The sequence below is a fragment of the Anolis sagrei genome, chromosome 8, assembly GCF_037176765.1.
Source record: "Anolis sagrei isolate rAnoSag1 chromosome 8, rAnoSag1.mat, whole genome shotgun sequence".
Lineage (NCBI taxonomy): Eukaryota > Metazoa > Chordata > Lepidosauria > Squamata > Dactyloidae > Anolis > Anolis sagrei.
The window spans coordinates 32,378,928-32,451,016 of NC_090028.1; the positions used below are offsets into that span (position 1 = coordinate 32,378,928).

At 40.8% G+C, this 72,089-nt stretch overlaps 1 protein-coding gene across 3 annotated transcripts; it reads left to right on the top strand.

Annotated features, from left to right (window-relative positions):
* Nucleotides 1–7,767: 7,767 nt before the first annotated feature.
* On the top strand, nt 7,768–43,806 carry CYLD (CYLD lysine 63 deubiquitinase). 3 transcript variants are annotated; one of them, XM_060787820.2, is made up of 17 exons: nt 7,768–7,863; nt 15,785–16,440; nt 18,551–18,853; nt 20,090–20,195; nt 23,518–23,607; nt 27,003–27,119; nt 31,170–31,549; nt 33,408–33,573; nt 35,184–35,325; nt 35,567–35,689; nt 37,321–37,412; nt 38,951–39,017; nt 40,662–40,794; nt 41,258–41,366; nt 41,852–41,970; nt 42,250–42,466; nt 43,328–43,806. In XM_060787820.2, exons 2-17 carry the CDS (start codon nt 15,937–15,939, stop codon nt 43,510–43,512), a joined length of 2,853 nt encoding a protein of 950 aa, XP_060643803.2. In that variant the 5' UTR covers nt 7,768–7,863; nt 15,785–15,936; the 3' UTR covers nt 43,513–43,806. The 3 variants fall into 3 exon arrangements, with proteins under 3 accessions (XP_060643803.2, XP_060643805.2, XP_060643804.2); XM_060787822.2 differs by having other exon boundaries at nt 18,551–18,718; XM_060787821.2 differs by lacking the exon at nt 7,768–7,863 and adding an exon at nt 12,867–12,987.
* Nucleotides 43,807–72,089: the final 28,283 nt, after the last annotated feature.

Genomic DNA, 72,089 nt, shown 5'->3' on the forward strand with positions numbered 1-72,089 from the left:
GAGTGTGCTCTTGCTTCATGAGTTGCTGAAGGAGTTTATCCATGGACAAAGTAATACCATTTTAAATCTCTCAAAAGGAGCCCTCAGTGGTGCAATGGGTTAAACCCTTGTGCTGGTAGGACTGAAGAACAACAGGTCACAGGTTCGAATCTGGGGAGAGCACGGATGAGCTCCCTCTGTCAGCTCTGGCTCCCCATGCGGGGACATGAGAGAAGCCTCCCACAAGGATGCTAAAACATCAAAACATCCCGGGGTCCCCTGGGCAATGTCCTTGCAGACAGCCAGTACTCTCACAGCAGAAGTGACTTGCAGTTTATGAAGTCGCTCCTGACATGAAAAAAAAAAACCTCTCATAAAAGGACATTATGTGAGTTGATGTAACTGATCACATTGTAGATATGTTGTTCTGAACTACAGAGAGTAAACTACTTGTTTTTTACTGTTCACCTGCTTGGCATATATTCTTTCTCTGGCAAGGCAGTGTGTGGGTTGACCAAACGCGAACTTCATGTGGTTTATTTTTACATTATGCCACAAAATGCACCCCTAGTCTTTAATTCCCATTCCATATTAGATGAAATAAGTCACTCTAACAGACGGCCATCAACAATAAGTACTTTAATTATGTATAAAAAATCTGACATCAATAAGCTATAAACATTTAATAAAAAAGATCTCTTTATCTAGAGGGAGAGGGGGAAAAAAACAAGGAATTGGGGTTATACTTGAAAACTTCTGTACATAGAGTCCATTTTCAGCTAAAGCGTATAATACACATAAAAGGAAGTCATACAAGATCAACAGCTTGACTAAGAGATATCTTAGGAAGTTGTCTGACCGGGATTTGCCCGGCTTTCCATATCCTTCATTATGGACCTCTGACTATATATCATGTAATGGAAGTTCTAGTTCCTTCAGGTGAGGGATGGGAGTGATATGGGAGTGATATTCTGGTTGGACTCTGACCCATTTGAAGAGCACTTGGCCAAGGAAGTCAGAGCTGAGAGTCTTTTAACAAAGATAGAGATCACCGCTGTGGGAATCTCCTTGTCATATCCTGGCTTGATACCGCCCGCAGTATAGACCGGACCCATTTTTCTGAGATGCTCCATTCTTTAATTTTCTCTTGCTGGCTCAGAACTTTCTTCTACTGCTTCTTCTTTTGGAGCCTCATTCTTCTCAGTATCCTGGCTGGCTGAATTCTCTACTGCCCTGCGCTCTTTGTCTTCGTTACTTGGTAATACACTATATCCTCCATTTGCAAACTCCTCAGTCTTCATTGGTATGTCATCCAGATGTGTGTCATCTTCTACACACAGCCGGGAAGAGCTGTCAAACCTGTCCACGTCATCCTTGGCAGCATGTATCATGGCCGTGACCTCAAGGGTATTGCTGCTCTTGATCTCTGGGAAATCGAGGGATAAGATGTCATGCACCACGATAGCTTCAAAGTCTTGAGAGTTCCATTTGGTCGCATAACAGTCCAGCATGTTTTCCATAGAACTGTAAGGAAAGCAAACCCACCATTAGACCAAGATAGGTAGAAAAGTTGTTGCCTAAGCTACATTGGACATTCAAATATTAATTCCATTTTGCTTCAAGACTGACACAGGGTCCTTCATCAAACTTGGTTTAGAGAAGAGTCTCTAGGATTGTTTCTATAGCCTCAGGGCTGTCAAAATACTCTCTATGGGAGTTTTTCTCAACCTGAGGGTCGGAGGGAGTGTCAGAAAGGTCACTAAAGACTACCAGAAAACACAGTATTTTCTGTTGGTCATGGGAATTCTATGTGGGAAGTTTGGCCCAATTCTGTTGTTGGTGGGGTTCAGAATGCTCTTTGATTGCAGGCGAACTATAAATCCCAGCAACTACAACTCTCAAAATATCAAGGTCTATTTTTCCCAAACTCCACCAGTGTTCACATTTGGGCATATTGAGTATTTGTGACAAGTTTGGTCATTGTTTGAATCCGCAGCACTCTCTGGATGTAGTCAAACTATAACTCCAAAATTCAAGGTCAATGCCCTCCAAACCCTTCCAGTATTTTCTGTTGGTCATGGGAGTTCTGTGTGCCAAGTTTGGTTCAATTCCATCATTGGCGGAGTTCAGAATGCTCTTTGATTGCAGGTGAACTATAAATCCTAGCAACTACAACTTCCAAATGACAAAATCAACACCCCCCCCCCCCAACCAACCCCACCAGTATTCAAATTTGGGCGTATCGGGTATTTGTGCCAAATTTGGTCCAGTGAATGAAAATATACCTTCCATATCAACAAGAAGAAGTAAAATGACAGTTATGAAGTACGAAGGAAAATAATTTTATGGTTGGGGGTCACCACAACATAAGGAACTATATTAAGAGGTCGCGGCACGAGGAAGGTTGAGAACCATTGTTCTATGGGCATCAGAGTAGGAAGATCTCATTGATTCAATGGATCGACTCTAGTATGGGTCATTTCAGGCCCAGGAGAGGCCTTCATTCCCCCAAAAAGAAAGTAACTTTTTGCCTTTCATTATAGAAGTTCCTTTAAAAATTAAATGAATCTAAAACAGTGTACAGTTCCCTTAAAACATGGTGAAATTGCCCCTCCTTTGGGGGCCAATTCATTGAATCATAGAGAACCCAGGATGACATAATAGTTTAGGATGGAGGATGGCTTGGTCTTAAATCGTCATTGGATTCCCATATATTGGCATCTTCAAGTCGACTCATATTTATGGTGAACCTATCATGGGATTTTTCTCGGTAGCCTCCCTCTAAAGCAGGCAGGGGCAAACTTTGACGCTCCAGATGTTTTGGACTTCAACTTCCACAATTGCTAACAGCCTGCTGTTAGGAATTGTGGGAGTTGAAGTCCAAAACACTTGGAGGGCCAAAATTTGCCCACATCTAAAGGTTGAGAGAGTGAAACTTGCTGAGGGCCACCCATTGGATTCCCATTTCTGAGCAGAGATTCAAATCCTAGCATTCTCCATCCTAGACTATTATGTCATCCTGGGTTCTCTAAAATCCATATCCTTTTAAAAAAAATGGGCTCCTATTGTTAAAGGTTTAAGACAGGTCCTATTAAACCAATAGTTGAATGACGAATCAACGTGTAAGCAAATCCCATTGATTCAATGGGTTACTGTAGTTGAGACCAACCATAGAATTTAGGCTGAAAGCTGTTAGACTTGGCTCAAATCCTGTTATCAGTCCTGACTACAATAGATCCACAGAATAAATGAGATCTACCTATTTGTTGACTCATCACTCCATATTGGATCTAATGGATCAGCTCTGGCTGAGACTAAACAAAAGACATAAACTCTTGTTTCTTGATATGGTTCAAATATAGTTTAGGATTCTTGCTAGTTGTTTCTGGATTGAGTACAAACTGCAAGCCAAAGAGAACAAAGTACCTTCTTGTCCTAAAACAGCAAAAGCAGCCGAGGAACGTATCCTGAAACCAACTCCAGCACCTGGATGCGACCCTTCGCTTTGAGCGTACCAAGTTGTACCCAGCATCTCTTGGGAACGGCACCCGATCCCTAGGTTCTAGCAGCTTGGGGTCCTTTCTTTTCGCCATAATAAAAAGTAAACCCATTGGATCGCAATACAGAAAAACTCTCCTGGACTCAAGACAACCCAACCTCACTTCTGGGCTGGATGGAGATCCCTAGCTAGTCAACTGCCTTGAGGTCTGAGATTCCATGCGATGATTTGTTTTCTCATTGTCACAACTGTCAGCCAACAGTCACTCCCAGTCTTCTAAATAATTTGCATACTATCTCCCGATTGGTCGAGAGGGGCAAGCCAAGGTGTGCCGAAAAAACCGAGAGGCGGAGCTAAGCCGTTACAAGAGGTACACGTTGAGCATCTCTTATTTTGGAACTCCGCAATCCAAAATATTCCCAGATCCATAATTGTTGACATTGGTGGCCAGGACATTTTTTGCTTTTTAGCAAAAAATTATTATTATTTATTATTATCTATATAAATAAAAATGTAACATTTGTTTGTGGAGTTAACATAACTCAAAAACCACTGGACAAATTGACAACAAATTTGGACACAAGACACCTATCAGGCCAACGAGTGACCATCACTCATAAGAACACTGAAAAACACAGCAGAAGAGATTTAAAAAGCCAAAAAAACCCCAAAAACCCAAAGAATATATTACAACGCATGCACAAAAACCAGATATATACACAAACACACATATACACATATACACACATATATATACACACATATACACATATATATATACACACAAAACACATATACACAGACTGGGCCACAGCAATGTGTGGCAGGGGACGGCTAGTTTCTTATATTTATCTGTACCCCGTTTTATCTCTCCCGAAGAGGACTCAAAGCGGTTTAAAATAAAAGCATTAGTCCATTAGTTAAAATATTCAAATATACAAACATCAAAGCAAAATTAAATATAAACGGAATTAAAAATTCAGTTTTAAACCCCTCAAGCGTTCAATACATAAACATTTTAGTACAATTATTAAAATATAATGTGTATACAATGGCCATCAGGCTATGTATATAGCAATAATCTATATCAATAAAAATGTAATGTTCGTTTGTAGGATTAACATAACTCAAAAACCACTGGACGAATTGACACCAAATTTGGCCACAATACACCTATCAGGCCAACAAGTGACCATCACTAATAAAAACACTGAAAAGCACAGCAGAAGAGACTTAAAAAGCCAAAAAAAAATACATTATAACGCATGTGCAAAACCACATAGCTACACATATACACATACATATACACACAAAACACAGACTGGACCACAGCAACACATTGATAGGTGTATTGTGTCCAAATTTGGTGTCGGTTCATCCAGTGGTTTTTTATTTATATAGATAAAAATATATTATATTGATTCACATCCACGAATAAACAATCTACGTATTTTCGAATTAGAGGTAGGTATCTGGACTATTATGAAAGAGAGGTATCTATCTATCCCTTCCCCCCCTTTTTCCCTTCCCCTTTCTCTCCTCTCTTCCTTCTCTACCTCTTTCTTTCATTCCTTCTTTCACTCTTTGGTTTCATCCTCTTCTCTCTTTCCTTCCCTCCCCCTTTCTCTACTTCTTCCTTTGTCTCCTTTCTTCTCTCCCTGTTTCCTTCCTTCTTTCACTTTTTAATTTCTTTTTCTCCTTCCTTCTTTCTTTACTTCTTTCCTGCATTTCCCTCCATTTTTCTTTCCTTTCCACTTTCTCTTCTTTCTTCCTTCAGTACCTTTTGCTTTCCTTCCTTCTCTCCTTCCTTCCCTCTTTCCTTCCCTCCTTCCTTCTCTTTCCTTCCTTCCCCCTTTCCCTCCTTCATTCCTTCCCGTTTCCCCTCCCTCCTTTCTTCTCTTCCTTCCTGTTTGTTCTCCCCCAATACTGGGATTTATAGTTCACCTACAATCAAAGAGCATTCTGAACTGCACCAGTGATGGAATTGAACCAAACATGGCATACAGGACTTCCATGACCAACAGAACACACTGGAAGGGTTTGGTGGGTATTGACCTTGAGTTTGGGAGTTGTAGTTCACCTACATCCAGAGACCACTGTGGACTCAAATAATGATGGATCAGGACCAAACTTGACACAAAAATTCCATATGCCTAAATATGAACACAGATGGAGTTTGGAGGAAATAGACCTTGACATTTGGGATTTGTAGTTACTGTGATTTATAGTTCACTACAATTAAAGAGCATTCTGAAACCCACAAACGACAGAAATGGGGCAAACTTCCCACACAGAAACCCCATGACTAACAGAAAATACTTAAGGCCATCCAGTCCAACTCCCTTCACCAGGGCAAGAAAATGTAATCAGAGCCCTCCTGACAAAGAGCCATTCAGTCATAAATATAGATAGATAGATATGATTCACACACACACACACACACACACACACACACACACACACACACAGATATAGTATCATGGATTTGAAAGAGACCCTTCAAGAAGGACTATGATATGTTGCATATTCCAGAGTAGGCCAGAGTTTTTAAGGTTGGCTTTGAGCCCATCTTTAAATCTCTGTAACATCCCAAGAAGTGAGAGATTCTGCGTCTGGGGAGAACAAACAGTGGAAGACATTGAATATTTCTTAATTGACTGTCCAGCATATACTGAACTGTGAGACAGATATTTACATCCAATATTATCCAACTGCAGGTCCCCCAACAGAAATGATATTCTGACATCCCTCTTGCAAGGGCAGGAAAGATCCAGCATAATCAGAGTAAGCCTTTTTATTCTGAAAGCTTCTTTCAGATTTCCTGAAAGAAGAACCAGGAAAATAAGATTCTGACTTATCACCTTGTTGCCTTATTTTTTACTCGTGTTTACTTGTGTTTTATTTTGAAATGGTCATATGACTGATCAAATAAATAAATATTATTATTATTATTCCAGAGTAGGCAAACCAGACACTCTCCACATCAACACTGACAAAGAAACAACAAGAAATACTGTTTACTCACAAGCAGAAAGACGTTGCATAGATTAGAAACCAACACTTTCTCATTACTTTATTTTCCAGATCAGCAGACTGGGCCACAGCAACACGTGGCAGGAGACAGCTAGTTTAATATAAAATATATAATATATTTATATATATGTATAGATTGCACTATAACATTATACTGCTACCGGGCTCAATTCAAGGTGCTGGCGTTGGCCTATAAAGCCTTAAATGGTTCCAGCCCAAGATACCTATCTGACCGCATCTCTGCCTACGAACCCACCAGGACTTTGAGATCTTCCGGGGAGGCCCTGCTCTCGATCCCGCCTGCTTCTCAAGCACGGCTGGCGGGGACGAGAGATAGGGCCTTCTCGGTGGTGGCTCCTTGGCTGTGGAACGCCCTTCCCACAGACATTAGGCTGGCACCATCTCTAATGGTGTTCCGCAAGAAACTGAAGACCTGGCTATTTGTGCAGGCATTCGAATAACTAGTGCAATTGACTGGCAATGAACATAGGAATGGAACAATGGATGATGAATTTTGGATTATGTTTTTAGATGATGAGACGTTAGTGATTGGTTAATGTAGTAATTCTATTGTTGGATAATATGTTAATTGTTAATTGTTGTTACATTATTGCATTGAATTATTGCTGTTTTTACTGGTTGTGAACCGCTGTGAGTCGCCCTCGGGCTGAGAACAGTGGTATATAAGTAAAGTAAATAAATAAATAAATTATAATATCATGTTATTATTAGTAGTATTATATTGTATATTACATAATAATATTATCAAGTGTTGTGCTCTACCCCAAGCCCAATTGTTGTTGTTGTTATTGTTGCTGTTATTCCCTATGTTCACAGCCTGATGCCAATTGTAAACACAACCTTTGAACAGCTGCCCTTTCCTCCAATTGGAACCCTCGCTCTACTTTCGCCCCGCCCTTTTTTCCTGCCACCACTCATCGGGAGACAAATGGGCGGGCCTAGCGAGGATTCGACGAATCAAACGCACGCATCGTTTGGTTCGCTAGGGGCGGGGCGAAAGAAGGCCGGCCTTCTTTTTTTAGCCAATCACCAGACGGCAACTCACCCCGTCAGCCAATCAGACGCCTCCTCTCGTTCCCCTTTTCGTGTGTGAGTGTGGACAGCTGCTCCAACCAAGCCTGACTGCAGAAGGGTGGAGGGGCGGGGCTTGGAAATTCCCTCAGCTTGGCGCGGGACCAATAGGAGGGAGGCAGAGGGACCACGGCGTGACGCTATTGGGTACGTTAGGAGGCAAGGGGCGGGACGGAGAGCTCGGCGTGTGGCAGCGAAGTAGTATGCGCCTCTGTGGGGATGAGGCGAAGGAGGCGGCAGACGCACGAAGGAAGCGGAGGGTAATGGCTGTAGATGTATTCTGGCTTTAAGAGATGTAGTTTAGTCTTGATGGTCTATATATATATGTAATATATCTTATAGTATATTAAACCAACCTTTGGGTAGCTTTAATTTATGCAATTCCTTCAGAATAGACATTTTAACATTGCATTTTATTCCCCTCAGTTTATATATGTTATTGTTATATGTTATTATTATTATATAATACATAATGAATGGTACAGTATATCATAGCAACCTCTGAATGGCTTTAATATGTGTAATTCCTTAATAATAGACGTTTTATCCATTATAGTTGCTTTAATATATGTCATTTCTATAAAATAATGTGTATTTTAATATTATATTATATGTCATACTTATTGTATATTAAAGCAAAGGATAAGTTGGTTAAATATGTGTCATTTCTTTAAAATAGATAGTTTATTCATCACAGTTGCTTTAATATGTGTCATTTCTTTAAAATAATGTGTATTTTAATATTATATTATATATCCTACTTATTGTATGTTAAAGCAAAGGATAAGTTGCTTAAATATGTGTAATTTCTTAAAAATAAGTAGTTTATTCATCACAGTTGCTTTAATATATGTAATTTCTATAAAATAATTTGTATTTTAATATTATATTATATATCCTACTTATTGTATGTTAAAGCAAAGGTTTTAAGTTGCTTAAATATGTGCAATTTCTTAAAAATAATGTGTATTTTAATATTATATGTCATACTTATTGTATATTAAAGCAAAGCATAAGTTGGTTAAATATGAGCCATTTCTTAAAAATAGATAGTTTATATTGTCTTTTATTCATCACAGTTGCTTTAATATATGTCATTACTTAAAAATAATTTGTATTTTAATATTATATTATATATCATACTTATTGTATATTAAAGCAAAGGATAAGTTGGTTAAATATGTGTCATTTCTTAAAAATAGATAGTTTATTCATCATAGTTGCTTTAATATATGTAATTTCTATAAAATAATGTGTATTTTAATATTATATATCCTACTTATTGTATGTTAAAGCAAAGTATAAGTTGGTTAAATATGTGCAATTTCTTAAAAATAATGTGTATTTTAATATTATATTATATTATATGTCATACTTATTGTATGTTAAAGCAAAGGATAAGTTGCTTAAATATGTCTAATTTCTTAAAAATAGATGGTTTATATTGTCTTTTATTCACCACAGTTGCTTTAATATATGCCATTTCTATGAAATAATTTGTATTTTAATATTATATTATATATCATACTTATTGTATATTAAAGCAAAGGATAGGTTGCTTAAATATGTGTAATTTCTTAATAATAAGTAGTTTATTCTTCACAGTTTCTTTAATATATGTCATTTCTTTAAAATAATGTGTATTTTAATATTATATTATATATCATACTTATTGTATATTAAAGCAAAGGATAAGTTGGTTAAATATGTGTAATTTCTTAATAATAAGTAGTTTATCCATCACAGTTGCTTTAATATATGTAATTTCTTTAAAATAATGTGTATTTTAATATTATATTACATATCATACTTATTGTATGTTAAAGCAAAGGATAAGTTGCTTAAATATGTGCAATTTTTAAAAAATAGATAGTTTATATTGTCTTTTATTCATCACAGTTGCTTTAACATATGTAATTTCTATAAAATAATTTGTATTTTAATATTATATTATATATCATACTTACTGTATGTTAAAGTAAAGGATAGGTTGCTTAAATATGTGCAATTTCTTAAAAATAATGTGTATTTTAATATTATAATACATATCATACCTATTGTATGTTAAAGCAAAGGATAAGTTGGTTAAATATGTGCAATTTCTTAAAAATAGATAGTTTATATAGTCTTTTATTCATCACAGTTGCTTTAATATATGTAATTTCTTAAAAATAATGTGTATTTTAATATTATATTATATATCCTACTTATTGTATATTAAAGCAAAGGATAGGTTGCATAAATATGTGTCATTTCTATAAAATAGATAGTTTATATTGTCTTTTATTCATCACAGTTGCTTTAATATATGTCATTTCTTTAAAATGATGTATATTATAATCTTATAATATAATATGATATAATCTTATAATGTATAGTAATATATATATAATACTAGCCGTCCCCTGCCATGCGTTGCTGTGGCCCAGTTTGCGTGTGTATATCTGTGTGTGTGTGTGTGTGTATATATATATATATGTGTGTGTGTGTGTATTTGTGTATATATGTGTGCTTGCGTACATATATGTAGTTTTGCACATGCATTGTAATGTGTGTATATATTTGTGTATATGTATATATATATTTTTAATTTCATTTACTTATACCCCGCCCTTCTCACCCCGGGGGGGACTCATATGTGTGTTTGTGTGTGTATATGTGTATATATTTGAGTATTTTTGTGTTTATGTGTGTGTGTATATATGTGTGTGTTTGTGTCTATGTATGTGTGCTTGTGTATATGTGTATGAACACATATGAAACCCCCAAAATAAACCAAAATATATGGTTTATTTTGGGGGTTTCAAAGCCCGTTCGAATGGTTTTTTGTGTGTGGTTTAGGGGTGATGGACACTCGTTGGCCTGATAGGTCCAAATTTGCAGTCAATTCGTCCAGTGGTTTTTTTAGTTATATTAATCCCACAAACGGACATTACATTTTTATTTATATATATTATATATAATACTTGTTTTAGTATATTAAATAAACCTCTTAGTTGCTTTGATATGTGTCATTTCTGTTTCTTCTTTTCTGTGCTATGCTAATAATATCATACAATATATTGTATATACATATAGTATTTATTATAATGTAATACAATATAATACTACTACTACTACTACTAATAATAATAATATGATATTGCAATTATATATTTATATTACATGTATTATTACTAATAATATTACAATATAATGATATAGTACAATATATAGTAATATTTAATACTGATATTGTATTATGTTAATAATATAATACATTGTGAGCCGCTCTGAGTCCTCTTAGGGGGGTGAGAAGGGCAGCAAATAAATGCCATAAATAAATAAATAACATTTCTTAAAAATAGGTACTTTTATGTTGTTTTTTATTCATCAGTTGCTTTAATATATATCATTTCTTAAAAATAATGTATATGTATATATGTTAGAGTATTTCTGTGTTTATATGTGTATATATATATTGTGTATATGTGTGTGCTTGGGTATATGCATATAAGTTGGCATTAGTTCACCAAGGTCTTTGAGGGACGAAATAGCAAGATAGCAAATTAGACAGCTGAATGTCTGCAAAAGTTGGAAGGGTCACTTATTAGAATAGGCCCAATGTAAGTAAATGCCATTCAATTAAAGTGTCTAGAACAGTGGTTTCCAAACTTTGGATCAGCTTCCAGAGTTTCCAATGGTTTGCCAAACTAGTTAGGGCTTCTGGTAGCTGCAGCCCAAAACAACTGGAGGATCAAAGTTTGGGAACCACTGGTCTAGAATAATAGTGTACAATAATAGTCTAGAATAAGAGACTACAACAATCATCCAATTGAACCCTATTCTGCCCTGAAGACATACACAACCAAAGCACTCCCATCCAGCCTCTCTTTAAAAACCTCCAGAGAAGGAGATTCCACCTGACTCCCAAGGCAGCAGCATATTCCACTGTCCAATAGATCTTACCACCAGGAATTTGTTCCTAATGCTTAGCTGGGATATCTTTTTCTACAGTTTGAATTCATTGTTCTGTGTCCTATAGTCTCTAGAGCAGCAGAAAACAAAGTGACTAGTCAGTTTTGTGCTGAGGCCAGGTGCTATTCAGCATTTTTATCAATGACTTGAATAGATGGCATGCTTATTGAATGTGCAGATGACACCGAATTATCAGGAATAGCTAATTTCCCAGGAAAAAATATATATCAGAACTCAAAATGACTGTATCTGATTACAGAGCTGGGCCAATACTAACATAATGGATATAGCCTTTCCAGTAAAAAAGTAGAACTTGAACCTGATGTGATTTTTTGAAGTTAACTTCCTTATTGGTGAGGGTACATTTTTAACTACTTGTCCATCCCTTCTTTCACTTTCCTTTCAGGTTATTTTTTTGTTGATTGTAAGGGCCTTGGGTGCTAGTATAATATAGTGGTTTGTGCATAGGACTATGACTCTGGAGGTCAGGGTTCGAATCCCTGATTGACCATGGAAATTCAGGGCCCTTACACACAGCCCTATATCCCAGAATATCCACTTTGAACTGGGTTATCTGACTCCACACTCAGATAATGTGGGATTTTCTGCCTTGATATTCTAAGATATAAGGCTGTGTAGAAGGGCCCCCACTGGGTCTCCTTTGGGAAGTCAAGCTTTCTCAGCCTCAGTGGAGGGCAAAGGCAAACCCTCTTTAACCCATGACAATATTGTCATAGGGTCACTTTAGGATTGTCATGGGTCACAAATGTCTTGATGGCACACAACAAAACACAGCAGGGCAGGTATCTTAATTTTCATATAGGAATATAAGAGTCTTCTTGTAGGAATATAGGAGATTCTTAGGTCCATATTTTAAGAAATGCTTTGGGGGTTCTTTAAAAAAATTGTCTCTGTTACATAGTGCAATACTGTGCATGTCTACTCTGAAGTATGTTTAATGGAATTATTTAAAACAATTATTGTATTGAATATTTGTTATGTCAGGAGTTTTTGTGGACTAAAAGTCATTTTGTCATGTATGTGAAGGGTTATTGTGAGGAGATTGCTAATGAAGGGCTTGAAACATAGTGAAATACATTAGAGGTAGAAAATCCCTAACAGTGGTAACTGATTCTACTGTCTTACAAATTTTGCTATTGTGTTTTGACCAGTTGGTGTTACTGCAAGATGCAATTGTGCCTGTTTTGTGACTATGTGAAAGAGTCACATACCATACTTTGCTTCAGTTCAACAAACATTTGACTTGCTGTTTCTAATCTGTTTCTTGCTGCAGGCTTATAGATGTGTATACTTTAAATGAAGTAATTATGTACTCTCCTCAAGATAGTCATTTCTAATTGTTCATAATGTCGAAAGATGTCCAATTTCCACTTACGGTACCTACGAAGCATCTGAGTTCATATTGGGTCAGTTACTATCTCTTGTCTTAACCTATCATGAAGGGTTGTTGTTGAGAGAAAATGTGAGGTGGGAGGGAGGAATCATAAATGCTTTTTGGACCTCTTACTAGGAAGGACAGGGTATATATATAACACAAACCAGAGGGTTATACCACAATAAATATCAAGTTCTGGAAGATTATTTTATGAATCTGCACAGATAGATGCCAGTTGGGTTAATTTCACCCCAGTTTTAAATGCTAAAATTGTACTTGGTCTACTAAATTTCCCAGGAAGAAAACACCTAATAATGATGAAAAGCATCTGATGAAAAAATCCCTTCTTCTTTCCTTCCCTCCTTCCTCCTAGCTGCACCTACGGTTTTCAACTACTTTTTTCTGTTTATAGTTGTTGACTTTTCCAATATATTAATATCCTGCCAAGATAAGAAGGAAGAGAAAGAGATAATAGCAGCCTAATATACTCATCTAAGTTAATAATCCCTTCCTTTGTACCATTAAGGACAACTCAAAGCAAGAAAAGAAAAAGAGAGAAGCGTCCATAGTTGAATTCATATTTTCTGTGCTATCTATCAATCTATCTATTTATCTATTCATTTTTGCTGTCCTTAAGGAGATTGGTATAGAGCAGTTATGGACAAACCCAAGCCTGGGGGCCGAATGTGACCCCTTGGGCTCTTTTCTCAGGAACCTCCTCTCTCTCACCATCCTTTCATTCCTTCCCTCTTTCCTCCCTCCTTACCTTCCACCCTTTCATCCTTCCTTTCCTCTTTTTTCTTTCTTCTTCCTTCCCTTTTATCTTTCCTTTCTTTCCTCTTCCCTCTCTTCCTTTCCTCCATCCCTCCATTTCCTACCACCCTTCTCTTGCCCCCCCCCCTTCCCTTTTTTCCTTGCTCCTTTCCTCCTTGGAGATGTTTAGCTCGGAGAAGGTAGAGAGGTAACATGAGAACCATTGAGATTGTCCCATTGAGGAAGAGGGGGAAAGCTGACTTTCTGCTGCTCCAGAGACCAGGACACAAGAAGGCAATTGTTTCAAATGATAGGGAAATGGATTTGACTGAAAAGATTAGAAAGAACTATCTAGAGAGTGGCATAGGCTACCTTGGAGTGTGGTGGAGTCTTCTTCTCTGGAGGCTTTTCTGCAGAGGCTGTCTTTGATTGTGCCTCCCTGCATGGATGGCCCTTAATTGTGGATGGCTGTTGGGGGTCTCTTCCAACTCTTGGATTCTAGGATTGTACATCAGGAGTACTCCGTATGAGATCTAATGGATACACCTTTTCTCTCCCATCAACTGTCTCATCCTGACCAAGACCAACTCTTTTTGGGATCCAAACATTTCCTATCTTACCTTCAGTTTTGTGCCTCTGAAAGAGAAGAGGAAGGGGAGGAAAGGGCAAGGAGGGAACTTTGGGAAAACCCACCCCCTCCCAGCACCTACACCCCACTCTGGCCCACCATGTGACCCCCAATTAGAAAGTTTACCCATGCCTGGGATAGAATGACTGACATTTGGTATATAGGTAATACTGAGCTAGATGGACCAATGTCCTAACATACATTTTATAAGACAGTCCCTTTGTTGTGAGAGTGACAAGAGAGATATATCTATACTAAGATGGATGTTATTCGCTTTCCCCTCATATTGATTCAAGTACAAGAGTTACTTTGTTGCTGCCCAAATGTTTTTGGAAAACCTACAAAGCAGGGTTTATAAGCAATGGTCTTTCTCCATATTTTGTTCCCAGAATCCATTCATCAGTGGTATGCTTCTGGCCTATCTTTTTTTGTCATGGCAAAACATGTTGATAGATTTATCTACTTTATAAAACTTGTCTAAGCTCAATATCATTTATGAATTCTCTTATGTCCTTCTAGGACAGAGGCAGGCTAACTTTTTTTTTTTAAAAAAAATATTTTTATTACTTTATCATAATTATTACATTTATTATACATTTGTTTATAGCAGTTACATATTATTCAACACCCTCTTTAACATATAATCTTATTCTTCTGCTTAAGCATTTTATTCCCCCTTTGTTTCCCCACCACTGTGCTCCCCTCCCCCCCATTTCAAGCCACAACTTTTACATACCATCTGTCCAAAATCTCATTTCTTCTTGTGGCGGTAAACTTCCTTCTTTATTTTTTAAACCATTTACAGCAAATTTACCCCATACAACATCAAAATCACTTTGTTTCCATATACATTTTTTAACTTTTAATATACATGTCAGCTTATCATTTATTGCAGGCAGGCTAACTTTTTGAGAAACAATTACTTGCTGATTTACTAAGTTTTCTTGTTGTTTTCATTTGATCACATTGCTATACAAATGTCATGTTTTTGTGTGTAAAAATAGACAATTTTATAAGCATCTGTAGGTTTACAGTACAACTAGTTTTCACTTGTCTTTCTTTTCTTTTCAAAAAGCAATTCCTAGATATTTGGTTTTGTTCCTCTTTTGTAAGATGAGGGAACATTTCTTCTTTATAGATCAAAAGTAGCTGTTCAAAATGTAAATGAAGATTAGACCTTTATGGTATTATAGCCATTAAAAACAGCAATAGTGGTGAGAAATCCACAATACAGCAGTAAGTCCATTTTATTGTGCAGAGAAAATCTTCACGATGACCTTTGAGGCTGCCTCAAAGTGTTCTCTTTCTTGTCAGCAGGTTACTGTCATAGATCTATAAAAATGAGTGATGATGTTTGCTCTCAAAAGTAGCTTCTTTTCTTGTGCTTTGCTTTTATTATAAGGCCCTTCAGCTTCCAGTGATACCATCTTTTATTTTTGTGCTCCAGGTCATCTGTTCTGGATTTAGCTCAGGAGGACATGGATGAAGAATCATTAACTCATTCTTGGAGCTGGGGCCTTGTAGTGGAATCTTACAATCCCTTTCCGGTTATTATGGAAATTTAGCTATTCTTTGCACTTGTACAAAGTTGAAACCACAATGAGTTCGTGGAGTCAAGACAAAGGCAGCTCTCCCTATTGGGAAGACCGTATATTTTACTTGCTTCTCCAAGAATGTAGCATTATAGACAAACAGACTCAAAAGTTATTGAAAGTACCCAAGGGTAGCATTGGCCAGTTTGTTCAAGACCGGTCTTCAGGAGGACATACCAGAAGCAACCCTTCATCCAAAAGTAAAAAATTGCAAATAGGAATCAAGATCTTGGAGCAACCCCATGCCATTCTGCTTGTGGACGAGAAAGAAGTTGTTGAAATCGACGAAAAGCGAGCAGAGCTGCTGTTGGCAATTACAAATTGTGAAGAAAGATACAGTATATTTAAAAGCAAGGCTAGACTGAGTAAGGGCCTTCATATTGAAGTTGGCTCACCTGTAAGAGTACAGCTGAGGTCAGGAGATGAAAAATATCCTGGAGTTGTTCGTTTCAGAGGACCCTTGATACAAGAGAGATCGCTATCGGGGATATTCTTTGGAGTGGAGCTTTTGGTAAGCTTTCTTTCTTTATTTGTGCAAAGACCGTAGGCAATGAAACAAACAGATTTTGTGTATGGTTGCACAAACATTCTGGAAAGATGAAAAAGGGTCTTTCATTTGTTGAATCCATTTCATCTTCTGCTTATATGTAGCTTAAGATGGTACATGTGGCTTCAGGGTACATTTGAATCCTGTGTAACCTATTCAGAAAGAATAGATGTGGCAGAAAAGGAGGGGGCGTATGATTATATGTCAAAGACATTCACTTACACAGAAATCCATGTTGAGAGCACTTGGGTAAAAATAATTTGAGAAAAAAACAACATTGTAGTGGGAGTTTACTACAGGCTACTGAACCAAGAAGAGGTGGCAGATGATGCCTTTCTGAAACAAATCTCAGAAATTTATAACAAGCAAGAACTGGTAGTTATGGGGACCAGCTCTGCTAAGCATAGTCCTGATGTGCCTTGCAGATAAATCTGTCTTTCAAAAGGTGGAGGAGGGAACAATTTGTTTATTTAAAACATTTATATTCCACCCTTCTCACCCCAGAAGGGACTCAGGGCGGAGCACAACATACAAATGGTAAACATTCAATGCCAGGTCATAAATAAATTATATGCATACATAAAACATTAAAAAAATTGTCTCAGTTTTAAAATCCATTGCTTAAACTGTCTTGATCAACCGCATTGAATCTAGTTGGCATGGTCAGGGTTCCTATTGCTACTTTATTGAACTGTCCCAAAAGCTCAATCCCACTGCCAAGTTTTTACCATCCTTCTGAAGGACTGGAGGGAGGGAGCCCATCTAATCTCACCAGGAAGGGAGTTCCATAGCTGAGGCGCAATCACTTGGAAGGCCCTGTCCCTGCCAATTGCGCCTGTGACAGTGGTGGGACGGAGAGCAGGGCCTCCCTCGGGGATCTTAATCTCTGTGTTGGTTCATAGAGGGAGATGCATTCAGACAGGTAAATTGGGCTGGGAATCAGCAATCCTGTGCTTGATTTAACCAATTGGGAGCTGATCACTGTAATCAGAGCAGTTGGTGCTGATTACCAACAGAATGGTCATGTATGTGGTAGCAATGTAAATATGTAAATAATTTTTGGGGGAAAGTATTTAGAAAAATAGAAGATATAATGAATATGAAAACTGAGAAAAGTCCTGGTATAGCTTTATTATCATTATATAACAACAATTGAAAAAGGAGTATAAAGAAGCGATAACAAATTTATTAACAATAGGAAGACTGCTTATAGCAAGGAACTGGAAAAAAGAAATAAATATACAAATAGAGGAGTGGTACAAGGAAGCATGGTAGCTGGCAATAAATGATAAGCTGACATGTATATTAAAAGTTAAAAAGGTATATGGAAACAAAGCGATTTTGATGATGTATGAGGAAAATTTATTGTAAATGGTTTAAAAAATAAAGAAGGAAAGTTAGCGCCACAAGAGGAATTGAGATTTTGGACAGACAATATGTAAAAGTTGTGGTTTGAGATGGGAGGGGAGCACAGTGGTGGGGAAAAAAAATGCTTAAGCAGTATAATAAGATTAGATGTTAAAGAGTGTGTTGAATAATATGTATCTGCTATAAACAAATGTATAACAAATGTAACAACTATGATAAAACAATAAAAAAATTTTTTTAAAAAAAAAGAGTGGTCATGTAATGTTAAAATTGACACGTTTGAGATGGGACAAAGAAAAGTTGCCAGACACGAACCTTGGATAGTACATTTGTGCTTACAGCCTGCCTATGAGCAGGAGTGATTTTCCAAAGATCACCCAGTCTGCATTCACAATCTAGAATTAATGTAGTTTGACACCACTTTAAGTGCAATGGCACAATGCTGTGGAATCCTGGGAGTTGTCGTTTAGGGAAACATCAACCTTCATTGGCAGAGAAAGCTAAAGACCTTGCAAAACAACTCGCATGATTCCATAGTATTGAACGATAAAATTTAAATGTGGAGTCAAGCTGCATCAATTCTACATTGTAGCTGCACCCCCAACGGGCTTTATTCCTGAGCAGGGTTTTCAACTTGTAACTCCAGCATTCTAATTACTCTTATGATGATACTTTAATAAATTATGTATTTCTTCTGAAAATCTAGGAAGAAGGTCGTGGTCAGGGATTTACTGATGGACAGTACCAAGGCAAACAGCTGTTCAGATGTGATGAGGACTGTGGAGTGTTTGTTGCACTAGACAAACTAGAGCTGATGGAAGATGATGACAATGAATTGGAGAATGACTATGCAGCTCCAATTGACTCAATGCAGGTAGACCTTCCTCCTTTGGAGCTCAACTCCAGGGTTTCTGTGAAGATAGGGAAGAATATAGAGTATGGGACAGTTATATTCTGTGATGTCTTACCAGGAAACGAGAGTTTAGGATACGTTGTTGGAGTGGACATGGTAAGAAACTCACCTGATTCTTAAAACTTTTTTGCATGTGTGTTTAAATTAGAAGTACATGCAATATTGGTGGGATGGATATTTGCAAGCAACTTGTGACTCTTTTTGCCATATGCCGTTGCCACCCAGCAGCCTTGTTTAGCATTAGATAAAAATGAATGAGTTGGGTTTGGAAAGAAACACTTGCCAAATTGTTCAAAGTGAGGGAGAGAATCTCCTTTAAGGGTTCAAGCCGGACAGCAGCTTTTGAGATAATGTAATCCATCTTTCATTTGGTCATGTGGGCAGGAAAGCTTGTATATTTATTTATTATTAGCGTTTATTGGTTGATTACATTTGATCCCACTTGTAATTTTTGTGGGCTCATTTAATGTAACGTTAAAATGTGATTGAAACTGACCAGGCAAAATATTTTGTATTGATTAGTTCTGCTGACCAGCCAACATTATCGTGGTTCAAGGTTGGTTCTACTGATTATTTTCAGCTCTTTGGAAAAAGTACAGTATATTGACTCTGCCTGCTTGAAGAATATGAAGATTTTTTTTTGAAAATGTAAATTGATATTTGGGCTCTAAAGGTGCACTTCTCTAAATCAAATTAGTAGCATATGCTGCTTTTCATCTGTGTTTTGTAATCAGAAGGGCCCTAGTAGGACTTGGAAATCAAAAATAATTGAAGCAGAATTGCTATTCTTAGAATATTGCTAGGCATTCAACATGGCAAAAAAATCCCTATTTTGCACTCTTGAATATATATGGATGTATTTTTTTTTTACTTTTACTATTCATTAAAGAAACAGGCATGTCTTTTGAGCATTGGAAGCTGTAATAACAGAATGGTAAAAAATCCAAGGAAGCATGAAAGCCATTCATATATCTGTTGTGAAAAGCTTTAGTTGTGGAACTTATGTGTTGCTGACCAATTTTGCTTGGCTTTCCTCCCATCACTTGGGCAGTTTTTTAAATGTTGCAGCCTTCAGCGTATGAATGTATGTGGATCATCTAAAAACAAACAATATTGCAGAATACATTTCGTTTCTCGAAATGTAAAAAGATGGAATGAAGTTACAAGTGTACCTGAAATGCCATAGCAGAACGAGTCTTGGCATTTCTTGTGAAAGCTTGTGAATCTGTCTGGTTTGCATGTAGCTATTATCTGGATTGAAAGTCTTATAGGAGATACTTGATTGAAAGTCTTCATGGGACACACGTAACAGTGTTTTAAAATGGTTTTTAGGATAATCCAATTGGAAATTGGGATGGAAGATACAATGGACAACAGCTGTGTAGTTTTGCAAGTGTTGAAAGCACACTTCTCTTGCATATCAATGATGTTATCACAGGTATGCTTTTTATACTGCATGTATACACACATAGACATACATATTAAGCCTTAATTCTTAGGCATCTAATTCTAGTTTTGATGTTGATGTGGCATATATCATTCTCTTTCAGTTGTTAAATATATTTCCTAATAAGTTCACTGTTCCGTTGATTTTCTTTGTGATCCTGTAGGATTGCATTCCTGTCCTGTCTCATTCTATTAATTCTTTATTTTTCTGGAAATGTTATTCAGACTCTTCAGGCTTCATGGCTTTGTGAATACAATTTCTTCCTTTCCTAACTCACCATGTCTTGCCACCACTAGCAAGGTGCTGTTTTACAGATTTGTGGGTCTTATTGGATCTTTTTTAATGTGTGTTAGTGAAGGTTTAGGGCAGGGTCCACAAACTTTTTAAAAAGTTTGTGAACCCCTGCCCTAAACCCTCACTAACACACATAAAAAGATCCACAGTCCCTCAAACTGTTGGAGGGTCAGATTATAATTTGAAAAACACATGAATGAATTCCTTTGCAAACTGCACATATCTTATTTGTAGTGCAAAAAACACTTAAAACAATACAATAATTAAAATTAAGAATTTTAATAAGTATTTCCCATTGAAATACTTATTAGTATTTCAATGGGAAGTGTGGACCTGCATTTGGCTGATGAGATAGGATTGTTGTTGTTGTTTGCTTTCAAGTTGTTTCAGACTTAGGTTGACCTTGAGTGAGTGCCGGGTAAATGACCTTGGAGGGCCATATCCAGCCCCCGGGCCTTAGTTTGAGGACCCCTGGTTTAGTGTACTGGAATGGAATACTATGTTTCCTAGGATGAGGAATTGCACTGCTGTATCATTGCAGTGTGTGGGATAAGGAAGAAAGACAGCATCGGGTGCGAGATGTGGGGAAACATTTTTATCACCACCTCTCCCAGGTTATGTTTAATTGCAAGCTTGAGAATATTATGAAGCACATCATGAGGAACAACACATGTTGCTTCTAAATATTTCGTATTTGCTTTAATAAGGAGGGCACTGTGCACTGAATTGTTTTCTTACACTTTCTTCGAAAGGAATATGTTCAAATGATGCCCACATATGCTCTGATAAAGGAATTGGCATTTGTGAATACTGCAGGCAATCTGTTCCTTGTTATTGGAGTGCCGTTTTCTCCTATTTATCAGCTCTCTTGTAATGCAGACACCTCTGCGTTGCATGTGTAACTAGGCTATGGAAGCTTTCACTAACCTTGTTTCAGAGGCGGTTTCTCTCCCTGGGAAGCAGGAGGATGGTTAATAGCCTACTTAATATACTGGAATGTGGTATAATGTAGAAACTACTGGATTGCGGTCACTGGTCTCAAATGGAAAGGCCATGGTGCCACTTCCTTAGAAACTGGAATCTTTGGCACAGTCTTCTGGGACAAATATTGTGTCACATCAGTTTAGGGAAAAGGGAGGCTTGGCTCCTGGCTCAGGGGAGTGTTCCTTCAAACTCCGAACAGGATCCGGAAGAAGAGGTGGAGAATGGTAGGAAGTGCCACTGAAACCCTCCTCCTAGAGATGAGATTTCCTTGAGTGAGTCAGGAGGAGATGTTAACATACTGTATGTAAGAACGGCTTTGTTTGATCAGACTTGTTTGCTCCAGCATTCCCTTCCCAGTTGTCAATCCAATGGGAATTTGGCAAACAGGACAAGGCAACAGTTGCATCTTACTAGGTGCCCCCGGTGGTGTACTGGGTTAAACTCTTGTGCTGGCAGGACTGCTGACCAACAGGTTGCCAGTTCGAATCCAGGGAGCAGGGTGAGCTTCCATCTCAGCTCTAGCTTTCCTTGCGGGGTCATGAAAGAAGCTTTCCACAGGATGGTAAGAACATCAAACATCCAGGTGTCCCCTGGGCAACGTCCTTGCAGATGGCCAATTCTCTCACACCAATAACAACTTGGAGTTTCTCAAGTTGCTCCTGACACATACAAAAAAAGTGTTGTCAAAGGCTTTCATGGCCGGAATCACTGGGTTGCTGTGAGTTTTCGGGCAGTATGGCCATCTTCCAGAAGCATTCTCTCCTGACTTTTTACCGACATCTATGGCAGGCGTCTTCAGATATTGAAGGGTCTGTTGGAAACTAGGCAAGTGAGGTTTATATATCTGGAATGTCCCAGGTGGGAGAAAGAACTCTTGTCTGCTTGAGGGAAGAGTGAATGTTGCAGTTGGCCACCTTGATTAGCATTTAATGGCCTTGCAGCTTCAAAGGCTGGCTGATTGCTTCCTTTGTTGGTAGGTGTTAGCTGTCCCTGGTTGATTCTCGTCTGGAATTCCCCTGTTTTTTGAATGTTGCTCTTAATTTACTGTCCTGATTTTAGAGTTTTTTTTGAAAAAACTGGTAGCCAGATTTTGTTCATTTTCATGGTTTCCTCCTTTCTATTGAAATTGTTCACATGCTTGTGGATTTCAGTGGCTTCTCTATGTAATCTGATATGATAGTTATTAGAGTGGCCCAGCATTTCTGTGTTCTCAAATAATATGTTGTGTCCTGATTGGTTCATCAGGGGCTCTGCTATGGCTGAATTCTCTGGTTGAATTACTCTGTCGTGCCTTTCATGTTCCATGATTTATGTTTGGACAAGTACATAGAGACCACCATATGCAGTGCCAAACAATTTCATAAGTATGTATGTGTATGTATGCAAGTCTTGGAGAATAAAAAGGGAACTATCTCTTTTTTGTGTGAGATTTATTTCTATTTGTTAGACCACTTGAAAAGCTGGAGCTGAAAAGTTTGATAAGTAGCAGTTACACTACAAACCGTGTTGAAAACAATAGAAATTAATTTGAATGCAGTATTTCTTTTTCTAAGACTTGAGTTTGAAAATATGCTGTTGTTTCTAGAGAAATGTAGTATATATGTTCTTTTCCACACCATCTTTCTGTGTAGTTGTGATTTAAAGAATTGATGCAATTGAAATGCATTTATTTTCAGTGCATGTAAAACAATATGCTATGAAACCTCAAAAGAAAGGAAATCTAGACCAGAAACAGTCCATTTAATGTATACAGCAAAGTCAAAGTAGTATATTAACTGATATGATTTTCAATATTTAGGAGTGGTCTTCTCATAGTATTAAATTATGAAAGTGTTATTGTAGTTGAGGGTGTTTACTGTGCTATTATCTATTTGGCAGATACCAGGGTTTGTGTATAGTTCTTCTAACTTGGTCCATACAGCAATTGTGAAGACTGCTATTTTGTACTCATATTTGTTTGTCTTTGTTTTGACTCAATAATATTTTGAAGTGAATAAACTCCTATATTGTGAATAACAATTGTGTTCTATTTTAGAGCCTGTGTCTCAGGAAAGGAGAGCTCCCAAACTTGCCTTTACCTCTCGAGGTGGTTGTGATAAAGGGTTCAATCACAATAAGCCAAAAGGTATTTTCAATCAACCAATTTTAGTGAAATGTCAGATGTTAGTTACCTTGAAATACAATTTTCTAGAAAGAGGAAGCTCGAAAAATTAATAGAGATAATTCAGGTTGAGATCTGCTGTTCTCATCTAAAACAGCTAAACAATTTTAAGGTGCTACAAGAGTGAAATACAGTTCAGGATTTGGAAACTAAAGCAGGGAGGGACAAACCCAGGCCTGAGGGCCAGGTGGACTCCTTTCTTAGGCCCTCCTTTCTCACCATCCTATTCTTCCTTCCCTCTCTCTTTCCTTCCTCACTCTCCTCTTTCTCCCTCCCTCCTCCTTTTCCACCCTTCCATCCTTCCTTCCTTCCCTCCCTCTCTTTTTCCTCCCTCCTTCCGTTCCCTTCCTTCCATCCATCCTTCCCTTCTACCCTTTCTTCCTGCCTTCCTTCCTTCTCACCCTCCCTTTTGTCTTTCCTTCCTTCTCTCTTTCCTTCCTCCTTCCCTTCCTTCCCTCCCTTTCTTCCTCCCTCCTCTTTCACCCTTTCCTTCATCCTTCCCTTCCTCCTCCTCTCTCTCTTCCTTTCTTCTTTCTCTTTTGTCTTTCTTTCTCTCTTTCCTTCCTCTTTCCCTCCTTCCTTCTATTCCTCCCTCCCTTCCATCTCTTTTTCCTTCCTCCTTTCCTCCTGTGCAATGTTTAGTTGGGAGAAGAGATGGTTTGAGAGGAAACATGAGAACCATGTTTCAAGATTTGAAAAGATTTAAAGGGATGTCCCATTGAGGAGGAGGAGGGGGAAAACTGACTTTCTGCTGGTCTAGAGACCAGAGTGTATGGAAGTAATGTTTCCAAAAGACAGGGACAGAGATTCAACTGAAAAGATAAGGGAGAACTTTCTGGAGAGTGGCCTAGGCTGACTGGGAGTGTGGTGCAGTCTCCTTTTCTGGAGGCTTTTCCGCAAAGGCCTTCGATTGAGAGTGCTTTGATTGTGCCTTCCTGCGTGGTTGGACTGCATGGCCCTTGGGGGTCTCTTCCAGCTCTAGGATCCTAGGATTCTATATTGGGAGTAGGCAATACAAGGTCTCGTGGATACACTTTGTCTCTCCTGCCCTCCATCTCATCATGACCAAATACAATCCTTTTGGGATCCAAACATTTCCCGTCTTTCCTTCACTTTCTGCCTCCAAAAGAGAAAAGGGCAGAGAGGGTGCTTGAGGAGAAACCCCTCCCTCCCGATCCACCCACCTTGCTCCAGACCAGGAAGTTTGCCATGCCTGAACTAGAGTATTGTTCATGAAACTTACAAAGGGTTGCATTTGGCAAGTATATGGTGTGTAATTTATAAGTGCTGTTGCAGTAATACAATCATTGTTCTTTGTGATTCTACAAGAGTGTTGTTTGTTCTGCAACAGATAAAAAAAACATGGAGGAACAATTGCTAGCTAGTGTGATATCTTGCAAGGAAATTCATTCAGCTAATCATTCTGAAGACTTTTTGTTGTGATCTTGAGCATGTTGCAGGGAATAGAATCCTGCTGAGAGGAGAAAGTTTCAAAGCTACAATTGATTGATGCAGTTTTGCTTTATGAAAAGTACTGCCTGTGAAGCTTGTAATTAAAATGGATCAAATAAAACACAGCATATATTTTTGTTGTGAGCTGTTTCCTGATCCTTATGTATTCTAGTGTCCCATGAATGAAAAAAAATTCAGTTCCCACCCTTCATGGGACCAAATTTTCTGGCAGATACAGATTATTGCCTTTGTTTCATGCCATGTATTGCAGACATCATTTTCCAAAGATGTTATGGGACAAGTTTTATTCCACCACGTTATGTTGGGTTGGACAAAAAAGACACCAGCAGCCAAAATCAGTAGGTTGGGTGGGTTTATTTTTTTTGTTCCAGATTTTTTTTTTTTTTGGTAATAAGAACATGGTGTACTTGGGTAAGTGGCTGAGATTTGGATAAATTGTTTGTTTACAACTTCTCAGTTGTAACATTATTGTGTGAAAACATGGCAAAAATGCTCTATAATTGTGGATGAGGGTTAAAGGTTTGTGTATGGGATAATATGTCTTGCTGTAGAGATTGGACCAGTTATGTGAGTCTGTTATTTTGTTGTTGTTTTTTTCCTTTTTTAAAAAAATATTTGATACATCCCAACAATCAACAAAATGTTGCAATGCAGGACTTATTTCAATATACATTATTCCAAAAGTAAATATTCCTTAAATGACATTCTATACATTCCTTAGTTTTGTATCACCCAACAACCCCCCCCCCCCCCATTCCCCCCACCCCCCTGGAACAGCAATTCTAAATCATGTCATTGCATCAATTTAACCATGTGGAAAGCCTGGTTCAAAATGCTGTATCTGTTGTCTCCGTCTATTTTGTCAGTTAACACAGATCATTTCCTAAACCAGTCTTGTTCTATTTGTTTATTTATATACTTGTTTTTCCTTTGATTGATAAAATCTTTAATTATATATTTTGATAGATGGGTCCACCAGGTTTCCAAATCCCATTTTGTATCGTCTCTCCATCCCCCAGCTATCATGGCCTGTATTGCGGCTGTCATATATTTTAGGATTTCTGTCCAATTATTGTTATCTTTCTTTACCTTTATGGTGAGGGACATGAACCCGGCTTTATCCCACATTAATTCTTTCCCTATTATTTCTTCCATTACCGTCCATATTTTACTATAATAGTTCTGAATTTTTCTGGGTCTGTTATTTTGTAAGCTTAGCTGCAAGATCTTTTTTTCAAGGGGCCGGGCTTAGTACAGCGAGTTAAACTGTCAGCTGTAAAAACCTTACCAATCAAAAGGTTGGCAGTTCAAGCCCAGGTTGGGGTGGGCTCCTGTTGTCAGCCCCAGCTTCTGCTCACCTAGCAGATCAAAAACATCAATGTGAGTAGATTAATAAGCACTGCTTTAAGTGGGGGGATTTTAAAAGGAGCACATAAAGACATGCCGGTGTCTCGATCGGGAGGACATCTATGGACAACAAAGCTCCTCTGTATGGAAGATGAAACGACAGCACTTCCTCGTGGTAGGAGTCGAGCACAGCCTCCAGATGCCAGAAATGGGAAAGCTGTTACCTCTGTTTATGTACTGTGTGCCCTTGTTAATTGCATAACAGCATTGAATGTTTGCTTTATATGTGTTCTGTAATCTGCCCTGATTCCCCTCAGGGAGATAGAGCAGAATGTCAATAAAATATATTATTATTATTATTATTATTATTAAAGTAACTGGTGGTTTTCAGATCAGTGGACACCATGTTAGCGTAGGAAAGGGCTACCTTAAAGGATTATAACACTTTCTGTTAAAGTTTTTCTCTCTCTTGCTCTCCGTGTTTATGTATCTATCTTTTCTATTTATCTAATTATTTTGTGGTGTGGCTTGTGTTTTAGGTGCAATCTCGGACCCTGGAAGTAGAAATAGATCAGAATTTTTCTACACCTTAAATGGCTCTTCCATTGATTCCCAACCCCAGACAAAATCAAAAAACACATGGTATATTGATGAAGGTAAATGAGACTGTATTTCAATATAGGCATAACATCTGTGAAGAAATTCTGTGTTCAAATCCTTTGGATGCATTGATGTTCCTACAATTGAAAAGTCTGACCTTTTAGTAGGATGATGGTTTCCATATATACTGCTGCTAAAATTGCTTCTAAAAGGTGCTGCTTGAGACGAGGCTTGTATTATCCTGCCTGAGCTGTTATTCATGTGATGCTAGCCATGTAGTTATTCCCCACAATAGAATTGTTTTGCTGCCTCTTTCAAACAGCTGAACTCAATGCCATATTACATGCTGCTTTAAAAATTGTCTTCTGTTTCAGCAGCAGTTTGTCATTGTGGCGGAGGGAGGGAGGGAGAGATGGATGTCCAAAGCCCCCTTGGCCTCAAGGAACTAGTTTGCTGGTTCCTTGGATGCCAGCCAATGTTGAACGGATAACTCAGGGCATTTGACTTAGCATATCTTGCACAGTAATTGAGTGGAGGAGTCCTGAGGCGAAATTCTGTGGAAGTTTGAACCCACTGTTCCTATTAGACCAGCTAGACTGCAGACACAGGATGTAAGGTGCTTATAAATAGCAACTTACAACTGCAGAAGCGTCTGAGTTCATCCACTGAGCTTTGACTCATGGTTTATTTATGAAACTTCAGGTAATAACTTGGTGACTTTATCAGCTGAAGCACTGACAGGGCCTTCTTTTCATAGAATGTTGAAATCTAACAAATGGCGATTAGAGGGAACAAACATTATTTGCAGCTAAATCCTGGCTTGCGGATGTCTTTATTTTAGAGCAGTGATGTTCAGTATTTCTAAAACTAAATATAGTTCTAGCTCACCATATTTTTTTTAACATACTGGTTCTGGAGACGTGTCAGGTTTTAAGCCTTCTCTTTATTGGTAATTTTGAGAACTCTTGGGGGTTAAAGAGATGCTTGTAATCTGTTCAGTGCATTCTTATCCTTTGCATAAAAGGCCCATAGTGTATTGTCAAAGACTTTCATGACCGGAATCACTGGGTTGTTGTTGGGTTTTCGGGCTGTATGGCCATGTTATAGAAGCATTCTCTCCTGATGTTTCGCCTGCATCTATGGCCGGCATTCTCAGAGGTTGTGAGGTCTGAGTGCATTAATGCATACATCAGTGCAAAAATAGTATCTCCCAGTCTTGGATTGTGACTGGTGAGTAGTCTGCTGAGTCTATATTCTAAACTACTGATAAAAAAATACTTAAAACATCTGAATATGAGTTCCATGTTGGGTGGCCTACTAGGCCCTTTCAATTGCACAATTGTAGTGCTGTTTTCACTTCAGCTACTATGGCAACATGCAGTGAAAATTTGGGATTTGCATTGTAGGGAAGGGTTTATTAGAAAGTCTCGTGCCTCACTAAACTACAAAACAAAAGATTCCTTAGGAAGAAACCATGGCAGTCAAAAGTAGAATATAGTGCTGCAAGTGTGAAAGAGCCCACTGTATTGCTCTCCACATTTTCTATCATTTTAAAACTCTTTTCACCCAGCTTGCCTGCTGAACAGCCCATCTACTACATCAAGCCTTCACTTGACATAGAGGATTCTGGAGAATGTTGTAGACCAGAGTTCACGGAGGGGATTGACTGAGTCTATCTAGAGCTGCCAGGAAAGTGTTTCTTAATCTAGGGTCAGGACCCCTGAAGGGTTGCGAGGGGCTTTCAGAGGGTTCACCATATTTCTGATGATCTTAGGAACTCTTTTGGCAGAGAAGGCTGAAGATCTCTCTGCCTATCCTTCTGTTCCTTTTTGGAAACAGAAAGTGAATTCCCCCACCAAAAGCCCTCCTCCTGCTGCAGTTAGCTGACCTCTCAGCTGGCCTCTCAGCCAAGGGGAGGCTGTTTCTGATACTCCAAGTGGGGAGGGGAGAGCAGGCATGCTCCCCTCTAAAACACTGTCAATTCCTTCCAAATCCCTCCAGTATTTTCTGTGTGTCATGGGGGTTCTGTGTGGGAAGTTTGGCTTAATTTTATCATTGGTGGGGTTCAGAATGCTCTTTGATTTTAGGTGAACTGTAAATCCCAGTAACTACAACTCCCAAATGTCAAGGTCTGTTTCCCCCAAAATCCACCAGTCTTCGCATTTGAGCATATTGAGTATTCGTGCCAAGTTTGATCCAGATCTATTATTGTTTGAGTCCACAGTGCTCTTTGGGTGTAAGTGAACTACAACTCCAGAACTCAAGCTCAATACCCACTAAACCCTTCCAATATTTTCTAATGGTTATGGGAGTTCTGTGTGCAGAGTTTGATTCAATCCCTTTTTTGGTGGAGTTCAGAATGCCCTTTGATTGCAGGTAAATTATAAATCCCAGCAACTTCAACTCCCAAATGGCAAAATCAAATCCCCCCAAAGCCCATCAGTATTCAAATTTGGACATATCAGGTTTTCGTGCCAATAGTAAATTAATAAATAAATCTGGTCCAGTGAATGAAAATACATCCTGCATATCAGATATTTACATTACAATTCATACTTACTTATTTACTACAGCTGCAGCAACTACAACTCCCAAATGTCAAGGTCTATTTTCCCCCAAACTCCACCAGTGTTCACATCTGAACATATTGAGTATTTGTGCCAAGTTTAGTCCAGATCCAGTTCACAGTGCTCTCTTGGTGTAGGTGAACTACAACTCGAAAATCCAAGGTCAAGATCAAAGCTTTCCAGTCTTTTCTGTTGGTCATGGGAGTTCTGTGTGCCAAGTTTGGTTCAATTCCATTGTTGGTGGAGTTCAGAATGCTCTTTGATTGTAGGCTAACTATAAATCTCAGCAACTACAACTCCCAAATGACAAAATCCCCCCCCCACCCCACCAGTATGCAAATTTGGGTGTATTTGATATTTGTGCCAAATTTGGTCCAGTGAATGAAAATACGTTCTGCGTATCTAATATTTACATTATTATTCATAAGAGTAGCTAAGTTATAGTTATAAAATAGCAACTAAAATAATTTTATACTTGAGGAATTGTATTAAGAGGTTGCAGCATTGGGAAGGTTGAAAACCACTGTGCTAAGAGTAGTAATAATAATAACAACTTTATATACCGCTCCATATCCCCGAGGGGACTCAGAGCGGTTCCCAGGTAACATCACAAAACATACAAAGTAAAAACAACAAAACCATAAGATTAACAAAACAAAATATAAGCATAAAAACACACATATATTAAAAGTAATCCTGCCTATTCAAGGCAATCTAAAAATGTTAAAGGCCGGGCCAAGATTTGTGCAAGCCCAAAAATTCTAGGGGGCCTGGGAATTAAGTGCAATGCTTTGGCAGGCAACAATAATATTAGGTACTGGTCTGTGGCTGTTCATTCCGGGGCTGATTAGAGTAAATGATCTGGGGAATTGGTAGGAAGAATAAGGCCGTATTCTCAATACTCCCAAGCCATACATATTCCTCTTGATATTTGGATTTGTCAGGTGCAGATATTTGAACAGTCAGATTCTTTTATCTGTGATCATGATCTTTTACTTGAGGAACATCAACATTTGGAACACAGTTTGACAACTCACTGCTGCAATTTCAGTTACATGCTTGTGTTTCTTTTAAACATTGGTTTTAATTATTTGTTATTTTATGGGCAACGTTGGTGGATATTTTGTGATCTCTATCCTTCCCCATAGTTCACTCATTTTAATCAGAATATAGATATAGGGTAAGCACATTATTTAGAGCACTATCTTATGTGTGTTTACCTGAAAATAGATTTCGTTGTGTCCAATGGGGCTTACTCAACATTAAAGTGCGTATACGCTTGCAGCCTTAGTTCTTTGATCATAAAGAAGAATGCCTGTCCTTTATTAACTGCTTGTGCTTTGTTCTTTCTGATCCAGTGCCAATATCCTTTTTAAGTAGGTCATTCTTTCATAATAGAATTGCTTCAGGAGAGAAATTCCATGCATATTTTGCTACTTTTGTGTGGAAAGCACAAAACATTAGCTCAAGTACTAATAAGTATTACGGGATTCTTCTCGTTTTCTTATTTGTTCTGTGTTGTTTATTTTATTGCTACAGTTGCCGAAGACTCTGCAAAATCACTCAATGACTCCTCTCCAGGGTTCGGACATTCTTCACCACCTCTCCAGACTCCCCCAACAAATACCTTATCGGCTGAAAACAGATTTCATTCCCTGCCTTTCAGCCTTACAAAAATGTCCAGCAGCAACAACGCTATTGGGCACAGCCCTCTTTCGTTATCAGTTCAATCGGTCATTGGTGAGGGGACCGTGGGCCCAACCCAGGAGAGCCCACCATCAATGGTAGCACCTATTAATATGCATGGGCTAGAAGCCGGTTCCTTGGCAGAAGTGAAGGAGAACCCGCCTTTCTACGGGGTAATCCGTTGGATTGGGCAGCCTCCGGGGGTCAACGAAGTGTTAGCGGGACTTGAACTGGTAATTACTGTTCATTTCAAAGATGTGTATTACTCTGCATCTCCTCAAGACAGGTTTGTTGTGACTTGAAATAAGAGGTCAAGTTACCACTTCCTTTCCTTGTCAGAGCCAAATACTAGTTGTCCTGAGGGGGGGGGGGGGGGGGGAGAGTCAAAATGTCAGACTGCATCTCCTCTTGCTTTGACATACCTTTTCCCACTGGAAATAGTAGTTTAGCAATACCTTATCTGAAAGGATGACTAAATAAATAACATGAAAGACTTGCAAGTAGGTTCTGCATGCGTATCTGTCTGAAAACCTGATATATCCTCTTTGTTTATGAGACCTGAACCTGAAATGTTCTGTTTGGCGAGATAGATGGATTTTAAGATTGCAGTCTTAGGTGTACTGTGTATACTTGGGGTTAGGACTTTACCATGTTGAACTTGGTAACACTCAGATTCTGGGGAAAGATGCATAGAATTGTGAAATTGTGCAACTGCTCTGGTGGCCTCAAAACCACCAGAAAGTCTTCGCAGTGATGCAAACTGGATCCCGCTTGCTGCTGTTGAACTAGATATACTACATTGTGCTTTGGCTAGTCTTCCTCCAATATGTTTAGACGTCTATTTGGAAATAGGTAAAGCAGATTTTAAAATGTTGAACATGAGTCAGGACTCTGGAATATTCTGCATTACAATCTTGCTGGGCTTTGAAGGTTTTCTGACATCCAGGATCCTCCTTGTAAGAGTTGCCCGGTACTTAATAAACCCGTTTTTCTTTCTGTTATTCAGATATTTTCTGATAATATTTCCATTGCTCAAAAAGTATGAATATACTGTTGAATCCTGATATTGCTCAGCCTTCATTTACCACAATTGTCCTTAGGCAGAAAGTCTTTTAATGTCTGTATGACCGGAGAATGCTCACAACATTGCAGCCAGCCCTTTGCAGAAGCATTGCTGCATATGTCACGTGAACTTCCAAGACATTAGTCTAATTGTATTGTCGAAGGCTTTCATGGTCGGAATCACTGGGCTGTGGTAGGTTTTTTCGGGCTATAGGGCCATGTTCTAAAGGCATTCTCTCCTGACTTTTCGCCTGCATCTATGGCAAGCATCCTCAGAGGTAGTGAGGTCTGTTGAAATTAGGAAAAAGAGTTTATATATCTGTGGAACGACCAGAGTGGGACAAAGGACTCTTGTCTGCTGGAGCTAGGTGTGAATGTTGCAACTGACCACCTTGCTTAGCATTTGATGGCCTGGCAATTTGATGGCCCTGGGGCAATCCTTTGTTGAGAGGTGATTAGATGTCCCAGATTGTTTCCTCTCTGTTGTTTTGCTGTTGTAATTTTAGAGTAATTTTTTTAATACTGGTAGCCAGATTTTGTTCATTTTCATGGTTTCCTCCTTTCTGTTGAAATTGTCCACATGCTTGTGGATTTCAATGGCTTCTCTGTGTAGTCTGACATGGTGGTTGTAAGAGTGGTCCAGCATTTCTGTGTTCTCAAATAATATGCTGTGTCCAGGTTGGTTCATCAGGTGCTCTGCTATGGCTGACTTCTCTGGTTGAAGTAGTCTGCAGTGCCTTTCATGTTCCTTGATTCGTGTTTGGGCAATGCTGCGTTTGGTGGTCCCTCTGTAGACTTCTTGTCCACAGCTGCAAGGTATACGGTAGACTCCTGCAGAAGTGAGAGGATCCCTCTTGTCATTTGCTGAACGTAGCATTTGATGGATTTTCTTGGTGGGTCTGTAGATAGTTTGTATGTTGTGTTTCCTCATCAGCTTCCCTATGCGGTCAGTGGTTCTCTTGATGTATGTCTTGTTTGTATTAGTTGCTCATTTAGAAAGACAGGTCCTTCTGTTTTGACTTTTTCCAGGAAGAAGAATGTGCAGGTTGTACAGATGGGACATTTAAAGGAACCCGGTACTTTACGTGCGCACCCAAGAAGGCCCTGTTTGTTAAATTGAAGAGCTGCAGGCCAGATTCCAGATTTGCTTCATTGCAGCCTGTATCCAACCAAATTGAACGCTGCAACTCCTTAGGTACTGTCTTAGACTCATCGTAGTTTCTGTATGCTCTTAATAAAATTGCAATGGGTCATGAATAAATTGAAAGCAGTTCCTATGCAGTTTATTTGTCAAATGCATATAGTATATCTATGTGAAGCCGCTGGGAGAGATCATTTGGAGTTTTGGAGTTCAATGTCATCTGTCTGCAGATAACATACAACTCTATCACTGCTTTCCACCTACTGCTAAGGAGGCTGTTCAGGTCCTGAACCTGTGCTTGGCAGCTGTGATGGTCTGGATGAGGGAGAACAAATTGAAATTGAATTCAGACAAGACAGAGGTACTCCTGGTCAGTCGTAAGGCTGAACAGGGTATAGGGTTACAGCCTGTGTTGGATGGGGTATCACTCTCCCTGAAGACGTAAGTTTGCAGCTTGGGAATTCTCTTGGATTCATCGCTGAGCCTGGAACCCCAGATTTCAGCAGTGGCCAGGGGCTGCCATGGTCAGATTTGACCATGGTAGTCCATACTTTTGTTACATCTCAAATAGACTATTGCAATGCACTCTACATGGGGTTGCCTTTGAGGACAGTTCAGAAGTTTTAGTGGATGGCAGCCAGGTTTCTAACAGGAGCAGGATACAGGGAGCACACAACTCCCTTGCTATGCCGGCTCTACCGGCTGCCAGCTTGCTACCAAGCACAATTCAAAGTTCTGGCTTTAGCCTGTAAAGCCCTAAGGGGTTCTTGCCCAGCTTACCTGTCCAAATTTATCTCCCTTTATGAACCATCCCAGAGGCAAGGCTCTTCTCTCGATCCCACCTCCCTCTCAAGTGTGACTGGTGGGAAGGAGAGACAAGACCTTCTCGGTGGTGGCCCCTTGGCTGTGGAACTCCCTTCCCAAGAAAATTAGATCAGAACCCTCCCTCCTGACCTTCAGGAAGAAAGTTAAATCCTGGTTGTGGGACCAAGCGTTTTCACAGTGATTCCTAGTGCAACAATTGAAGTTTTAGTGCAATAACGAACAATACAAATGACAACTGGAATGAATCCTGGTATATGTTTTTTAGATTGCATGATTTTAAGTAATTGTTTAATTGATTTGTTTTTAACTATGTGATTTTAAATTATATGTTGTTTTGTTTTTGTATGTATTCAAGGCATTGAATTGTGCCTTTGTTGTAATCCGCCCTGAGTCCCCTCCAGGGTGAAAAGGGCAGGATATAAATGAGGCAAATCAATCAATATATAATGTAATATTAATGTACTATTTCACAGCAGAGATTCAAATAGTCATGGTTAATATCTTAAAAGGATTTTTTAGAAAGCTGGTTAAAATTATTAGTGATAAATTCATGAAAATATTGGCCATCTGTTTTACCAAAACAGCTTGTTTATGGATTTTAAATAAGACTATAATGGAAATGGTGCTTACAGTGCCACCCAACGTGTTAAAATTGCTTTTATTTTTACTATTTGTGTGTGTGTAGAGAAATGTGAACTCTGAGCAACTTATGCTTATTGACACAAGCTTTGCTTTTGAATTTCTCATAGCCATACAACATTTGGATCAGTAATGAAGTTCCCACACTGATATATGCCCCCTAAATTCTTTCTTTCTTTCTTTCTACTATTATTGATAAGCTTTTGGAGGTTATCTAAGTGAAGTGGTTGAAGAAAACACCCCTCCAAAAATGGAAAAAGAAGGCTTGGAAACAATGATTGGAAAGAAGAAAGGAATTCAGGGCCATTACAACTCCTGCTACTTAGATTCCACTTTATTCTGGTAAGGATTTGGAGCCTTGTTTTGAATTTCAGCTTGAGGGGGAAATGACCTAAGTGTACAATAACAGGAATAATATAGTTTTTAAAAGCCACTTTCCACTAGCAATGGAAAGCAAGTCTATGTTATAGTCCAGCTATATTCCTGGTTGCTACTTGTTTATTGACTTAAACCCCCCCCCCCCTTATTATTATTATTTTTTGGCTGTTTTTCCTGATTGAAATTAACGTCTTTGCTCTTTCAGCCTGTTTGCCTTTAGCTCTGTTTTGGACACTGTCTTGCTTAGACCGAAAGAGAAAAATGATGTAGAATATTATAGCGAAACTCAAGCGCTTCTGCGGACAGAAATAGTCAATCCTCTCAGAATGTAAGTATAACCATATATATGTTTTGAATGATCTTCTATGTTTCCTGCTAGCAGTTATTACCTTGCAGTGTGCCTCTAGGTGTAGCTGTTTTAGCAGCTTCAGGTGAGTATTGTTGCACACAGGGATATTATAAAGAGTAAGAATTGTAACCTGAATTATAAAACACAATTCAGTATCCGCTACAGAGCACAGAGTTGCTTGAAATCAGAAAATATTAACAGTCCTATTGCTATGCTTGGTTGATTTGCCTTGATAGGCAGGCACATTTCCCAGCAGGCTTTTGGGATTGGCCCAACTTACCTATCCGAACGTATCTCGGCCTATCAGCCCACCAGGACCCTAAGATCTTCTGGGGGGGGGGGCTGCTCTCTATCCCGCCTGCTTCACAGGTGCGGCTGGCGGGGACGAGAGACAGGGCCTTTTCTGTGGTGGCCCCGCGGCTTTGGAACGCCCTTCCCATGGAGGTAAGATCAGCCCCCTCATTGATGGTATTCCGGAAAAGACTAAAAACCTGGATGTTCGAGCAGGCGTTCGGTTAACCCAGTGCAATAAGTGTAATGATTGAAGGACTGGCAATTTGGACGACGAAACTGGATCACGTTTTTAGTCAAGAGATGTATTGGATTGTTTATTGATATATGTATTGTGGATTATGTTTTTATGCTTTTTAAACTGTATACTGTTGTTTGTTATAAGTTGTTGTAAACCGCGTTGAGTCGCTGGCTAGGCTGAGAAACGGCGGTATACAAGTATAGCAAATAAATAAATAAAATAAATAAATTGGCATTTGCCCCATACTGCTTTCTTGATTTAGATCCGCAAGAAATTGTGTTCCTAAAGTTGGAGTCGGGACAGTTTCTTTTGGGATGGAAGCGAAAAGACACCCTGTTTCATTTCTCAATAGAGGACTTGGAAGATCATTGCATACTTTGAGCCTATTAATGTATTAATGACTATATTTTATTTGTGCCTAGTTTGGGGACCTGACAGTGCCAGGGTTCTTTGAAAAAGGCATTAATCCTAATAATATTGACTAAGGCCTTTAAAAAAATACACTGTTTTCTTATATTAACAGGTCAAAAGGTTCAAGACTGCTACTTCTACCAGATTTTTATGGACAAGAATTATTTATTTATTTAGTTAGTTAGTTAGTTGTGCCCTGCTCCATCTCCCCCAGGGGGACTCAGGGCAGCTTACATGAGGCCACGCCCATCAGTACAACAAACACAATATTACACAAAAACATAACAAAACCAGAAAATAAAATACATAAAATGCAAATTCAGTATAATAGACGACACAGCAATATAAAATCCGACATTAAAACCCAAAGGAATTTCACTGAAGGGGGGGGGGCAAATTCAAAGATAATTTTTTAAAAAACACTGGGAGATATGGCAATATAAAATTGTCGGGAAGGGGGATCCGGGAATGAGGAAGGATTTAATTGAACGAACCATAAAATAAAGTGCTTCTGAGGTCATTTATGCACATTTGTTTACAAATAGTAGTTATAGTAGTTATTTTGCCTGCCAGGTGGTCTATCTCTGCATGGGCTTGAAGTCTGCATTCCCTGAATTCCCGGTGTCTCCCTTTATCTCTCTCCAGTCTGCTCATTTTTATGTTCTAGATACGGATATGTGTGTGCAACAAAAATCATGAAGTTGAGGAAAATCTTGGAGAAAGTTGAAGCAGCATCAGGATTTACCTCTGAAGAGAAAGGTAATGTGAACTCTCTGCTGTTGACCATGAGAAGAAAAGGAAGGGGAGAAGGGCATTACTTTAGAAATATAAATTCTGGAAGGCCGGGACTGTGGCGCAGCTGGCTGGGAGTCAGCTGCATTAAGATTACTACTGACCAAAAGGTCATGAGTTCGAAGCCAGCCCGGGTCGGAGTGAGCTTCTGACCAATTTGTGTAGCTTGTTGTCGACCTTTGCAACCTGAAAGACAGTTGCATCTTTCAAGTAGGAAATTTAGGTACCGCTTATGCGGGGAGGCTAATTTAACTAAATTTACCACACCATAAAAATCTTCAGCAAGGATGCAAAGAATGAGGAAGTACTTCATCAGTGTCACAAATGGATGGTGAAGCGACAGCTCCTCTGGTGGCCAGAAGCCCCTCATGAAAAGGTGGAATGTTAAATAGCCTCTGTGTGTCTGTCTATATGTTGTGTGTCTATGGCATTGAATGTTTGCCATGTATATGTACATTGTAATCCGCCCTGTGTTCCCTGCAGGGTGAGAAGGGTGGAATATAAATACTGTAAATAAATAAATGAATAAGGCCGATACTGAAATGGAATGATGTAGGTCTTGTTTTGAATATATTAGTGGCCGCAATAGACAATTCTTTGCTTGGTGAAGAATGAAATACCACAGTTGCAAGGGTTGGTCATGCTAACCAAATTTATGTTCTCCTCGAAGCGATTATAGAATACAAATAGATAGATAAAGGTTTTCCCTGACATTAAGTCCAGTCTTGTCCGACTCTGGGGGTTGGTGCTCATCTCCATTTCTAAGCTGAAGAGCCGGTGTTGTTCATAGACATCTCCAAGGTCATGTGGCCGGCATGACTGCATGGAGCGCTGTTACCTATTGATCTACTCACATTTCCATGTTTTCAAATTGCTAGGTTGGCAGAAGCTGGGGCTAACAGCGGGAGCTCACCCCACTCCTTGGATTCATACCTGTGACATTTCAGTCAGCTCAGCAGTTTAACCCACTGTGCCACGGGGGGCTCCAAATAATAGGCTTGAGCAAAAACATTGGGGCTGCTTTCATGGCATTGCCTTGGATTTTCATTTAATTCCTTCCCCCATAAGAGTATATAACTCATCTATATATAGAGTATACTATCCGTCCCCTGCCACGAACTACAACTCCAAAACCAAAGGACACTGCCCACCAAATCCTTCCAGTATTTTCTGTTGGTCATGGGAGAACTGTGTGCCAAGTTTGGTTCAATTCCATTGTTGGTGGAGTTCAAAATGTTATTTGATTGTAGGTGAACTATAAATCCCAGCAACTACAACTCCCAAATGACAAAATCAATTTTTTGAGTGAAGGACATACATTGGGTTGTTAGGTGTCTTGTGTCCAAATTCGTCCAATGGTTTTTGAGTTCTGTTAATCCCACAAACAAACATTACATTTTTATTTATATAGATATAACAGTATATAACTATCCACTGCAGATAGGAAAGGCACAAAATATTTCACTTGTTTCTGCTTGGATACTCTAACACTACTTTTTTCACAGATCCAGAAGAATTTTTGAACATTTTGTTTCATCACATTTTGAGAGTAGAACCACTGTTAAAAATAAGGTAAATTCTCCCCTTTTCTTCCAGTATATACTTTTCCAGTTTGTGGTTTATGGAGATATTTGGGTAACATAGTAAAACTCAGTTAATGTAACTTTCTGGCATTCCAGTTATAGCTGCCTTTTTGTGTTGTTTTGGATTTGGCTTTCTCTTACTTTCTAATCTCTTCTGTGGAGATGTTTCTTTCCTTGGCTTCCAGAAAAAGTGTTAATTATGGTTTAGCAATAAGTATTAACTGTTGTTAGACAGTGACTTTCCTAAAATTGAGTAGCTAAAAGTATGCAAATCGAAACTGCTACCCTATATACTTGAGTATAAGCCGAGGCACTTAATTTACTACAAAAAACTGGAAATACGTATTGACTCGAGTATAAACAGAGGGTGGGAAATGCAGCAGCTACTGGTCAATTTCAAAATAAAAATAGATATTAATAAAATTACATTAATTGGGGCATCAGTAGGTTAAATATTTTTGAATATTTACAAAAAACTGTAAGGTAAGCTTGTCCAACTCTGATTAAACCATTATTCTAACAACCTGCAATGTAAATGTGCTTAGGTATCCTTCCAATAATAATAGAGTAAAATAATAAATGTAATAAAAATAATAATAGAGGAAAATAATAAAAATGTAATAATAATAATAATAATAAAGTAAAATAATAAATATTATAATAACAATGTTCATGTTTTTACTGATTTTGTTATGTTTTTATAACTCGATTGTTTTTATTATATTGAATTTGTATTTTATGGTCTTGGCACCAACTGTAAATTGCCCCGAGTCGCCTGCGGGCTGAGAAGGACGGTATATGGAATGGAACAACGGAATGGAACAACGGAAAATGATATTGGATTGTGGTTTAACGATGAGACGACGCGAATGACTTTTTGTATTTTTGTATTATTGATATTGATATTGTTGATGTTGTTGATGACGATGTTTTTTTGATACTGCTAGTTTGATTTTAGATTGTGTCTTGTAATATGCACCCTATCCTCTCTATGTTGTACACCGCTGTGAGTCGCCCCCGGGCTGAGAACAGTGGTATATAAGCACAGTAAGTAAATAAATAAATAAATAAATAAATAATAAAATATAAATATAGTAAGTAAGTAAATAAATAACAATAATAGAGTAAAACAAGAAATGTAATAAAATGATAGAGTAAAATAATGTAAATATAATAATAGTAATAAATAGAGTAAAATAATAAATGTAACAACAACAACAAGAGTTAAATAATAAATAACCTTGACTCGAGTATCAGCCGAGGGGGGCCTTTTCAGCCTTAAAAATGAGCCGAAAAACTCGGCTTATACTTTAGTATATATGGTAATTTCTTGTGTTCCTGAAAATATTGTTATGTATAAAGTAAGAGGTTGTCTGATCATCCAACAGCCTTGTACAGTCAAATGTAGCAAGCATTGTCAATTGTTTGTAAATATGAAAGATGGTTAAAAATGTAGCATTTTGAAAAAGTTTATTTAATTGCTTTGCAGCCTTCCTAGATGTTTCCCCACAAATATTTGGTTTAGAAACATACAACTGTAACCACTGCAATGATAGTTCAGTATTCTCTTTTGAGAAGTATTAATTCTAATAATATTGACTATGGCCTTTAAAAAAATTCACTGTCTTCTTAGATCAGCAGGTCAAAAGGTTCAAGACTGCTACTTCTACCAGATTTTTATGGACAAGAATGACAAAGTTGGTGTGCCTACAATACAGCAGTTACTGGAATGGTCATTCATCAACAGCAACTTGAAATTTGCCGAGGTTTGGTGCATATTTTTGTTTTCACGGCTTTTGCCAGTTGTGATTCAACAGCATATTGTGATTCACGCCCCAAGGCAGGTCTAAATTGCTTACTAAGAAAATTCCTGAACTGCTCTTCCCAGAACGACCTAAAAATCAACTACATGAGATCTGAAGTTCTGGTTTTATTTATTTATTTATTTATTTTATTTACAACTTTTATATGCCACCCTTCTCACCCCGAAGGGGACTCAGAGCGGCTTACAAGATATATAAACATACAATATATTATATTATTATCATAGTACAATATCAATATCTTAATCTCATTACCGGCATATCTTGTACATCTACGATGCATAAGGGTCTTTGAACCATAATAAAATGTTGTTGAACAGCGTATTAAGTGGAATGTTGATGAAACTACAAATGAGTTTGCAATTTGTCTGAAACCCAAGCGCAATTTCTTATTGCCTTTTGCTAGGCACCCTCATGTCTCATCATTCAGATGCCTCGGTTCGGGAAAGACTTCAAAATGTTCAACAAAATCTTTCCTTCCTTGGAATTAAATATCACAGATCTGTTAGAAGACAGTGAGTACAAAATATTATTTGCAATGATGTGGCAGGATTATCCCATGGTGTTGTTGGACTGCTATGCATAAAAAGCCATTACCCAAAGAAGAATTAAGTGCAAGAATAGATGTGCTGTGAAATATGAGAATGATGTTTCAGTACGTATTTGGAAGGAGAAATATGATATGAAACTCATTAAATATTAGAAGAACTATATAGTTGGTTGATTAAGGAGAGACTTCAGGCATGACCCAATCATCACCATGACACCTTTCCCCTTTACTTTCTCTGCAAAGATCAATGTGACATGTATAAAAACAAATCTGAATCTATTTTTTCTGACTGTGTTCCACTTCTATCTAATCCCACCTTCAGTGAACTCAGAACTCGTATGGATTTGCCAAAATGTCCCATTTCACACGTTTTATGGAGATTCAAATTTGTATTTTTGGTTATTATGCACACTCTTGATACATGGGCATGTCTCCTCTTACAAAATACAGCTCCTCGGCAGTGCCGCATATGTGGAGGACTTGCAATGTATGAATGCCGAGAGTGCTATGAAGACACTGAAATTTCTGCAGGCAAGATCAAGCAGTTTTGTAAAACTTGCAATACCCAAGTAAGTTCCCAGTCATCTTGCTGGAATGGCGATAATAATAATAATAATAATAATAATAATAATAATAATAATCTTTATTTGTACACCGCCACCATCTCCCCGATGGGGACTCGGGGCGGCTTACATGAGGCCTCAATGATGTCGAGACTACTTCTAGTTCAATGGCAGATGCTGTCTTATGGGGTGGATTGTGAAAAAAAAATTGCATGCCTGCAAAAGACAGAAGGGTTTGTCTAACCTTACCAAAAGCATATTCTAAAACTTTTCATCAATTTCTAGGTTCATCTTCATCCCCGGAGACAGAGTCATAAATTTAACACGGTATCTCTTCCAAAAGATCTTCCAGACTGGGACTGGAGACATGGCTGCATCCCTTGCCAGAAGATGGAGTTGTTTGCTGTCCTTTGTATAGAGACAAGCCACTATGTGGCTTTCGTTAAATATGGCAAAGGGGACTCGGCCTGGCTTTTCTTTGATAGCATGGCTGACCGGGATGGTATGTATTGTCATGCACTATTTCTCCTTTTTTTTTTTTTGTATTTTCCTAATGCATTGAAATGCCTTAAATACTAGGATAGCATTTAAATTGGATTATCCTTTCCAGTTAGTAGAAAATAGCTGAGTAGAGTGTGGTATGTACAAAAATTTAAGTACTGTATATACTCGAGTATAAGCAGACCCGAATATAGGCCGAGGCACCTAATTTTACCACAAAAACTGGGAAAACGTATTGATTTGAGTACAGGTCAAGGGTTGGAAATGCAACAACTACTGGTAAATTTCAAAATAAAAATAGATACCAATGAAATTACATTAATCAGTAGATTAAATGTTTTTGAATATTATTGTATCTCGAAGAAAAACTCTGTAAATGGAAAAGTAGGGTCAACAAAAACAATAAACTAAAAGTAAACTAGCTCTGTAAACAAACAAGTAAACTCTGTAAACAATAAAAAAGTAAACTAGCTCTGTAAGTGGAAAAGTAGGGTCAACAAAAACAATATGGTATCAATAACTATTATTATTATTATTATTATTATTTTACCATCTATCAGCTGCAAAATGCCACCCTACTGGGATCTTCATGCATTATTCGCTGATACATCACACAGTCCTAGACACTTGGGAAGTGTCCGGCGTGTGATCCAATACAACAACCAGTGTAGTGGTCTTGTTTGCTGCATACTAATTTAGTTGTGTTTCAAATAATAATAATAAAAATGTGCACTTCAAAGCCTTTTATGCCCAGATACAATTTTTTAAAATTCAATAACTTGTGAAATATTGCTAGGGAGTGACGAATTCTTCCTTCTGGGTTAATGTTTCCTCTGCCTTCTCTTCCTCCCTTTCCAAAAAGGAGGCCAGAATGGCTTTAACATCCCTCAAGTGACTCCTTGCCCAGAAGTTGGCGAGTACCTCAAAATGTCTGTCGAGGAGCTGCATTCGTTGGACTCGAGGAGAATTCAAGGCTGTGCACGGAGACTGCTTTGCGATGCTTACATGTGCATGTATCAGAGCCCCACGATGAGCCTTTACAAGTGAAAAACGGCAGACTGGGAGTGAAGCTTCCCGGGGACTTGACTGCAAAACTCAGCAAGGTTCAGGCAGGCTGTCGGCTCCTTTGCGTTTGCATCTGTTGCCGGCAATGGATGCTTCAGAGGGGTGGCAAGCAAAGGTCAATAATGAAAGAAGCAGATTATTTTAGAGAAGGTAAAATAACAACAACAACAACCCCTCCAATGTGGCATTCTGTTGCTAAAATACTTAATGAGCATTTTGCACTCTAGGAAGTGTGTGTGTGCGTGTGTGCGTTTTAATAAAAAAAACCTAAAGGAAGCATTGTTTAGGCTGCATTTCAGATGCATTCTGTACAAGGAATGAGGTTTTGCCTGTGTCCAGTGGCCACATTGAATATTCTGCATAGACTTCATCCAAGGAACCACAAATCTAGGATGGGAAGGGTTGTGTTAAGAGTCAATAGGTCGGTGTAGCTGATTCTCCAGCACTGTATATGTTATACAGTTAAGACAATGGGTCTTCTGAATCTTGCTCTTGAAGGTCTTTTTTTTTGTTTGCTTCTTTTGACCCAGTATTTTGGGCCTCCATTTTTGCAGGATTGAATTGTACGGATTTGATTAAAGGAATATTTAGGTCCTCCAATGTGATTCTATGGCTGGCTTCCAGCAGAAGTTGTCCATAAAGTCATGCTGGAGGACTTAGACATTTGGAAGGGGAGGCGCTATTTCTTCATTGAGGTTTTTTACTTCCATGGAAATATGTGCCCCTAACTCCAGTGGATGTGGAGGCCCCACTGTATGTCATGAAAGGAACAAAGCCTCTCCAGTGTGTTGCATGGGTGTGTAAACACGCTATGGTAGAGTCTCGCTCATCCGACCTTCGCTTATCCGACATTCCGTCTTATCTGACGTTCTTATCCGACGCCCCTCCTTTTCCTCCAGCATTTCCCTTTCAATTCAAGGAGTGCTCCCCAACTCTCTCTCCATTCCCAATAAGTGAAAAGGGTATGACGAGGAGGAGGAGGGAGGAAAAGAGGAAAAGAGGCAGGACCAGAAGTGGAAGCGTCCTCCCTCCTTCCTTCTGTGATTTCCACACTAGTCTTCCATATCCGGGTACTTCCTGCTGGGTCGCTCTAGCCCCGAGGCGTTGCCTTGCTTTAACCCTTTGAGTCCCTGTTAGTATTCTAGGTATCTAGCGCCACGTTGGACGGGTAACAGTAGGAGACTCCATATTATCCAACATTTTCATTTATCCGAAGTTCTGCTGGCCCATTTATGTTGGATAAGTGAGACTCTACTGTATCTGATTACTTTGCTGTCTTCCCATAGACCAGTAGTTCTCAATCTGGGATCCCCAGATGTTTTTGGCCTATAACTCACAGAAATCCCAGCCAGTTTACCAGCTGTTATGATTTCTGGGAGTTGAAGGCTAAAAACATCTGGGGACCCCAGGTTGAGAGCCACTGCCATAGACCAAGAAAGTTCAGTGTCCTCTTTATAGTTAATGGTCCCCTTCAGCAAACAGTGCGGTGTCAGCTGATAAAACATTTTTGCTCTTGAAGGATGTCTGTTTGGAACAAGAAGCAGTTCATTGTACTGCACCATCCATGCAAATTGTTCAAAGCTTATTCCATGAACTGGATACAGCTTGCAGGATTGAGCAAATTGTGCAAATAACTCATTTTGATACAACATGGATGTGCCCTTGTGATGCTCTTCCAGAAAGCAATCTGTGATTGCTTACAAAATAATACCAACGTTATGTCTTTAATGAAGGAGGGTTTTTTTTCATCCTTTATTTTTCTCCCATCTCTTTGGAAATTCATTAGCAGATTTTCTGCTTGCCTTTTTGCACCATCCTGTTAGGTTGTTTTCCCCATGAAGCTGCCTGGTTGCTTAGAAGTTCTGACTTGAATGTAGTTCTACTATTTATGTGAACCAAAAGGCCGTTTTGTGGCTTGCAGAGGTGTTTAGAAGGAAAAGGAGGTGACAAGGTTCCTTCGCTTTAACAGAGAGGGTTAAGGTCTCGTTTTGTATGCTGTTACATAAGTGTATGTATGGGTGTGCATGCATGTGTGTACAGTGGGGCAATGATTTCATGAAAAATGGCTATCATGCCCCATATTCTTAAATTGGGGCAATTTGTGCATTGATGCTTCAGCATGTTTTGATTCATGTCGCCACCATTTCATAGGAGGTGTCAATTGGCAGTCGGTGAAAGTCATGGATCTGGAACCCACACAGAATCAAATCCCATAATGGATGTATGTCCTTAGTATATATCCACTGCAAAATAATGTCATTGCTAGAGTTTTCTTGAGCACTCAAAAAGTAATTGATCAAGTCTGTAGCACCTATCCACGAGTTCATCTACGTATTGAAACAACCATGGTGTGAAAACGTTTTAAAAAATCCATCTTGATTTTGCCGCATGCCAATTAATTACTATGCTGATGTATAAGCATACCCTGCTGTAGCCTCCCACCATTTCACAGATCTTCAGGCTCTCGTTGAACTTGTTCACCAGTTTTGTGTAAGGGACATTGTTTCATTATATCATCATATATAATGGAACTTGAGCATTCACAGATTTTGGTATCCATGGAGGGTTCTGGAAACCAACTCCAGCAGGTACCAAAAGCTTTGGGTTAGCTTGCAGTTCCCCAAGATCTGTTGGGATTGCAACTCCCAGAATCCCTCAGCCGCCTAGTTACATTGGAAGGCATCTTGAGAAGGCTGGTATAGGCACGGCATCTTGTGTTTATTTCCCCTACTCATATCGGGCTTTCAGGTCTGGCTCAAGGGTTGACAGCCTTGCACAAAGTTGAATTGAGAAGACACCATTCTGTGCAACTCGTTGGGTAAAGTTGTCCTACAGACACCCACATAATATTCCCAGTCTTCAAGCATGCAGTGGAAATCCTATCAATGTATTTTTAGCCTTTTGTCTCAGGGAATATTATCAAAATGAAGTCTAAAGCCCATAAAATAGAAGCTAATTGTCTGCATTTTATTGTGTTATATTTTGTGGAAGATTGCATAAACATTCATCATCTCTAAAGACCGAGCTTTCCCAGTGTGTGATCAAACCATTGACTTGCAAGTCATTACATATAAAAAAATACCAGTTTCTTTGAAGTATTGAGTATTTTTATGAAGTATAAACCTAATAGTGTTTTTTTTACCCATTGGGGAGAGAAAAATCTATTGTACTTGCCTTATGTATATTCCTAAAATAAGGGCAGCTAAAGTGTAAATAAAAAGGTGGATTTCGTTAGGAGAAATGTTTTGTTTTGAGCCGATCCTTGGGTTGCTTATGTGAGTAGTTTGGGGACCATCTTGTTCTAAAGCCGTGGTTCTCAACCTGTGGCTCCCCAGGTATTTTGGCCTAGAAATCCCAGCCAGTTTACCAGACCCCGGTGGCACAGTGGGTTAAACCCCTGTGCTGGCAGGACTGAAGACCGACAGGTTGCAGGTTCGAATCTGGGGAGAGACGGATGAGCTCCCTCTATTAGCTCCAGCTCCTCATGCAGGGACATGAGAGAAGCCTCCCATAAGGATGATAAAAACATCAAATCATCCGGGCGTCCCCTGGGCAACGTCCTTGCAGATGGCCAATTCTCTCATACCAGAAGCGACTTGCAGTTTCTCAAGTTGCTCCTGACAACATTAAAAAAAACAGCTGTTAGGATTTCTGGGAGTTGAAGGCCAAAACATCTGGGGACCCACAGGTTGAGGACCACTATTCTAAAGTAACCGATGGGAGAGAGTGCTAGTAGAACATTTTATGATTTTTACAAAATTAGTTCTAACTTGGCTCAGTTCTCTCAAAAATTGAAGCGAAAAAGTGACTAGAAAGACAAAACGAGGATTGTGTTTTGGGATCCCAGGAAAGAATACCAGGAAAGATTGTATATGTCTCCTGGGGTCCAAGTGCTAAGGGAGGAAGGATGAAGGACACGATCAGTGTTTGAATGTATGGAACTTATGAGAAGAGGTACAAGAAAGGCCCTTGAATCAAGTAGTTCTACAATAGATTATTTTTTAAATGAGCAAGAATGCACGATTTCCCTCCTGTTGTGTTGATGTGGCTCATGTCTGTGAACTATTGGATTATTATTAATTTTTCTACATGTTTGCTTTCTGAGTGTGTTTTGTATGTATCTCAGGTTCTTTGTACCATATCATTGAGATCTTCCAGAACTACCCTTCCCAGAGAAAGGTATTCATTTATTCTTCCTTTTCTTAAAAAAAGGACAAACTCAGCATGTGCTCCTTCCTTTCACAGCAGGTAAAAATAGCTGCAAAACTGAAGTAAAGAGAGGCAACTAAATGTGATAAAAAGATATGTATTTTGTAAGTAAAGCAAGTGTATAAAACAATACCTCTCAAACCAGATGCCTCCTGGAATGAGGATGGTTTGGCTAAATGGCAGAAAGTTAAGCAAGAAATAATGTAAATATTGTAAGTTAAACATGGGCAGCTTTGTACATTTGGAATAAGGCTAATTACTGGAGAGGCAAAGAAGGCCATTACTGTATTGTCAAAGGCTTTCATGGCCGAAATCACTGGGTTGCTGTGAGTTTTCAGGGCTGTATGGCCATGTTCCAGAAGCATTCTCTCCTGACGTTTCGCCTACATCTATGGCAGGCATCCTCAGAAGTTGTGAGATCTGTTGGGAACTAGACAAGTGGGGTTGATATATCTGTGGAATGATGTCCAGGGTGGGAGAAAGAACTCTTTTCTGTTTGAGGCAAGTGTGAACCTTGCAATTGATCACCTTAATTAGCACTTAATAGCCATACAGCTTCCAGATTTGGCTGCTTCCTGCCTGGGGGAATGTTGAGAGGCCAGCTAATTGCCTCCCAATCAGGGCCAACTAGTCACCTGCCAACAAAGGATTCCCCAGGCAGGAAGCAGCCAAGCCTGGAAGCTGCAAAGGCTATTCAGTGCTAATTAGGGCGGTCAATTGCAACATTCACACTTCCCTCAAATAGACAAGAGTTCTTTCTCCCACTCTGGACATTGCACAGATATAGAAACCCCACTTGCCTTGTTTCCAACAAACCTCACAACCTCTAAGGATGCCTGCCATAGATGTGGATGAAATGTCAGGAGAGAATGCTTCTGGAACAAGGCCATACAGCCTGGAAAACTCACAGCAACCCAAGGCCATCACTGGTTTCCATCAGTATGCATTCCCCCTTCTGCTTCTGTGGGTCTTGTAGTTTGTTGACCTCCGGATAAGGAAGTATGCAAACCCTACAGGTCCATTTGAGTAGAGCCAATAGTGTGGGAAGACCCTTGTAATGGACCCTAACCATATGATTCTGTCATTGGCTTGCATTGCTTGGTAAGATACAGAATATTGCTTCTCTGTGAAGCAACCTTCAGATCTACAAAATATGCTCAGTTCTATAAATCTTCCATATTTGGGGCCTAAAGGGGAGCATACAAATACAACTTGGGCTGGCAGTTCTTGGCAGCTCATTCAGAAGCATTTCTCAATCGCCACGCAAGTGATTGTTTACAAGCCAGCAATTAAAGGCATTTGAGAATAGGACTTCTACTGAACTACTTCCTCATCTATGTATTTCACTCTTAAATATTTAGTCCAAGTGCAAAACTGAGTTATGGTAAAGCAAAGATCAGATTGAACTGATAATGGGGAGGTGATACTGGGGAGGGGGAGATACAGGAAAAGGTAGCAGTGGTCTATAAAGATTCCCATCTTACAGTCAACTTTGTTTGAATGTGTCCACCTGAGGATAGGAGACCAGGACAGAATAGGGATTCTGTTAGTGTACCACCCACCCCGCTACACTACAGTCACCCTACCCGAGCTAGCCAGGGTGATCCCAGACCTGGAGTTGGAGTCTCAGTTGCTAATAGTGCTGGGGGACCTCAACGTCCATGCAGAGATCACCCTTTCAGGAGCGGCTCTGGACTTCATGGCCACCATGGCAACCATGGGGCTGTCCCAATTAGTCCTGGACACACATTAGATCTGGTTTACTGCCAGGGATGGGAGGAAGCTGGCAGTGTGGAGGATCTGACCATCACTCCGTTGCCATGGCCTGACCATTACCTGATCAGGTTTAGATTCACTGCTCCCTCTAATCTCTGCAGGGATGGAGGACTGATAAGATGGAATGCCCCAGGAGGTTTATGGATCTGGATGGATTCCTGACGGCTCTTGGGGAGTTTCCCACCGCCTCGTTAGGCGATCCTGTTGGTGCCGTGGTCACTCTCTGTAATGGGGAGTTGGCCACGGCAATAGACACGATTGCTCCAGAGCGTCCCCTCTTAAGTAGCCGAGATAAACCATCTCGAGTTGGCAGCGATGAAGTGAACAAAGAGGAGAGTAGAGTGAGTGTGGCGGAAAAGGCCTAAATTAATAAATAAATAAACTGTTACAATAATGAGGAAAGTCAACTTGCAAACCTAGTTGCCTTTTCTGCTGGATGGGCTCATTGGTTAGCTCGTTTGAAATATTGGGGAGAGTTGTGATCTACAAAACAAGACAAGCTTTCTGTTACCTGAGACATTGTGGTGCAGTCGTCAGTCTACAAGTCTGAATGCTGTGGAAGGATCCTTTTATAATTCTTAGCCACTGTGGGAAATAAGTCAGGATTTATTTGGAGATTCCAAGGGAGGAGAGTTGAGCATCTTTTCATTGGAAAGTGTCAAATTGGAGGTAGTGTGGCATCCCTTGGCTTTTGATCTCTGCTGGTCATTTCTTCCAATTCACACTGGTGGTTGTCTTTTTATGGTGATTATGCATGTAACAGGCTCTTCCTTCCGTGAGATAAAAGTAGAGGTGAAAAGAGTGCCCTCTTTACAGCCTCTTTGTCTTCCGTCTCTTCCCAACCTCTCTTTTGTTTCATACATTGCACTTACGCTACTGTACAAAGGGGAACGGAATTTCAGCAGATGCAAAATCCTTTCGTTGTAGGCTGTCTTCCATTTTTCATGCAAACTTTTGGTGCATTTAAGAGGATAAGGAAACACTTGCAGAAACAAAACTTGTGGCTGAGTGAATGTGAAGGCTGAATTTGAATTTTTACCTTTTATTTACGACTGCCTCTTTTGAGGTTTGCGTTTTATTTATTCTGCCATTGTAACCAAATGTGTTTTGCATTGGCTTGCACAATTCCTGATGTTTTGTTTTTGTTTTTTTGTTTTTTTAAAAAATAAACATCTTGTGGTTGAGTGCAGTTGTCTCCTTAATGGATTGTCTACTGAAAAAAAATGGGAAATGTTTGGCTTGCTGTAATATAAAGCCTTAATTTCTCAAGAGAGGAAGAGAGACTGTATCATATACTATTTCTGTATTAATATTTATTAAACTTAACGTTTTTATGTACGTTGTATTTCTTTGGGGAACTCAAAAGGCATGGGCAATTTCAAGGGAAAGGTGACAATGTTGTTTTCCTTTTTTGGAAGGAATATGCCAGATCTATGGCCTACATGTCTAGGAAAAGATGTGCCAAAGTTGCACACACTCCCATTTCGACTTAGTAAACATGACCATGGTCGTCCAAAGCCTGGAGTAGGGCATAATGATGAATTTCAATGCATTGCATAACATTTATGTAATAGGTTTCCTATTTGGAAATACTTCTGCACAAAATCTATTTTGTTTGTTTGTTTACTTCACTTTGTATACCACTTTCCTCACCCCAGGAGGGGACTCAAAGTGGTTTCCAACATATTTATGGCAAAATGTAATGCCTCACGTACATATAAAACCTAACATAGAGCAACCATAACATATAACTATCGAATAGATCATAAAGACATAACGACATTTAGATCAATAAAACGTGGAATTAAAAAATCTATATAAACAAAAATGTAATGTTCGTTTGTGGGATTAACAGAGCTCAAAAACCACTGGACAAATTGACACAAAATTTGGACACAAGACACCAAACAACCCAATGTATGTCCTTCATTTTAAAAAAAATGATTTTGTCATTTGGGAGTTGTAGTTGCTGGGATTTATAGTTCACCTACAATCAAATAGCATTCTGAACCGCCACCAACGATAGAATTGAACCAAACTTGGCACACAGTTCTCCCAGAAAATACTGGAAGGGTTTGGTGGACAGTGTTCTATGGTTTTGGAGTTGTAGTTCACTTGCATCCAGAGATCACTGTGCACTCAAACAATGATGGATCTGGACCGAACTCTACACGAATACTCAATATGTGAACACTGGTGGAGTTTGGGGAAAATGGAATCCTGACATTTGGGAGTTGTAGTTGCTGGGATTTATAGTTCACCTACAATCACAGAGCATTCTGAACCCCACCAACGATAGAATTGGGCCAAACCTCCCACACAGAACCCCCATGTGGTCTACAGCAATGCGTGGCAGGGAACGGCTAGTATTAATATAAATGTTAAAATCACATAATCCAACAATCCTAGTCCACGGTTGTTCCAAATGTCAAATATCAATTGCACACAATCCCTGATGATTCCTTGTATTGCTTACTGCCCAAAGGCTTTTTTCTGAAGGCCAGGATGGAGGGTGCTGATCTCATTTCCTTGGGGTGAGAGTTCCATAGTTGAGGAGCCACCGCTGAGAAGGCCCTGTCTCTCATCCCCACCAGTCACACCTGCAAAGGAGGTGGGTCAGAGAGCAGGACCTCCTCGGACGATCTTAACCTCTGAGATGGTTCATAGAGGGAGATACGTTTGAACAGATAAGCTGGGCCAAAACCATTTAGGGCTTTATAGGCTAAAGCCAGCACTTTGAATTGTGCTCAGAAGCAGAATGGCAGCCAGTGGAGCTGGCATAACAGCAAGTCATCCCAGGTATAGAGTGTTAATGTGTTGATTTACCATTTCACCCTCGATTTAAAAGATCCATTCTCCTTGGGATGAACCAGGAAGATTCCAGTGAGCAAATGGGTCTCAACTGGGTCCCCTCCTTGCACTAGCTTTGCGCATAATGCTCCAATATAAACTGAGTGGAGCAATTTAAGAAATACCTATTTGGTGGAACATTTGGTTGCATTTAATCAAAGCATGGCCTTCTTTCAGCTTGAGGTTCAGATTTAGTTTCCAGATTTCTTTGTGCCTGGATTTCAGTGGTTGATGTGACAAAAACCAGAGCATATCTTATCCTGAAATTGTTGTCAGGAAAAGCATCTTGACCTCTTAGAATAAGTAAAGGTAAACATTTCCCCTTGACATTAAGTCTAGTTGTACCCAACGCTGGGGGATGGTCCTCATCTCCATTTCTAAGCTGAAGAGCCACCATCCATAGACACCTCCAAGGTCATGTGGCCAGCATGACTGTATTGTGTGCCGTTACCTTCCCTGGCACAACCTGGGGATCACAACATTTGCCCTTGTGCTATGCTACTCTGCTGCTGAGTATGCATGCCCAGTGTGGAACACATCTCCCCACGCTAAAACAGTAGACGTGGCTCTTAATGAGACATGCCGCATTATCATGGAGTGTCTGCGCCCTACACCACTGGAGAAATTACACTATTTAGCCGGTATTGCACCACCTGACATCCGCTGGGAAGCAGCAGCCAATAGTGAAAGGACCAAGGCAGTGACATCTCCGGCCCACCCCGTTTGGGTGTCAGCCAGCACGTCAAAGACTTAAATCAAGAAATTGTTTTCCAAGATCTACAGAGACACTCGCTGGAACACCTCAGCAAGGGAGAGTCCAAAATTGGCAGGCTCAAACCCAGAACCTCAATCAATGGCTGATACCAAATGAGAGACTCCCCCCTGGGCACACAGAAGACTGGGTGACTTGGAAGGTGCTGAACAGCCTGCGCTCCGGCACCACGAGATGCAGACCCAACCTTAAGAAATGGGGCCACAAAGTGGAATCCACAACATGCGAGTGCAGAGAAGAGCAAACTACAGACCACCTGCTGCAATGCAGCCTGAGCCCTGCCACATGCACAATGGAGGACCTCCTTGCAGCAACACCAGAGGCACTCCAAGTGGCCAGATACTGGTCAAAGGACATTTAATCAACTACCAAGCTTGCAAACTTTGTGTTTTGTTTGTTTGTTTAAAAATGCAATAGAACTGCTTGGTTTGCTCCTGACACGATAAATAAACCTTCCCGCAGAAGCGGTACCTATTGATCTACTCTCATTTGCATGTTTGAGTGGCAGAAGCTGGGGTTAACAGTGCGAGCTTTCTCTGCTCCCTGGATTTGCGCCTCCGTCCTAGGATAAGAAAAATCTACTCTAGATTCGTGGAAACTCCCAAATGATGTTGATGTAGTGAAGTTCCTCTTTTTCTCTTTGAAGTAAATTTCCTGACCCAACAAAAGTGCTTGTATTTTTAACATTAAAAAATTGCACCCACCTTGAGTAAGTAATGTATACATCCTGATTGGAGCCCATTGCATATAAGTGCCTTCTTTAGTTGAAGACCTCCAAATGCACAACTCTAAGAAGAAGAAAAATATCTTTCTTATTTTGCAAGTTTAAAAAGCAAACCTGCTCTTTGCAGCTAATTTGGATGGAAATGTGTGCACGAGGTGCCATCGTGTGGTAGAAAGCTACAATTGCTGGTTGAGTCCTTTTCCCAGTTTCAAAATTATAGGGCTCTGTGGAAGTCTTTGAGAAGCAACTACATGCTTCAGTGTGCATATACAGGTTTTTCATAGACTAACAAAATAGAGTTTTAAAAATAAAACAAAATAAAGGTGTTTCAAAATGTTAACTTATAACTTGATTTCTCTTTAATCCATGCTGTTTTTTCTGATTAGTTGGTATACATGGGGTAATATTATTAGATTCTCCCATACCTTCTATGTGGAGCAGCCATATAGTAGGAGCCTTCGGTGACGTAGTGGGTTAAAGCGCTGAGCTGCTGAATTTTATTATTATTTATTTATTTGGGGTTCTTTTACCCCGCCCTTCTCACCCCGAAGGGGACTCAGGGCAGCTTACAAAGGCAAAGGCACAATTTGATGCCTGCATCATAAAACAATCATACACAAAATTACATCAATTCACAGTTGACAACAATTCATGCATTATACCATAAAATCAATAAAATCAATACAAACCCAATTTCTCCTCTTACATGGTCAGCGTTCGCTAACTCATAGATCTAGTTTACGTTCCACTTCATCAATCCTGCTGGTCTTACTCGCCTGATTGTCTAATTTAATTGCCAGAGTGCCCAAAGGCCTGGTCCCATAACCAAGTCTTCACCCTCCTCCTAAAGGCGAGGAGGGATGATGATGCCCTGATTTCCCCCGGGAGTGAGTTCCACAGGTGAGGGGCCACCACTGAGAAAGCCCTGCTCCTCGTCCCCACCAGCCTCACTTGTGACAGCGGTGGGGTCGAGAGCAGGGCCTCCCCAGATGATCTCAAACTCCGGGGTGGGATGTAGAGGGAGATACGTTCGGACAGATACACTGGACCGGAACCGTACAGGGTTTTGTAGGTCAAAACCAGCACCTTGAATTGTGCTCGGAACTGAATCGGCAGCCAGTGGAGCTGGCACAGCAGGGGGGTGTTATGCTCCCTGTATGTTGCTCCGGTGAGCAGTCTGGCTGCCACTCGCTGGACTAGTTGAAGTTTCCGAACAGTCTTCAAGGGCAACCCCACGTAGAGAGCATTGCAGTAGTCTATGCGGGATGTTACAAGGGCGTGGACCACCGTGGCCAGATCAGACTTCCCAAGGTACGGGCGCAACTGGTGCACAAGCCATAGGTTTTAAATGCTTGTTGTTATTGTTACGGTCTATTGTTTACTTTTGTTTAAGTGATTTATTTTAACTGTTGTATTGATTGTTTTCTTATTGCTTTTACTGTTGATGTATTGTGGGCTCGGCCTCATGTAAGCCGCACTGAGTCCTTTGGGGAGATGGTAGTGGGGTATAAGTAAAGTATTATTATTATTATTATTATTATTATTATTATTATTACTATAAGTCAATGAGGAATTCCCGGTGGCGCAGTGGGTTAAATCACTGAACGTTAAACTTGTTAACAGTGCTCCATGCAGTCATGTTGGCCACATGACCTTGGAGGTGTCTGCGGACAATGCCGGCTCTTCGGCTTAGAAATTGGAGATCAGCGCCAATCCCCAGAGTCGGATACGACTGGACTTAAAGATAAAGGAAAACCTTCTTCTTTTGCTTAGACGATCCCTTATTGTCTGACTAGGATAGTCTTCCAAAATCAGTGTTCTGGTGGGTCCATAGGTGACTGTGGAGCCCTATTCTTGATCTGCATCTTCTCCTGCAGTGAGGGCATTGGTTTCCGGGTGGAAGGCGGTCTCGGTCAGGGTTGGCTTGATGCGCCTTCCTCTTGGCACGTTTCTCTCTTTCGCCCTCTATTCATGCCTCTTCAAATTCTACAGCACTGCTGGTCACAGCTGACTTCCAGCTACAGCTTCCCAATTCTCTGTGTCTATGCCACAATTTTTAAGGTTGAGCGGGGTGAGCTCCCATCTCAGCTCTAGCTTCCTTTTCGGCGACATGAAAGAAGCCTCCCACAGGATGGTCACAGCTTATGTGTTGGGTGGGTTTTCATACTGGGAGGGCCCTTACCATTTTTGGCCAAGTAGGATAGTCTTCCAGGATCAGTATTCTGGTGGGTCCGTAGGTGACTGTAGAGCCCTATTCTTGATCTTCATCTTCTCCTGCAGTGAGGGCATTGGTTTCCGGGTGGAAGGCAGTAACGGTTGGGGTTGGCTTGACGCGCCTTCCTCTTGGCACGTTTCCCTCTTTCGTCCTCTATTCGTGCCTCTTCAAATTCTATAGCACTGCTGGTCACAGCAGACCTCCAGCTAGAGCTTCCCATTTCTTCCCAATTCTCTATGTGTATGCCACAGGTTGGGCGGGGTGAGCTCCCATCTCAGCTCTAGCTTCCCTTTCGGCGACATGAAAGTAGCCTCCCACAGGATGGTCGCAGCTGACCTCCAACTGGAATGCTCAAGCGCCAGGGCTTCCCAGTTCTCAGTGTCTATGCCAGGGTTTTTAAGGTTGGCCTTGAGCCCATCTTTAAATCTTTTTTCCTGTCCACCAAAATTCCGTTTTCCGTTCTTGAGTTCAGAGTAGAGCAACTGCTTTGGGAGATGGTGGTCGGGCATCCGGACAACGTGGCCGATCCAGCGGAGTTGATGGAGGAGGACCACCGCTTCGATGCTGGTGGTCACTGCTATAGACAAAAGAGCATCCACATACCAGTCTCAGAAGAACTCTATTGCCTTCTGTCTAGAATTCCTGGGGAGACAGATGTGTGTAACGCCATTTGGGTATATTGTTGAACCAGCCCTCGTGAGCTCATTTGACCCTGCTTTGTTTCCCTGCTTTTCGAATTTTGATTTATAGCTGCAGGACACATTAAGTGTCCTATATAAAGAATTATTCAAAATCCACAGTTGGCTTAAAGCCCAACTCTTCAAACATCAAAAGGATCTCTCTTCCTTGCCTTCTTTTTTTAACTGGCCTACTTTAAATAAACTGTTCAAAAGCAGAATGATGACTTTTCTTCAATCCTTTCAAACAAAAAGCAAAAATCCGACAGAATTATTTGAAGTTGAGCCAAGTTATGGCCTTTGGAAGAGTCCTAGATTGCAAATACTTTGGCCTCCTACCCCTGTGTTTCCTATTCAAAGTCTCACGCAGAAATGACCGGATATCTATCAGTCTCAGTATTCAGCTACTGTTGTTCAAACTTTGGCAGAGACCAAAAGGGATTAGGTTAGAGCGAATCCAACTTGAGTTAAAATGAACTATCCAATAAGTTCTACAGGAGAGCCATGCTGAGACAGAGATAAAGGCCTGAGGTTGTGGCAGCTATCTGATTGGTTGCCACTGTGGTACAATTTGCATATGGTCTCTGATTGGCCAGCATCAACATTCCAACATTCTGAGGTGACAGAGGAGAGGTAAAGGCCTGAGGTCGTGGCAGCTATCTGATTGGTTGCCACTGTGGTACAATTTGCATATGGTCTCTGATTGGCCAGCCTCAACATTCCAACATTCTGAGGTGGCAGAGAGAGGAGAGGGCTGAGACTGTCAGGAATAGTTGGAGATGAAGTCCAAAACACCTTGTGGCCCCAACAATGACAGTACAAGACCAAACTTGGCACACAGACCCCCCCCCCCCCCCAAGACCCACTCTACATCCTGGTGCAATTTGAGGGAGGATGGACCATGGATGACGGGACTTGCAGTACCTTCACTCACTTACTGAAACCACTGCGACCCACATCTAATGACCAATAAAAACCAAACTTGGCACACAGAGACCCCATGACCCACTCTACATCTTGCTGCAGTTTGAAGGAGGATGGACAAGGGATGATGGGATTTGCAGTAATGTCTCTCACTTACTGAAACCACTGCGACCCACATCTAATGACCAATAAAAACCAAACTTGGCACACAGAGACCCCATGACCCACTCTACATCCTGCTGCAGTTTGAAGGAGGATGGACCATGTATGATGGGACTTGGAGTACCATAACTCAGTTACCGAAACCACTGCGACCCTCATCCAATGACTGATCAAGACCAAACTTGGCATACAGAACTGCCATTACCCACTTTCTCTAATAACCCTGGCAGTGCCTGGTCCCCAAGCTAGTACATAATAAGATTCAATAATTACATACATTTAAAATATTAAATCACATTAATTAAAATCTGTTTCTGTTTCAATAACAGCCTGGTGGCCTTATCCGAGCTGAATTCTGTAGTTAGAGACTCAATCAAGCATATCTATAGTCCTTTTCCATAGCGATTGTCATCATTGTCACTGTCATTGTCAGCAAGATTACCCAAAGACCTGGTCCAACACCCATATTTTTAACTTCTTTCTAAAGGAAAGGAGGGACGTCGATAATCTAATTTCACTGGGGAGTGAATTCCACAAGCGGGGGCCACCATCGAGAAGGCCCAGTCCCTCGATCCCGCCAAGCATGTTTGCGACAGAGGCGTGGCCGAGAGCAGGGCCTCCCCAGAGGATCTTAAACTCCAAGATGGGATGTAGAAGGAGATACGTTCGGACAGGTACGCTGGGTCAGAACCATATAGGGTTTTATAGGTCAAGACCAACACTTTGAATTGTGCTTGGAACAGGACTGGCAGCCAGTGGAGCTGACATAACAGAGGGGTGGTGTGCTCCCTGTATGACGCTCCAGTGAGTAGTCTAGCTGCTGACCGTTGGACTAGTTGGAGTTTCTGAACAGTCTTCAAAGGCAACCCCACACAGAGCGCATTGCAGTAATCTATTCGGGATGTAACAAGAACGTGGACCACTGTGGCCAGATCAGATTTCCCAAGGTACGGGTGCAGCTGGAAACCCAGTCCTACACCACATATGAGAAAGCAAATGCTGTTGGCGTGGAAATGTTTTCAACGTGGAAATCTTTTCAAACACTTCCCACTTACAGAAATCTCAAAATCATTTTCAATATCACCAAGGAAACGTGGTAAAGTGGTGTATGAGAGTTCAAAACAGCTTACGATATAGAAAAGTCATGGAAAAACTAGGCTTTTGCTAAATGGTAAAAACAGGAACAGACAAAATTTAATGAGTTATACTTCTTGTCCTTTAGCTGAAAACCTGCTAGCATTCAAGCTTTACTTCTCACCAATGGAAGATCATCTGTGAAATAGTAATATGTAGGCCATGGCCTAGGCAATGTGTCTTTCACTGAAGATGCAAGGACGGTTCCCAGGGGACGCCCGGATGCTTGATGTTACCACCTGTGGGAGGCTTCTTTCATGTTGCCGAAAGGGAAGCTAGAACTGAGATGAGAGCTCACCCTGCTCAACCTTAAAAATTGTGGCATAGACACAGAGAATTGGGAAGCCCTGGCCCTAGAGCAATCCAGCTGGAGGTCAGCTGTGACCAGCAGTGCTGTAGAATTTGAAGAGGCACGAATGGAGGGTGAAAGAAAGAAATGTGCCAAGAAAAAGGCACATCAAGCCAACCCATACCGGGACTGCCTTCCACTTGGAAACCGATGCCCTCACTTTGGGAGAGCATGCAGATGAAGAATAGGGCTCCACGGTCACCTACAGATACCGAATCTGGAATGCAATCTTACTCAGTCAATGAGGGATCTCCTAAGAATCATAGAATCATAGAGTTGGAAGAGACCTCTTCGGCCATCCAGTCCAACCCCCTGCCAAGAAGCAGGAAAATTGCATTGAAAGCACCCCCGACAGATGGCCATCCAGCCTCTGTTTAAAAGCTTCCAAAGAAGGAGCTTCTACCACACTCTGGGGCAGAGAGTTCCACTGCTGAACGGCTCTCAGAATCAGGAAGTTCTTCCTCATGTTCAGATGGAATCTCCTTTCTTGTAGTTTGTAAATAAATAAGTCAACCCGCTCCCCAGATTCGAACCGCTGACCTGTCAGTCAGCAGTCCTGTTGGCACAAGGGTTTAGGCCATTGCGGCACTGGGGCTCCCCTTCCTCTGGTAGCTTCCTTGTATTAGACATCTTTCTCTGCTGAATTGGTTTTCAACATGATCTCAACGTTTGCTCAATTCCCTTCTGTTACGGCGATTCTTCATGCAAGATGTTGGCTTGGCTTATAGAGTATCTATATATTATTTTTCCTTTTTGTCCAAAGTTCTTACTGCAAGATAATTAAATGTTAGTAAATAGGGAAGGTAAGAACTACATAAATGCAGATTTACAAGGGCAGACACTGCCTATAAATGAGCTAACAGATGGACAGCCTTAACTTCTCCTGATGTATTGCAAACAGCTTACGTGATGTTGCTGATCTACGTTATTTTCCACTCTGGTGTCACTGCTTGCCCCGCAGTGTGGAAAGAAATTGTTGAGTGCGGTGTATTCACACATTCCCATATTTAATATAACTGCACATAAAGTGAAAGAGGAGGTTTTGACTCCAAGGTAACTAACTTTTTGTACAATTGGCTGGTTTCACTGGTATTTTCTGTATGCAAGCATGGGCTCTCTCCATGTGTCCTTTGCCCAGTTGTACACTGGATCCAACGGTATCAAAGACAACTTTTGTCAGGTTTTTGAGGTCTATATATATTGTAAAATGGGATTCTCCGACCTCACAACCTCTGAGGATGCTTGCCATAGATGCAGTCGAAACGTCAGGAGACAATAATAATAATAATAATAATAATAATACTTTATTTATACCCCGCCACCATCTCCCCAAGGGGACTCGGGGCGGCTTACATGAGGCCAAGCCCAATAATACATCAGTAAAACAACAAGACAGCAAGCAAATAAAATAGTACAATTAATATAACTCACATATAAGCAATAACACACAAAAATTTAAAACCTTCTGGCCGGGCTAGATGTAATAGAATAAAATGTTAAAATAAACACTGGGTGCGAACAGAGGTAGGATGTCTCTAAGCAGGAGGGTTTTAAAGGATAATGTAGGGAGATCAAATCAATGGGTAGTTAAGGTGCTTCTGGGGACATTTTGCAAGGAATTGGTCAGAAAAGGGCATTGTTTCCTTTATTCAGGGTAGGCACACTGGAACAGCCACGTTTTCAGGCTCCTCCTAAAGACTGCCAGTGTGGGGGCTTGTTTGATATCCTTGGGGAGTGAGGGGGGCCACCATAGAGAAGGCCCTCTCCAGAGGTGGCCCTAGGTAATTTTCAATGGTAAGCAAACAATATTTTGCCCCCCCCCCCAACCAATCACTGATATATATTTTCTGTTCGTCAAAGAGATCGATTGGGTTCGTAAACAGAAATGTGGTCACACAGGTAGGCGGGTCCCAAACCGTTCAGGGCTTTGTAGGTAAGAACCTGCACCTTGAATTGGGACCGGAAAATGAAAGGCAGTCGATGGAGCTTCTTAAACAGGGGCGTAGACCGCTCCCTGTAAGTCGCATCAGTTAGTAACCTGGCTGCCGCCCGTTGAACCAATTGAAATTTCCGAGCCATCTTCAAGGGCAGCCCCACATCGAGTGCATTACAGTAATCCAATCTGGAGGTGACTAAGGCGTGGACCACCATGGCTAGATCCGACTTCACGAGGTACGGTCGCAGCTGGAGCACAAGTTTTAATTGTGCGAAGGCCCTCCCAGCCACCACCGTCGCCCGGGCTTCAAGTGTTAGTGATGAATCTAGGAGGACACCCAAGCTATGGACCTGTGACTTCAGGGGGAGTGCAACCCCATCAAGCACAGGCTGCCACCCTATACCCTGCTCCGCCTTACGATCGACCAGGAGAACCTCTGTCTTGTCAGGGTTGATCCTCACCTCATTCAACCTCATCCAGACAGCCACAACAGCCAGGCACCCGTCCAATACCCGAGGGGCTTCCTTGGAATTAGGTGGAAAGGAGTAGTAGAGTTGGGCATCATCTGCGTAGAGATGGCACCCAACTCCAAAACTCCAGATGACCTCTCCCAGTGGTTTCATGTAGATGTTAAAAGGCATGGGAGACAGAGTGGAACCTTGTGGGACCCCACAGGTCAAAGGCCAGGGGTCTGAGCAGGTGTCCCCCAGCTTCAGCATCTGGGAACGACCCTCCAGGAGGGACCGAAGTCACAACAGAGACGTGCCCCCAAGACCCATTCCGGAGAGCCATCCTAGAAGGATACCATGATCGATGGTATTGAAAGTTGCTGAGATGTCAAAGAGAACCAGCAGGGTCACACTCCCCTTGTCCAGTTCCCTGCAGAGGACATCCACCAAGGCGACCAAAGCTGTCTCCATACCATGACCAGGCCTAAAGCCAGACTGTGACTGGTCCAGGTAATCGGTGTCCTCTAGAAATCCCTGGAGCTGAGAGGTGACCATTCGCTGCAGTACCTTGCTTCTAGAACATTGCCGTATCGCCTGAAAAACCTACAACAACCCAGATTCTCCATGCTGTTTTGTTCTCCAGCCTATGGAACCAATTTGCAAAGGTAATCCTATTTCCAGCCCTCAATTACAATAAATCAGTGTATAAGTGGCACATAATGTTGCACTTCAATGTATAATGAGGTGGGCAGGAACAGTTATTAATGCATGCAGAGTTATTTATCCAAAGGTGAACAGACATTCCTCTTTCTCTTTCAAGCTGCTGCAGATTTCTTGGTGATGGAGAAACCAAGCACCCATTAATGAAGTTATCATCATATAGGTCAGTATTTCTCAACCTTCCTAATGCTGTGGCCCCTTAATACAGTTTCATCTGTTGTGGTGACCCCCAACCATAAAATTATTTTCGTTGCTACTTCATAACTGTCATTTTTCAACTGTTACGGATCGTAATGTAAATATCTGATATGCAAGATGGATTTTCATTCACTGGACCAAATTTGGCACAAATAGCTGATACATCTACATTTGGAGGGGGGTTTATTTTTTCATTTGGGAGTTCTAGTTGCCAGGATTTATGGTTGACCTTCAATCAAAGAGCATTCTGAACTCCACCAATGATGGAATTGAACCAAACTTGACACGCAGAACTCCCACAACCAACAGAAAATACTGGAAGGGTTTGGTGGGCATTGACCTTGAGTTTTGGAGTTGTATGTAGTTCACCTACCTCCAGAGAGTATTGTGGACTCAAACGATGATGGATCTGGACCAAACTTGGTATGAATACACAATATTCCCAAATGTGATCACTGGTGGAAAATAGACCGTGACATTTTGGAGTTGTAATTTCTGGGATTTATAGTTCACCTACTATCAAAGAGAATTCTGAACCTCACTAACTATAGAATTGGGCCAAACTTTCCACACAGAACCCCCATATCTTAAGGTGGTCTTTGCTTTTTCCAGCATGGTGACATTTGTCCGCCTGTCTTCCCAAGAGATTTGGAAGATTTTCCAGAGGCAGCGCTGATGGAATCGTTCCAGGAGTTGCATGTGATGTCTGTAGACAGTCCACATTTCGCAGGTGTATAGCTGGGTTCGGAGAACAATAGCTTTATAAACAAGCACCTTGGTATCCCTACGGATGTCCCTGTCCTCAAACACTCTCTGCTTCATTCGGAAAAGTGCTGCACTCACAGAGCTCATTTCAATGTCAATGTTGACTTTTGTGGAGAGGTGGCTGCCAAGGTAGCGGAAATGGTCAACATTTTCTAATGTTACACCATTAATTTGTAGTTCTGGCATTGGAGAGGGATTGGCTGGTGACTGCTGGAAGAGCACTTTGCTTTTCTCGATGTTTTATGACAGGCTGAGCTTCTGGTATGCTTCTGCAAAGGTGTTTAGAGTGGCTTATAAGTCTTCTTCTGAATGTGCACAGACGACGTTGTCATCAGCATACTGGAGTTCTATAACAGATGTTGTAACCTTGGTTTTGGCTTTCAGTCTGCTGAGGTTAAATAGCTTGCCATCTTGTCTGATAGATTATTGCTATTCTTGTGGGAAGCTTCCCATCAAGAAGTGATGAAGATGGAGAATAAAGTTGGAGCAATAACACATTTATTTATTTATTTATTTATTTATTTATTTATTTATTTAGCAGTTTTGTATACCAGTCTTCTCACCTCTGTCGAGGGACTCAGGCGGGTTTCCAACAGTAATATCACAAACAGTCATTAAAAACATCATATTACATATTAAACTAAAAACATTAAAATAGCAAAATGCAGTCAAATAATTACAATGGTCAGTCGTCACAATAAAATCATTGTTGTCATCCATCCATATCACAGAATATTGACTCACTCGTTGAATGCCAATTTCCAGAGCCAAGTTTTCACCTGTTTTCTGAACGTCAAGATAGAAGGGGCAGTTCTGATCTCCAGTGGGAGAGAGTTCCAGAGCCGAGGGGCCACCACCGAGAAGGCCCTGTCCCTCATCCCCACCAGACGCGCTTGTGAGGCCGGTGGGACCGAGAGCAGGGCCCCTCCTGATGATCTTAACAATCTAGATGGTTCATAGGAGAGAATACGTTCGGACAGGTAAACTGGGCCGGAGTCGTTTAGGGCTTTATAGGTTAACACCAGCACTTTTAATTGTGCTCGGAAGCTAATTGGCATCCCTGTTTGACACCTGATTCCACCTTAAATGGGTCACTTTGGGAGCCATTGCTGTTGCCATCATGTCATCATGGAGGAGCCGCAGGATGTTCACAAATTTGTCAGGGCACCCAATTTTTTGGAAGATGCGCCATTGGGAAGTGCATACAATCTACTCTGCCATTGAATTCTGCTGCATACACATGTCAGGCTCTGATGGCATTTCTTGCTGGAATGCATCAGGTACGTAGAAATGCAAACATTCACGACGCAAGCCACCCTCCTCACTATTAAAGTGGGAGAAACTCTGTGATAAATAGATCCGGTGCATACTTCCTCAGCCTCATTCTTCACTTGCCAAGTCGGAGGCTGTTTTCATTAGGTCATGTTACCCATCCGTGTCATCTTATACCAAGGTGCCGTATATCACAACTCGGAGGTGGAGGTGCTTGTAGTCAAACACGAATGAGCTTGTAATGGTCCATCTGCTTTGATTTTATTTAGTGATCCCTCAAGGGCTGGGAGCTGGAGTGAGAATAACAATGCTCCAGCCCATCTGCTATTGTAGAATCCGCTCCAGTTTGAATTATCACATGTTCTGAGTGGCTGGCATATGTTGCCACATAAAGCTACAAGGAAGTGTTGCTCTCCAGCTGTTGTGTTGACATACTTTTCAACCAGCCATTAACTTCAGTTCAATAACCAAGATGGTGGGAGGTTGGGAGGTGAGGAGAGAAGGGGAGGGATCCAGTTCTGGAAGCGGGTTATTATTAATTTTTACTGCTCTGATAAGAAGGGCGCATGGGTGAACAATGAGACACTTCATGGCCAAATAAGCACATTGTTTCTATCATGGTGGAGTGATGGTGCTGAACTGTGCCGTCGCGCCTGGGGACTATAACTCTTAGTCAAAGAGGCATGGACGTGACATCTTTCCCCAGGGGATTGCTTCTTGCCCTCCTTTAGGGAAACTGGAACTCCCAAGGACCAACACACTGTAGATATTAACTCAAAATAGGTTTTATTGTTCACAAAGAGTTATCCCTTTAAGGTAATAAGCTGGACGTTTCTAAAGGGTAAAGGAAAATATACATTACAGTCTCTGGTTGTCTTGGGTCCAAGGAGTTTTGCAGCTGAGAAGCTTTTCCAGGTCCCTCTTTCTCAATGGCTGTGAATGCCGAAACAATCCACAACCCCAGTCCAAATGGCCTATGTTTGAAGACACAAAGTCTTCCTCTGGTGCCAAAGGATTGGTTTGAAGGCGCTTGAGACTTCCCAATGTCGTCCAGGTTGATCTGAACATGAAGCACAAGTCTCGAGAGTAAGAACCTCAGAATTGGTGCTGAGAGGTAACTTAATCAAAGGCTTTTAGAGCCAAGTCTCCCTCTGACATCCATCTGATAGAAGGCTTGATGGTGGAATGGAAAAGGAAACACTGTCCTGCTCTCTAGGAAGAGGTGGGGTCAAACAATTGAGAAGGAGGAGAAATTCAACTGGTGCAAACAACATTGATAGACAGCTATAAATAACTCCTTCTAAAGGAGAGGAGGGATGTTGATGACCTAATTTCCCTGGGAAGTGAATTCCACAGGCAAGGGGCCACCACCGAGAAGACCCTGCTCCTTGTCCCCACCAATCTCACTTGTGATAGAGGTGGGGCTGAGAGCAGGGCCTCCCCAGAAGATCTTAAACTCCGAAGCGGGATGTAGAAGGAGATGCGTTCGGACAGATATGCTGGGCTGGAACTGTATAGGGTTTTGTAGGTCAAAACCAGCACTTTGAATTGTGCTCGGAACTGGATCAGCAGCCAGTGGAGCTGACATAACAGAGGGGTGGTATGTTCCTGTATGATGCTCCGGTGAGTAATCTGGCTGCCGCCCGCTGGACTAATTGAAGTTTCCGCACAGTCTTCAAAGCAGAGGCGGCCCTAGGTAATTTTCAATGGTAAGCAAACAGTATTTTGGTGCCCCCCCCCCCAATTATTGATATATATTTTCTGTTCGTAGGTGTAGGTGAACCATACATCCCAGTAACTACAACTCGCATATGTCAAGGTCTATTTTTCCCCAAGAGCGCCTCAGGAGTGCCCCTGGGCACAATCAACTATACTGCAAATGCTTACTTTGTGTAATAGGTTGCTGAGGCTTCCCCCAGACTGCTAGGGCTGTTGGGAGCCGAGGGGGCGCTCCTCAAGTGGTGGTTGAGGGGCATTTACAGAGGCACCTCTGCGCCCCTGGCAAAAAAAAGTGTACTGCGACCGCTTACTTTGCGTAATGGATGAGCCGCCCCTGCTTCAAAGGCAACCCCACGTAGAGTGCATTGCAGTAATCTATTCGGGATGTAACAAGAGCGTGGACCACTGTGACCAGATCGGAACAATGGCTTCAAACTACAAGAAAGGAGATTCCATCTGAACATGCGGAAGAGCTTCCTGACTGTGAGAGCCATTCAGTAGTGGAACTCTCTGCCTCGGAGTTTGATGGAGGCTCCCTCTTTGGAAGCTTTTAAACAGAGGCTGGATGGCCATCTGTTAGGGGTGATTTGAATGCAATATTCCTGTTTCTTGTCAGGGGGTTGGACTGGATGGCCCATGAGGTCTCTTCCAACTCTATGATTCTATAATACAATAGGGACAACTCCACGTTGACATGTTGCAACTGGAGAGGTTTATGTTTCGCATTGTGTCCCGAGACCTACGGGGACCAGCTGTCTTTGGGTCCGCTACAAGGCTCTGATCTCCCGGATAGCATATGAATTGTTGATTACGTTCCCTTTGATTCCGTTGAGTACCATGAATAATAGGGCAAGAAATGCTGTCAGCATTTTGACTTTAACTATAACTGTTACAATTAATTATGGCTTTAATTAGCATAGAAGTCTGGCAGCGGTGAATATAACACTTCATAGTTAACAGATGACCCCGCAGCTGTATTGCAAAGTATGATACGGGAGGCCTCAGGATAGAGAGAAGGAGTTATTAATAAATGGCTTCCATTGTTTGACGTCCGTATTTATACAAATTAGCAGGCACTACATAATCAACTTAAACTGTATAATTTATAATAATTGATTTCATTTTGACTGACCACCAGTCAGTCCTAGGAAGAAAAATGGCCCTATTAGGATAAGTTTAATCCTAAACATAGCTAATGAATCCTATTACTTTAAGGTCATATTTGAAGCTTTTGTTAATTGTCAGAACCATTTTAAATTGATTAGAGTTAAATTAAATCAATGTAATGTTTAGAAAAAACAATATTTCTAATGGATGAGGCTGGGCTGACCTCGAATAAACATATTTATCAACCGATTTCGGCGAATGAGAAGGCTAACAGCTGGGCTCATAATTCACAATTGTCTATAATATGGGAAATGTCACTATCTCGGCAATTAATTATGTCAGGTTATAAATCTGTTGCTTACCGTTAACCATTTGCCAGTTGGGAAGGTTGACAGGCCTCGGAGCAATGAATGATACGTTGTGACCCAAACTTTACTTAAGAGATATTAAAAAAACATTTCAAAAAAATGAATTTCCCAAACTTCATAATTTATTTGCCAGGAAATGGCTCAAACAACAGACTGAGAAACAAACGACTGACTCATATACTATAGACTTCCATGGATCTGCAAAAAGGGCAGGGCCAGCCCTACTGAAAATGGCCTGAACTCTATTGGTAATTCCAAATTACTTTATTGGTAAATCCATCATTGTTTGCATCCACAGTGCTCTACCTGGATGTAGGTGAACTACGACTCCAAAACTCAAGGTGGGAAGATTTGCCCTGTATCCAAAAAGGAAGAGAAGGATAGGCGGAGAGATCTTCAGCCTTCTCTGCCAAAGGGGTTCCTAAGACCATCAGCAATATACATATTCACAGTGCTCCCTGGATATAGGTGAACTACAACTCCCAAACTCAAGGTGGGAGGATTTGCCCTGTATCCAAAAAGGAAGAGAAGGACAAGCGGAGAGATCTTCAGCCTTCTCTGCCAAAGGGCTTCCTAAGACCATCAGAAATATACATATTCACAGTGCTCCCTGGATATAGGTGAACTACAACTCCCAAACTCAAGGTCAAAGCCCACCAAACTCTTCCAGTATTTTCTGTTGGTCATGGGATTTCTGAGTGCCAAACTTGGTTCAGTTCCATCATTGGTGGAGTTCAGAATGCTCTTTGGTTGCATGTGAACTATACATCCCAGCAACGACAACTGCCAAATGCCAAGGTCTATGTTCCCCAAACTCCACCAGTGTTTACATTTGGGCATGTTGAGTATTCATGCCAAGTTTCTTCCAGATCCATCATTGTTGGAGTCCACAGTGCTCTACTTGGATGTAGGTGAACTACAACTCCAAAACTCAAGGTCAATGCCCACCAAACCCTTCCAGTATTTTCTGTTTGTAATGGGAGCTCTGAGTGCCAAACATGATTCAGTTCCATCATTGGTGGAGCTCTTTGGTTGCAGGTGAACTATACATCCCAGCAACGACAACTGCCAAATGTCAAGGTCTATGTTCTCCAAACTCCACCAGTGTTTACATTTGAGCATGTTGAGTATTCATGCCATGTTTGTTCCAGATCCATCATTGTTGGAGTCCACAGTGCTATACCTGGATGTAGGTGAACTACGACTCAAGAACTCAAGGTGGGAGGGTTTGCCCTGTATCCAAAAAGGAAGAGAAGGACAGGCGGAGAGATCTTCAGCCTTCTCTGCCAAAGGGGTTCCTAAGACCATCAGAAATATATGTATCCACAGTGCTCCCTGGATGTAGGTGAACTACAACTCCAAAACTCAAGGTTAATTCCCACCAAACCCTTCCAGTATTTTCTCTTGGTCATGGGAGTTCTGAGTGTCAAGCTTGGTTCAATTCCATCATTGGTGGAGTTCAGAATGCTCTTTGGTTGCAGGTGAACTATACATCCCAACAATGACAACTGCCAAATGTCAATATCTATGTTCCCCAAACTCCATCATTGTACATTTGGGCATGTTGAGTATTCATGCCACGTTTGTTCCAGATCCATCATTGTTGGAGTCCACAGTGCTCTACCTGGATGTAGGTGAACTACAACTCCAAAACTCAAGGTTAATGCCCACCAAACCCTTCCAGTATTTTCTGTTGGTCATAGGAGTTCTGAGTGCCAATTTGGCTCAATTCCATTGTTAATGGGTCGCGGCATTAGGAAGGTTGTAAGTGAAAGTTGCAAAAGTACTTTTAACTGGATGAATAGTTGGATGCTTTTTTAAAAAACACTTTCAAACTCTGTACTGTTCTAACTGTTTTTGTTTTGTTTAAACTTATAATCTTAATCCTTTTTAATTGCCTCATCACACTAGAGAAAAAAATCCACTTAAAATCCAGTTTCTGCCTCCTGTAGAATTTGTAGTTTAGGGCGCAGTGGATTAAACCACTGAGCTGCTGAGCTTGTTGACCAAAAGGTCACAGGTTCACATCTAGGGAGTGGTGTGAGCTTCTGCTGTCAGCCCCAGCTTCTGCTAACCTAGCAGTTCAAAAACATGCAAATTTGAGTAGATCAATAAGTACCGCTCTGGCGGGAAGGTAACGGTGTTCCATGCAGTCATGCTGGCCTCATGACCTTGGGGGTGTCTACGGCCAACGCTGGTTCTTCAGTTTAGAAATGGAGATGAGCACCAACCCCCAGACTTGGGCACGACTGGACTTAATGTCAGGGGAAAACTTTTACCTTTACCTTTTGCAGCCTCACTAAATTACAAATCCAGAATTCTGCAATGGGCAGAAACTGGATTTTAAGTGATTTTTTTCTCTAGTGTGATGGAGTGGTAAGTCCCATTTGTGGAAAAGTTGAGATACAAATCCAATTGCTCAATGAAGGCAGGATATGAATGGAATTGCTCCACTGGCTGCCAGTCAGCTACCGAGCACAATTCAAAGTGATGGCTTTAGCCTATAAAGCCCTAAACGGTTCTTTTCCTGCTTATCTGTCCAGACGTATCTCTCCTTATGAACCATCCAGGAATTTAAGATCTTCTGGGGAGTCCCTGTCTTGGTCTCGCCTTCTTCACAGGTTCGGTTGGCGGGGACGGGAGACAGGGCCTTCTCAGTGGTGGCCCCTCGGCTGTGGAACGGCCTCCCTAGGGACATTAGATTGCCTCCCACCCTCTTAATGTTTTGTAAAAAAGATTTCCTCAAATGCAGTGTAGCAGATAATTTCTTCACCTCGAAACTGCTGGATTGCAGTCGGATAATGATTTTGGTAATGAGATGTGGAGGATTTATTTTTTATTGGTTTTATTGTTTATGGAATTTTATGTATGTTATATGCTTTTAACTGTCTTTATATTATTGTGGCATCGAATCATGCCATTTTGTAAACCGCCCTGAGTTGCCTTCGGTCCGAGAAGGGTGGTATCGAAATATAGTAAATCAATCAATAGTTGACCATTTCCGCTACCTTGGCAGCCACCTCTCCACCAAAGTCAACATCGACACTGAAATACAACACCGCCTGAGCTCTGCGAGTGCAGCATTTTTCCAAATGAAGCAGAGAGTGTTTGAGGACCGGGACATCCGTAGGGATACTAAGGGGCTTGTTTATAAAGCTATTGTCCTCCCAACCCTGGGTGCGAGATCGGAGCTGTAAAAGGGCTGGCTTAAAATATCAAAACCAAATGAAGTCAACAACTCTTGAGTTGCATGAGTGGTGTATGAATGCGCATTGTCATGAAGGAGACAGATAGAAGGGAAACGGAATGAGGATGCTCATCTCTAACCTTTACCACAATGCCAGTCGATGAGCTACTGATGACTAGCACTGCTTGTTGGCTTCCCGCTACACAGCTGTGTCAATGTTGAAACTGAACACCGCTTGTGTTCTGTGAGTGCAGCATTTTTACAAATGAAGCAGAGAGTGTTTGAGGACCAGGACATCTATAGGGATACCAAGGTGCTTGTTTATAAAGCTATTGTCCTCCCAACCCTGCTATACGCCTGTAAAACGTGGACTGTCTACAGGCGTCACATGCAACTCCTGGAACGATTCCATCAGCGCTGCCTCCGGAAAATCCTGCAAATATCTTGGGAAGACAAGTGGACAAACCTCAGCATGCTGGAAGAAGCAAAGACCACCAGCATTGAAGCGATGGTCCTCCGCCATCAACTCCGCTGGACCAGCCACATTGTCCGGATGCCCGACCACGTCTCCCAAAGCAGTTGCTCTACTCCGAACTCAAGAACAGAAAACAGAATGTTGGTGGGCAGGAAAAGAGATTTAAAGATGGGCTCAAAGTCAACCTTAAAAACTCTGGCATAGACACCGAGAAATGGAGAGCCCTGCCCCTTGAGCACTCCAGCTGGAGGTCAGCTGTGACCAGCAGTGCTGCAGAATTTGAAGAGGCACGAATGGAGAGTGAAAGAGAGAAACATGCCAAGAGAAAGGTCCCGACCAGGACTGCCTTCCACCTGGAAACCAATGCCCTCACTGTGGAAGAAGATGCAGATCAAGAATAGGGCTCCACAGTCACCTACGGACCCACCGCCAGGACACCGAACTTGGAGGACCATCATCCTCGGACTACGAGGGATCGCCTAAGTAAGTAAGTAAGTAAGTAAGTAAGTAAGTAAGTAAGTAAGTAAGCAATAGCTCAATAATGCTCCCATAGGAGGCAAGGGGACATTAG

Coding starts and splice junctions, on each gene's coding strand:
- CYLD (XM_060787820.2), top strand. CDS start 15,937: ATGAGTTCGTGGAGTCAAGACAAAGGCAGCTCTCCCTATTGGGAAGAC. Junction 33,574..35,183: donor TGAACGCTGCAACTCCTTAG/GTACTGTCTTAG, acceptor ATTATTGATAAG/CTTTTGGAGGTTATCTAAGT. Junction 41,367..41,851: donor CACAGATCTGTTAGAAGACA/GTGAGTACAAAA, acceptor TACAAAATACAG/CTCCTCGGCAGTGCCGCATA.